At 33.2% G+C, this 72089-nt stretch overlaps 1 pseudogene; it reads left to right on the top strand.

Moving 5' to 3' along the window:
- The first annotated feature begins 39141 nt into the window (after positions 1-39141).
- LOC139864312 (serine/threonine-protein kinase BSK2-like) lies at positions 39142-45798 on the top strand (annotated as a pseudogene).
- Positions 45799-72089: the final 26291 nt, after the last annotated feature.

Raw genomic sequence — 72089 nt, 5'->3', positions numbered from 1 at the left:
TTAAGGGCGTGTCTCGCGAAACAAGAACTTGTTATCCTCTTCGATGAACTTACTATCAATGATAAACTTCACTTCCTAAGAGGACCGGTTGAAACTATAAATCGTGAAGCCAAACTTTAAACCAACGTAAAATCCCGACTGTCAAAGTTCGTTGAAATGCCCAAGGAAGTACCTTCACTTATTCGTAGAATTGGCAACACAAGATCTCGAGGAAGAAACAACGACTACTACTTTCAACTAAATTTCAGGACGAAATTTCTTTTAAGGTGTAGGTAATGTAACATCCCGCCTTTTTCCGTTAAATTTCTTTTTAACACCGTCTTTTTTTAAATAATACCTTTCGTTATTTAAATTCGTAGTTTCCGTTGACTAACGTTCATAATAATTCCGTCATTTAATTATAACATCACTCGTTTACTCGAGTGTTTTTAAAATATTCGTTTGGCGAATTCACGCACCCGCTTTGAAACTTGAGGGACCGAGGTTGCCAAGTGGGCAAACTAGTTGACTAGGCCAACTAGTCAACCCACCTCATCCACCCATTCATTTCCACCCACCTTCTCATCTCTTTCTCCTCTTTCTCTCTTCATACTACCATTTTTGGAACTTAAACAACCAACTCACAAAATCATCATTTAAATCCGGATCAAGAGGCAAACATCAAAACAAATTACATATTCGTGATCCTCTCTTCATCCTCTACATTTTGGTACCGATTTCATCTCGTTTGGGTAACTTTCTAAAAACTCTAGATTTCTCTAAATTCGTGTTTTTAACTTGAAATGGTGTTAGTTAGTGTCTATGGCTCGTGTATAACATGAATATATGATTTGTTTGCTTGATTTGTTGTTTTGGGTAACTAGTTTGAACATTTGAAATGAGTTTGCTTAATCTTTGATTTTGGATGAGTTAATGATGTTAAATTGTTAAAGTTCATGTTTTAATTGTGTTACTAGTATCACTAGCTTCGTTTTAATGCGTAGGTTGATTAAGAAAACTTCAAAAACATGAATATTGATTTTTGTGGATTTTGGTTATGGTTTGATAAACTTAAAACGAGCTTTTGATGTTTCGAATGCCATGAAATGTTATTAATAAGTGTTTAGTTGTAATGTATGTTTCATTACCTTCAAAACGGCATATCATATGTGTGAATTGGATTCCCGAAACTTAAAATGCATTTGATGGACTTGAAACTTTGAAAATAAACCTTTATTGATCACTTGACGAGATTTCGGTTATTGTAATTGATGTTTTTGCTTGGTGAAAAGTAGTTAGTTGTATTCCTTGTCAAAAGAGCTTTCCAACGATATAAGATACGAGTTCTAAGTGTTAGCGGTTTGTGATTTATGCTTGAAAGAGTTTTGATTTGAGACTTGGACATTTGAGACTGACCAGGTACCAGCACACGTTAAATGCCACGGCGCGGCAGTCTTGGGTCGCGGCGCGACCTAAGGCGTGTCCAGGTTCTGACCTACATGGTCAAAATATGAAAAATGTTTGGCACGCTATGGACCTCCGATTCACATGTAACTTGTCCTAACATGCTTATATATGAATAAAAATCTCAGAAAAATAGTTCGGGACCCGACCCGAACGTGTTGACTTTTTGTTGACCTTGACCGACCAAAGTTTGACTTTTTGTCAAACTTAACCAAACACTTATACAATCGTTCTAATCTTATTTTATACTTGATTCTTGCATGAAACTTGACAACGTGATTCACATGCTATATAATCGAGTCGTAATGAGCCATAGGACTAATTGAACACATTTCGCCCGACCTTGTGTCGTAACCGGTTAATTGATACAACTTACTTGTTTAGGTCAAGGCTAAGCAACTATCATGCACACGTTTACTTTGTGAAGTACTTTTATACTCGTGCACTCGAGGTGAGATCATAGTCCCATCTTTCAAACAACTTTTATGCTTTAAACTATGGGATGAGAAACATATACGTATTATACTTTTACACTTTGAACACAAGTACGAAAACGAACATTCCACGTACGGGTTTGAACAAAAAGCCTCAATTCAATTATCATTAGTTACACTTGCAGGGTGTAAACGTGAACTTATATTATGTGATCACATGGGCTTGACGAGCCTCATTCGGACGGTTCGCTACCGTTAGCGGATGAAATATATTTTCGGGTCTAGTGTATGTTCTAACACTACGCAAAGGGTGCAAAACAGTTAAGTTTGATAATTGGGTGCCCGGGATACAAACAACAACTTTGGAATGCAAATGATTTTGATAATCATCTTATATTAAATCTTGTGGTTCAAATACAACGCTTACTAAAACACCTATGATTTCACCAACGTTTTTCGTTGACAGTTTTCTATATGTTTCTCAGGTTCATACTTGGCTACTTGATACATGCTTTCGCACACTTTGATTACTTGCTTGGAGTCAAGCATACATACATACATACGCTAGTGATAGCACCTTTGGATTCAAACTTTTGTCTACATACTTTCGCTATTTATAGCAAACCGTGATTTTTCAACTAATTATGTCGCAAGTTATTTCATTTATACTTTATACTCTTGTAAAATTAAACTTGTCGTCGAACGGTTTTGTAAACTAAACCTTGCAAGCATGATACGTTTCAAATGAACGCGACATAATTTTGGTCAAACGAGTCTCATATAGGGACTACAACCACGTAACGGGACCTAAGTAGTCGGCGCCGTCAATGACGATTTGGTCGGGTCGCTACAGTACTTCACTTTGTCCTCTTCAGTACACTTACTTATGGCAAACACCGATTCGACCTTCTCGGTCCACCGTTTCAATCCGATCGGTCCTTCAGTTCCATCAAATTCCAAAGGATTGCAGGCAGTGAATTCTTTGTAGGTGCATCCTACACGATTTCCTGTACTGCTAGATCCAAGGTTATTGTTGGTATGTAGCGCAGCCTGTACTGCGGCTATGTTTGAAGCAAGAAAGGCACGAAATTCCTCTTCGCTCATATTCAAGGTGTGTCGAGTAGTCGGTGCCATTTCCTTCAAAATAGTCAAATGAAACGAGTTAATCATATAGAATATCAAGAGTAGTCAATAGTATTTCGTAGCATAATATGAACTTATTTATAAAAGCTCTTTCTTCATATTAGCGTTTTATACTCTTTAATTCGGGTAGTACCTACCCGTTAAGTTCATACTTAGTAGCTAACATACCATTTCAACTACTACAATTCTATATGAAAAACTAATCACAAAAAAAAAATATCATATTCAAACCTTTATACAATAACTTGCAAACTTACAATACCGCTTTTTTTTTACATATAGCATGAAATATAGCACATAAAACTTTGATACAAAGTAGTTGCGAAGATAATTCTAGTTAATAAATAAGGCGTTCAGCAAAGGCAATAAAGACACGTAATTCATACGTCCAGAAACAAGTCATGCATTCTGGTTTTACTAATACCACTTCCCATCCTTGGTTTTGTGGAACATAACCGTTGTGACCGATAGTAAGACAATGTGTTGTAACGTCGTCAAAAGGATGAAGGTTACGTAATGACCAACAGTCTCGTAATAACCTAAAAACCTCATTTCTTACCCCAATTACCGACTCCGTCACTTGTGAGAACGTTTTGTTTAATAGTTGTAGCCCGATGTTCTTGTTCTCACTTTGGTGAGAAGCTAACATTACTAACCCGTAAGCATAACATGCTTCTTTATGGTGCATGTTAGCCGCTTTATCTAAATCACGAAGTCCTATATTCGGATATATTGAGTCAAAATAATTTCTTAACCCGTTGCGTAAAATAGCATTTGGGTTCCCCGCAATATATGCGTCAAAGTAAACACATCGTAACTTATGGATTTCCCAATGTGATATCCCTCATCTTTCGAACGAAAGCCTTTTATAAATCAAGGCATTCTTGGAACGTTCTTCGAATGTCTTACAAACTGATCTCGCCTTAAATAGTTGTGCCGAGGAATTCTGACCGACTCTAGACAAGATTTCATCAATCATGTCTCTGGGTAGGTCTCTTAAAATATTGGGTTGTCTATCCATTTTGTTTTTTTATACTGTAAAATAGACAAGAGTTAGATTCATAAAAAAATACTTATTAATACAAGCAATTTTTACATATATCATAAAGCATAAGCACACTATATTACATATATTACACCACACGAATACAACTATCTTATTCCGACTCGCTCGTTTCTTCTTCTTCGGTTTTGGTTCGTTTTGCCAAGTTTCTAGGGATATAAGATGTTCCCCTAATACGAGCCGTCGTTTTCCACATTGGTTTAGAAAAACCTGGTGGTTTAGAGGTTCCCGGGTTATTGTCACAACTTAAGAAATACGGGTGTTGACGATACATATAAAGTTCATCGGGTTTGGAATCAAATTTCTCTATTTTTATACCCTTTTCCTTATTGTTCTCTTTTGCCTTATTAAATTGTGTTGGGGTAATTTCTATAACATCATCGGAATCCTTGTCGGGATCCGATTCATCGGAGAATTGGTAATCCTCCCAATACTTTGCTTCCTTGGCGGAAACACCATTGACCATAGTTAACTTTGTCGGTTGGTTGAGGATTTTCTTCTACTTAACCGTTTTATTATTTCCCCCACTGGTTCTATTTCTTCTTCCGGTTCCGATTCTTCTTCCGGTTCCGATTCTTCTTCCGGTTCCGACTCTTCTTCCGGTTCCTCTTCGGGAACTTGTGAATCAGTCCACGAATCATTCCAATTTACATTTGACTCTTCATTATTATTAGGTGAGTCAATGGGACTTGTTCTAGAGGTAGACATCTATCACATAATATCAAACGCGTTAAGAGATTAATATATCACATAATATTCACATGTTAAAAATATATAGTTTCCAACAAAATTTGTTAAGCAATCATTTTTCAAGTAAACATGGTCGAAGTCCAGAAACACTAATGCATCCTAACAAACTCAATAAGACACACTAATGCAAAATTCTGGTTCTCTAAGACCAACGCTCGGATACCAACTGAAATGTCCCGTTCATATTGATTATAAACGTTCCATATTAATTGATTTCGTTGCGAGGTTTTGACCTCTATATGAGACGTTTTTCAAAGACTGCATTCATTTTTAAAACAACCATAACCTTTATTTTATCAATAAAGGTTTCAAAAGCATTACGTAGATTATCAAATAATGATAATCTAAAATATACTATTTACACACGACAATTACATAATGGTTTACAATAGAAATATATTACATCGACATATGTTTCTTGAATACAGTTTTTACATAATATCGTACAAACATGGACTCCAAATCTTGTCCTTATTTTATTATGCAACAGCGGAAGCTCTTAATATTCACCTGAGAATAAACATGCTTTAAACGTCAACAAAAATGTTAGTGAGTTATAGGTTTAACCTATATATATCAAATCGTAACAATAGACCACAAGATTTCATATTTCAATATACATCCCATACATAGAGATAAAAATCATTCATATGGTGAACACCTAGTAACCGACATTAACAAGATGCATATATAAGAATATCCCCATCATTCCGGGACACCCTTCGGATATGATATAAATTTCGAAGTACTAAAGCATCTGGTACTTTGGATGGAGTTTGTTAGGCCCAATAGATCTATCTTTAGGATTCGCGTCAATTAGGGTGTCTGTTCCCTAATTCTTAGATTACCAGACTTAATAAAAAGGGGCATATTCGATTTCGATAATTCAACCATAGAATGTAGTTTCACGTACTTGTGTCTATTTTGTAAATCATTTATAAAACATGCATGTATTCTCATCCCAAAAATATTAGATTTTAAAAGTAGGACTATAACTCACTTTCACAGATTTTTACTTCGTCGGGAAGTAAGACTTGGCCACTGGTAGATTCACGAACCTATAACAAATATGTACATATATATATCAAAGTATATTCAAAATATATTTACAACACTTTTAATACATTTTGATGTTTTAAGTTTATTAAGTCAGCTGTCCTCGTTAGTAACCTACAACTAGTTGTCCAACGTTAGATGTACAGAAAAAAATTGATATATATTATCTTGAATCAATCCACGACCCAGTGTATACACGTCTCAGGATAGATCACAACTCAAAGTATATATATTTTTGGAATCAACCTCAACCCTGTATAGCTAACTCCCACATTACTGCATATAGAGTGTCTATGGTTGTTCCAAATAATATATACACATGGGTCGATATGATATGTCAAAACATTTGCATACGTGTCTATGGTATCCCAAGATTACATAATATATTAGAATACATATATAATACAATATAAGTTAGCTAGGATATGATTAATATAGATTTGTTACCAATTTTCACGTTGCTACAACAAGAAAAATTATCCAATCTTGTTTTACCCATAACTTCTTCATTTTAAATCCGTTTTGAGTGAATCAAATTGCTATGGTTTCATATTGAACTCTATTTTATGAATCTAAATAGAAAAAGTATAGGTTTATAGTCGTAAATATAAGTTACAAGTTATTTTTGTAAAGGTAGTCATTTCAGTCGAAAGAACGACGTCTAGATGACCATTTTAGAAAACATACTTCCACTTTGAGTTTAACCATGATTTTTGGATATAGTTTCATGTTCATAAAAAAAATCATTTTCCTAGAAGAACAACTTTTAAATCAAAGTTTATCATAGTTTTTAATTAACTAACCCAAAACAGCCCGCGGTGTTACTACGACGGCATAAATCCGATTTTACGGTGTTTTTCGTGTTTCCAGGTTTTAAATCATTAAGTTAGCATATCATATAGATATAGAAAATGTGTTTAGTTGATTTTAAAAGTCAAATTAGAAGGATTAACTTTTGTTTGCGAACAAGTTTAGAATTAACTAAACTATGTTCTAGTGATTACAAGTTTAAACCTTCGAATAAGATAGCTTTATATGTATGAATCGAATGATGTTATGAACATCATTACTACCTCAAGTTTTCTGGATAAAGCTACTGGAAATTAGAAAAATGGATCTAGCTTCAAAGGATCCTTGGATGGCTTGAAAGTTCTTGAAGCAGAATCATGACACGAAAACAGTTCAAGTAATATTTTCACTCAAAATAAGATTGTTATAGTTATAGAAATTGAATCAAAGTTTGAATATGAGTATTACCTTGTATTAGAAAGATATCTTACTGTAAATAAGAAAGATTTCTTGAGGTTGGATGATCACTCTACAAGATTGGAAGTAAGCTAGCAAACTTGGAAGTATTCTTGATTTTATGAAACTAGAACTTGTAGAATTTATGAAGAACACTTAGAACTTGAAGATAGAACTTAAGAGAGATCAATTAGATGAAGAAAATTGAAGAATGAAAGTGTTTGTAGGTGTTTTTGGTCGTTGGTGTATGGATTAGATATAAAGGATATGTAATTTTGATTTCATGTAAATAAGTCATGAATGATTACTCATATTTTTGTAATTTTATGAGATATTTCATGCTAGTTGCCAAATGATGGTTCTCACATGTGTTAGGTGACTCACATGGGCTGCTAAGAGCTGATCATTGGAGTGTATATACCAATAGTATATACATCTAAAAGCTGTGTATTGTACGAGTACGAATACGGGTGCATACGAGTAGAATTGTTGATGAAACTGAACGAGGATGTAATTGTAAGCATTTTTGTTAAGTAGAAGTATTTTGATAAGTATCTTGAAGTCTTTCAAAAGTGTATGAATACATATTAAAACACTACATGTATATACATTTTAACTGAGTCGTTAAGTCATCGTTAGTCGTTACATGTAAGTGTTGTTTTGAAACCTTTAGGTTAACGATCTTGTTAAATGTTGTTAACCCAATGTTTATAATATCAAATGAGATTTTAAATTATTATATTATCATGATATTATGATGTACGAATATCTCTTAATATGATATATATACATTAAATGTCGTTACAACTATAATCGTTACATATATGTCTCGTTTCAAAATCATTAAGTTAGTAGTCTTGTTTTTACATATGTAGTTCATTATTAATATACTTAATGATATGTTTACTTATCATAATATCATGTTAACTATATATATAACCATATATATGTCATCATATAGTTTTTACAAGTTTTAACGTTCGTGAATCACCGGTCAACTTGGGTGGTCAATTGTCTATATGAAACCTATTTCAATTAATTAAGTCTTAACAAGTTTGATTGCTTAATATGTTGGAAACACTTAATCATGTAAATAACAATTTCATTTAATATATATATAAACATGGAAAAGTTCGGGTCACTACAAATATGCCCAAGACGGGACTCGAACCCGAGACCTCTCGGTTACACAAAACACCCAAGACCACTACTCCATCCGTTTTATTTCTGTTTTATAACACCAACATAAACATATAACCCGTTCAACAACTATTCTTCTCCTCCTTCTTCTTTTCTGTTTCATAATCGACCAGGGATCGAGGGGTGTTTTATTTAATTCAGTGTTTTAACATAATAATAACAAATTAATATTAAATTTAAATGTTATGTTAATTGAAAAAAAAATATATAGATACCATAACAGCTTGCTGTTTGATGCAGACCAAGAAGGAAAAAAAATACTTGATTTTGATTTAGCAAACGTTTTGGATCATGATTCCTAAATGAAAAAGGTTTTAATTCACTCATAGAAACTTTTAAAATTATCAATTTAATTGAAACATTAAAAACGAACTCGAATTTCTTGATTGAACAATCGTTTGACATTTTACAATTAACTTTGACTTCGAAAATTACAACTTGATAGAAAGAATTGGCATTTGAAACTTTGCAGGTTGTTTGAGTGAATGATTTCTAACAAAATTGCATTATTACATTTTTGAATTTGATTTGATTTTAGGATATGGCTTAGAAGTTGAAAAACAGAGGTATCGATGAAAAAGAAAATATTTTCTATTTGATCTTCGATTGGCAGCAAATTACTATCAATTTATAACGAGTTTGATGATGTAAATCAAATGTGTAAAGCAAACTATGGATCATTGTTTATTGATATTGGGTGATCACGATTATAAAAAAAATATATATATAAAGCAGGTTATACCTAAATTAGGTATCTGATAATTGAGTGTCGACTGGATTCCAGATAACAAAAAATTCGAAAACAGCTACATATTTTAGGTATTTGTTTGATTACTTATTAATTTAATTTATATATTAATAATAATAATACTTATAATAATAATAATTATATTAATAATAATTAATAATAATAATATTTAACATTAATATTCACTAGTGGCAATAATATGAGTGTATCAAGTTTAACAAAATATATATATATATATATATATATATATATATATATATATATATATATATATATATATATATATTGAAAATAATAATATTACTAATACTAATATTAATATTAATATTAATATTAATATTAATATTAATAATAATATAACAATTATTGTATATTTTACATATTTAATTATAATTAAATCGTATCTTAATTTATATTTCAGATTATTATATGTATATATATATATATATACATATTTATTTTCAATTATTTGTTCGTGAATTGTTGGGAAACAGTTGAAGTTAAGTTTAAATTTAATCGGAAATTTTCCGGGTTGTTATAGTACCTACCCGTTAAAAGAAATTTCGTCCCAAAATTTAGTTGTTGCCATCAGTCGGCGTTGTTTGTAAACAGGTGAGGATATTTTCGTTTTATTTGGTCTTCACGTTCCCAGGTATACTCGGGGCCTTGCGTGAATTCCAACGGATAGAATAATGTTTTGTTTCGAGTGTTTAAATCTTACGATCCATAAATTTTACGAAGTTCATTTTATTATTAATGCGGAGGTAATCTAAAGGATTTAACAAGAGTGTCATTTATTAGGTTTTCTCAGAAAGAGATGATGACGCTATACAAGCATTTTAGTACATATGAAATGTGTTATGAATAATATTGAGCTTATTTAAATCTTGAGCGTTTATGCTACAATATTAGGGTAAACAAAATAGAATGGAGTTCATGAAAATCACGGTCATGAAATTTGATAGAGATCGTCATTGTTGACAACAAGAATATTTTAATGATGAATATGAGTTTAAAAATTGAGTTTTATCACCTTTGAATAATTCGGATAAAACGATTTGATTATAGGAAGAGTATAAATGAAGCTATTGTAAAAGATTGAAATGAGGAAATTAAATGTTCGCCTTAACTTTTGATATAGTTAAAGTTGATTTTCGGAATTCAAGGAATTAAAGAAATCTTCGTAATCTTTATAAGATTCGATTCTCCGGTAATTAAGGAAATTAGGATTTTCTTTAATTAAATGCTGTGAATTGCCTCGATTGCTGTGTCTGAAATTTAGCTATAAATTAGATTCTTCCGTTTCATTATCTTCACCACTTCTATACTTTCTTCCTCAATTCATACTTCCAAAAGATTTGTTAATATGCTCAATCAAGTTCTTGTTCTTGACCTTATATTGGTTATCGCCACAATCTTCCTTCTTTTCCAACTCCCAGCAGAGGAGTCTGTTTACTTCTATTATGCTCTAGGATTTATTGTGTTTTAAGTTCTCCCGTGTCTTTATATTGCTATACGCATTGATATACACGGTTTGTAATTTCAGTGTTGTTATCGGGCTTTATATTTTCCCTTATATGTCGAAGCTTCATGCTTTCATAAAGCAAGTAATGGTCCAGAATTCGTAGGTATGAAGTTTTGAATGATCATAATATATAATGTGATGCCCCGTACAAAACTATCGTGTACGAATCATCAACAACAGGATCATTACAAGGTTAAGTACTACATGCTGTAATAAAAGAAGTTGCATTCACGATAAAAAAGATGACGTCATAACCGACGTCAATTGTTTTACACCAACAGTATGCTTCTACGAATAGCAAGCATGAATAAATGTATGTGACCCTTAGGTCGTTACAAAACATAGTTCAAAAGTATTAAAGTCTGAATGCAAGATAAACAGTTCATGCGGTGATAACACTAGAGCAGCGGGTGTCTACGGCAAGACTAACACGACAGCGGAAGCAAATAACCTTAAGCACCTGAGAAAAACATGCTTAAAAACGTCAACACAAAGGTTGGTGAGCTATAGTTTAAGTATAACAGTATGTAAGGTAGGCCACGAGATTTCAGTGCTACAAAGAGCGTTTCAAAACAGTAAGATAAAGTATATGTTAACCGTGGGCACTTGGTAACTAACTTAACGTTTATACCCCCTAAAAGTACACTTGGCAAGTGCGTATGTTTACGAAGTATTAAACACTTGTTAAATGCTAGCGCTACTAGCCCAAGTGGGGATGTCAAACCCTATGGATCCATATCTAAGATCCGCGTTCACCGGTTCAAAAACCAATGACTAAACGTTACCGAGCTAAAGGGAATGTTTCTGCCGTTGTATAACCCACACATATATAAGTTTAAGTACTCGTACCTAGTATGTAAAACATAAAATCCGCATGTATTCTCAGTTCCCAAAATAAGTTAAAGTAAAAAGGGAATGCTATAACTCACAATGATAAAGTAGCGGTAAAGTATGACTCGGAAAGTAAGCAAGTAATGAAGGTTGTCCAAACGGGTCCTCAACCTAAGTCAAATAGTACTAAGTTAGTAAATCGTTCGATTAGGTTTAAAAGTATGTAAATAAGGTCTTAAGGGTCATCATCATCCATCATCAAACAAAAGGCGTAAAGTAAATTTCGTTCATGAAAGTAGTTTATAACAAAGGCTGATTTCGATCAGTCACCACGGCCTCTACCCTTACTGAATTAAGGTGAGACCAGTGGCCATGGCTCCGTATATGAGTCCTTTAAGTGTGGTAAAATTTACAGAAGCAAACTCGTCTTCGTTTGACCGTGGCGACGGTCTAAGTGCGAGTAGGTCAGAAATTTCTGCACAACGTTAAAAGGACATAGTGACGATCGGAGGGCCATAAATCCTAAACCGTAACTCGGATTAAGACGAGTCCTATATGAAAAATTATATACTAGAAAAGATATATCTGAAAATTAAGGTTACAGTAGCCCAGGTATAATGGTCTGTTACAGAACCGAGAAAACAGTAGGCAGAAGACAGAAAACAGAAAAATAGTGGGTTCCGGTGGTCTTGGTGCTCGATGCTTATCACGGTTCTCATCCTTGATGCATATAGCTTCAAGTGTACAACTCGTTGATGTGTTTGCATCATTTTCACTAAGGTTTGACCATCATAACCCAAGTGTAAGTCTAAGACACGAAGCACAACTCACTTAAGTGTTGCAAGTGTTTTGATGAACCAAAGTTACATCAAAGTCTTAGATCTAACACATACATGAACTTTAAAACTAATAATAAGTTACAAAGTTGAAAGTGAACTTATGAAATCAAGATCTTGAGTTGTAGAACATAGTTCTTAGTTTGATCTTGAAGATCCAAGACTCAAAAGTCTAGATCTAACATAAGTGCACAAAGTTATAATTTAAAGAAAGCTTACTTACATGTTCTTGAACTTTTAAAGTTAACTTTTAGTTCAAGATTAATGAGATCAAGGTTAACTAGTAACACTTGACCAATAACAACCAACAAACATGAAATTAAAGTGCAAATAAATGAAGTAAATAAGCTAAGTAAACAAGTAACTAGTAACTAGTTCATGGGTTGTTCATACTTTAAAGATTCAAACCAAAGTTTGATCTTTAAGAAAGTAAACTTTAAAGTTTACTAACATGAATTACAAGTATGATTTACAACACATGAACCTTAAATCTTTTGAAACAATAAATGTAGAATCATAAACTAGTAAGTTTATATTCTTGTGTTCTTGAAAATACAAGATATTATGAAGAATCAAACTAAAGAGTTGATTCTTGAAACTAGTAAGTAACAAACAACAACTAGTAACAAAGTAACAACAACTAAGTACAAGTAACAAACAACAAATGATGATGATTAAGGGTGTATATATTCGGTTTTTACAAAGAAAAGAAGAGAGAAAAAGATGTTCAAAATACTTACAAGAAAGAGAGAAAAGTGAGAGAGAATGAAATGTAAGAAGTGTGTGTTTTGAGAAATGAGGATGCAAGTAGAAGTAATACAAAACAAATGAAATAAAAACTCCCTCCTAACCCATGAAAGTCGACGGTTTGGCCAAGCATGGGGGGAGAGGATTGTCCACAAGTTAATTGCATGTAAAGCCTTAAAAAGATGGTTACAAGGGGTGTTGGTGTTGGAACAAGGTGCAACTAGATTCTAAAAGCTTTAATCAAACTAGTTACATCTATAATTAATACTTACAAATGTGGTGATGGGCTAAAGAGTCCATGAAAGAAGTAGGGTGGGCTTTATAAGCCCATGTTTGATCATAAAGCCCAAGTATGTATTAATTAACAAATTAATCCAAGTAAAAGTCCATTAACACTAATAAAGGCCCAAGTAATTAACTAATGACTTTAGTTAATTAAAATGATTAATAATATCAATCATGAATGTAAATAATATTCTAAAAATATTATTCGTGAAAGTTCCGTGTGTCACAAAGACGTTTCGGGCATTTAAAGTCAAGTACGGATAATCATGGCAACATGTAAATGTAATAACATACATTCGTTTAATCACACGTATTAATAATAACAATTATTAATAAATAAACGTTGGAAAATCTAGGGTCGTTACATTACCCACCTGTTAAAGAAAATTTCGTCCAGAAATTTAAGCTGAAGTAGATGGAGGAGTTGGGAAAAGGTGAGGATACTTCCGCATCATTTGATCCTCTCGCTCCCAGGTAACTCAGGTCCTCGTTTGGCATTCCATCGTACTCGGATGACCGGAATCTTATTGCGTTTCAAAGTTTTGATCTCACGATCCATAATCTCAACAGGCTCTTCCACGAAGTGGAGTTTGTCGTCAATTGTAAGTTCCTCGAGTGGTATGATAAGTTCAGGTGCAGCAAGACACTTCTTCAAGTTTGATACGTGGAAGGTAGGATGAACTGAGCTCAATTGTGCTGGTAGATCCAAACGGTAAGCAACGGGTCCAACACGTTCCAAGATTTCAAAAGGACCAATGTATCGTGGGTTTAACTTTCCGCGTTTTCCAAAGCGAATCACACCCTTCCAAGGTGCAACCTTTAACATTACACGGTCGCCAACGTTGAATTCAAAGTCTTTACGTTTAAGATCGGCATAACTCTTTTGGCGATCACGGGCAGTCTTAAGTCTAGCTTGAATCTGAGCAATCTTCTCCGTCGTTTCATGGACTACCTCGGGTCTGGTGATTTGCTTTTCGCCTACTTCGGCCCAACAAATAGGAGATCGGCACTTGCGGCCATACACTGCTTCAAAAGGTGCGGCATTAATGCTCGAGTGATAACTGTTGTTGTACGAGAATTCAGCTAGTGGCAAATGACTTTCCCAGGCTTTTCCAAAGTCAATGACACATGCACGTAACATGTCCTCCAAGGTCTGAATCGTTCGCTCACTTTGCCCGTCAGTCTGAGGGTGATAAGAAGTACTCATGTCAAGATGAGTTCCCATGGCTTCTTGCAAAGAACGCCAAAATCTAGAAGCAAAACGGGGATCGCGATCCGAGATGATCGATAAAGGTACACCGTGACGAGATACAACCTCCTTGATGTATAGTTGAGCAAGTCTTTCCATCGTATCTGTTTCCTTCATCGCTAGGAAGTGTGCATATTTAGTAAGGCGGTCAACGATAACCCAAATAGTATCGTATCCGCCCACCATCTTGGGTAGCTTGGTGATGAAATCCATTGTTATCCATTCCCACTTCCATTGTGGGATTTCTGGTTGTTGAAGTAATCCAGAAGGTCTCTGATGCTTGGCTTTAACCTTCGAGCAAGTCAAACACTTACCAACATAAGTCGCAACGTCCTTTTTAAGATTCGGCTACCAATACTGTTCTTTAAGATCGTGGTACATCTTGCCCGCTCCGGGATGAATCGAATATCTCGACTTGTGGGCTTCATCAAGTATAAGGTTCCGTAGATCTCCATAATAAGGTACCCAAATTCTTCCGGCATAACATCGGAGTCCAGACTTCCTAACCTCGAATTGAGAGACAAGTATGTTCAAATGTTCATGAGTTATATTCTCCTTCTTGAGAGCCTCAACTTGGGCTACTCTGATCTGGTTGTTGAGGTTCGAATGGATGGTGATGTTCAGAGCCCTAACACGAAGAGGTGCTGTCCTCTCCTTTCGGCTTAAAGCGTCAGCTACAACATTGGACTTGCCAGGATGATAACGAAGTTCACAATCGTAGTCATTGAGCATCTTGATCCATCGACGCTGTCTCATATTCAATGGCTTCTGATCAAATATATGTTGGAGACTCTTGTGATCGGTGAAGATAGTACTCTTAGTTCCATAAAGATAATGTCTCCACAATTTGAGTGCAAAGACAACGGCTCCAAGTTCGAGATCATGGGTAGTGTAGTTCCGCTCGTGAATCTTCAATTGGCGGGAGGCATAGGCAATAACTTTTGATCGTTGCATCAGTACACAACCAAAACCACTTTTCGATGCATCACAATAAACGACGAAATTGTCACTGTCTTCAGGAAGCGATAGGATAGGTACGGTGGTTAACTTCTTCTTCAAAGTCTGAAATGCTGATTCATGTGTGGGTTCCCAAATGAACTTCTTGCCCTTGTGAGTCAGCGCGGTTAAAGGGCGCGCATTCAGAGAGAAACCTTCGATAAACCTTCGGTAGTAACCGGCGAGACCTAGGAATTGGCGGATATGCGTCGGAGTAGTGGGGGTCTCCCACTTGCTGATAGCTTCAATCTTGGCGGGGTCAACTTTGATACCCTGGTCGCTCACAACATGACCCAGAAACTGGACTTCCTTCAACCAAAATTCACACTTGGAGAATTTGGCGTAAAGTTGCTCTTATCTCAGGAGTTCAAGTACTAGTCGGAGGTGTTGCTCATGCTCTTCTTCGCTCTTAGAGTAGATGAGGATATCATCTATGAAGACGATAACAAACTTATCCAAGTACGGCTTGCAGACACGATTCATGAGATTCATGAACACGGCAGGTGCATTTGTCAAACCGAATGGCATCACGAGAAACTCATAATGACCATAACGGGTCCTGAATGCAGTTTTCATCACGTCACTTTCCTTCACCCTCAACTGGTGATAACCGGATCGCAAATCGATCTTTGAGTAGACACTCGATCCTTGTAGTTGATCAAAAAGATCGTCAATTCGGGGCAGGGGATACCGATTCTTGATTGTCAATTTGTTGAGTTCACGGTAGTCGATACACATACAGAAGGATCCATCCTTCTTCTTCACAAACAGAACAGGTGCGCCCCAAGGCGAGAAACTTGGTTGGATAAACCCTCGGTCAAGTAGTTCTTGTAGTTGGCTCTGTAATTCTTGCATCTCGGAAGGTGCGAGTCTATAAGGTGCGCGAGCTACAGGTGCAGCTCCTGGCACTAAGTCAATTTGAAACTCTACTGCTCTCTGCGACAGCAATCCCGGCAATTCCTCAGGGAAGACATCGGAAAATTCGTTCACAATTCGAACGTCGTTCACGCTTTTCACCTCAGTTTCTACTGTTTTCACATGCGCTAGGACAGCAAGACGTCCCTTCTTCATAATCTTTTGCGCTTTCACGCAACTAATGAGGTTCAACTTCGAGGTACATCTCTCTCCATAGATAACCAGTGGCTCACCATCTCCTTGTGGTATACGAAGTGCTTTATCTCCACAGATAATATCGGCCCTTATCTTACTCAACCAATCCATACCGACGATCACGTCAAAACTTCCCAGTTTGATAGGTATCAAGTCAATTTCGAAATCTGCACCAGCTATGTTGATAATAGCTCCACGACTAATATGGTCAACCTTTTCAAGTTTTCCATTGGCGACCTCGACAAGCATACTCTCTTTTAACGGGACTAACGACCAATTAATCTTATCGCAAAAATGTCTACATACATAACTTCTATCCGCACCAGTATCAAACAAGACAGAAGCTAAAAGATTGTTGATTTTGAATATACATGTCACCAAGTCGGGGTTTTTGCGTGCGTCCCTTGCATTAACATTGAAAGCTCTAGTGCGCGGTGGTCCGCCATCTTTTCGCTTATTTGGACACGCATTTCTGAAATGGCCCGTCTGTTCGCATTCGTAGCACTTTTTTGGCCCTGTGGGGTTCGGCTTCCCATTCAAAGTGGTGACCTTGCAGTCTTTTCCAACATGCCCAGTCCGTTGGCACTTCTCACAAACAACATTACAATATCCAGTATAGTGCTTGTAGCACCTCTTGCATTGAGGTAGGGTTCCCTTGTAGTTCGGGTTGGAGTTGGTGTTGTTGTTGGGGTTGGGGTTTCCACCGTTGTTGTTTCCTCTGAAACCCTCATGTCGTTTCGCCGGGTTCTGTTCATAGTTTCTTCCTCTGTTGTTGTTGTTGTTGTTGTTGTTGTTGTTGTTGTTGTTGTTGTTGTTGTGGTTATCCCATTTGAGCTTCTCACTAGTACCTGCTTCAGACTTAGTTTTCTCCGGTTCATCGATGGTTATCTGATTCATTAAAGTATGCGCCATGCGCATCGCTTCTGGAATATTCGGTGGCTTGGACTAGGTAACGTTTCCCTTGATGGATTTAGGGAGTCCCCAGAAGTATCTCTCCATACGCTTGAATTCTGGGGTGACCATTGTCGGACACATCAGGGCTAACTCCAAAAATCTCCTGTTGTAACCATCAAGGTCGTTCCCAACGGCCTTTAACTGCATGAACTCCATTTCCATCTTTTGTATCTCGGTTCTCGGACAATACTCCTCAATCATGGCATACTTAAATTCTTCCCATGGCGTAGCATACGCCTCATCAATGCCTTGTGCCTGTGCCATTGTGTTCCACCACGTGAGCGCGCCGTCAGATAGCGTGCAAGAAGCAAATTTGGTTTTGTTGTCCTCCGAACAGTTGCTAACTCGGAATACTGATTCAAGTTTCTCGAACCATCTGGTGAGACCAACCGGTCCCTCAGTGCCGCTGAAGTTATGTGGTTTACAGCCCTGGAATTCCTTGTAAGTACACCCATTTCGAATGGGTTGAATAACTGGTGGTGGTGGCGGTGGTGGTGGAGCATTGGGTTGCATTTCCGCAATGGCTGCGGCTACACGTTCTTGGATCATCTCTTCAATTTGAGCAGCAGTAGGTGTGGATCGACCGTTAGCCATGGTGTTCTAAACAAACATTTTGACTCAAGTCAAAATCCAGCATTCAATATATAATAATATAGTATATAACAACCAACATGTAAACAGCACAACACATGTTAATTAAGTAACGCAAGTTGATACAAGTACCGCAAAACACCATACAGTAACGTAAATAGAACACTTGTGCAAAAAGTAACATCACAAAGTTTCCATTCATTAATAATAAGTTTCATACATCATGATAGATTCGTACAATACATAAGTGAAATATGAAACTACAACTAGATTACATCATGAAATCTAATACAAAAGGTCCTACGGTGAAGGTGGATGTAGGATGTCTAAAACCTGAGCCAACTGCTCCTCGAGCTCAGTAACCTGAGCTCGGAGGATTCCCACCTCCCTCCTTAGTTCCTCGTTAGAGGGAGATGGTGGGGCAGGCGGTGCAGGTGGTGCGGGTGGTGCCTGTGATGACCCGTCCTTATCCTCCTGGAAGAAGTCATCAACATTTGGTCCCATTGCGATGATCGACTCCAAGTAATGTCCTTAAATTGAGCAAATGCACAGCAGAAGACTTAATTCGTACCTGAGAATAAACATGCTTAAAAGTGTCAACCAAAAGGTTGGTGAGTTCATAGGTTTATCATAACAATCATTTCAATATCTTAATAGACCACAAGATTTCTGTTCATAAATATATGTACACTCGCAAGTGTATAAAAGTATTCTATAAGCTGTAGACACCCGGTAACAAGCCTTAACGTTCATGTTTTACCCTCTGATGTACACCAGATCAGGTGTGTTTAAAATAACCCCGAAGTACTAAAGCACCCCATAGTCAGGATGGGGTTTGTCAGGCCCAATAGATCTATCTTTAGGATTCGCGCCTACCGTACATAGACAAGTAGTTTAATGTTACCAAGCTAAGGGTATATTTCTGGTTTAAACCCACATAGAATTAGTTTTAGTACTTGTGCCTATTTCGTAAAACATTTATAAAACAGCGCATGTATTCTCAGCCCAAAAATATATAAAAAGGGGAGTAATGAAACTCACCATACTGTATTTTGTAGTAAAAATACATATGACGTCATTTATAGGGTTGGCCTCGGATTCACGAACCTATATCATTTATTTATATATTAACACACATAAACGTAATCGAATAAATATATATATCTAATTTATATATTATATATTTAATTTGTGTTTATATTCAAAATGATTATTATTTATGTAATTATATTAATATATGGATATAAGAAATTAATAATTTGTTATGCGTAATATTTATATATTTAATGTTAATATGTTTATTCAATATTTTAAGTTATACTAATATAATTATGTATCAAATATGTTTTCAAGTATTTAAAAATAATATTAATAATAATAAATATAATAAAATCATGTTAATGATAAAAATAATAATAATACTAATAATGATAAATAATGTGATAGTTTTAATACCAATGAAATTTTTAACAACAATGAAAATTTTATTAAGAGTACTATCTCTAATAATAAATGATAATTTTAATAATAATAATAATAATAATAATAATAATCATAATAATAAAAATGATAATAATAATCATAACAACAACAACAATAATAATAATAATAATAATAATAGTAATAATAATAATAATAATAATAATAATAATAATAATAATAATAATAACAATAATCACCCATCATTTGATATTATTTAACAGTTTTTATAGAAACATAACCAAGAACGTATTATTGAATGGTTTTAGAAAACAGAATGCGTGGCCTGATTTGTGACTCATGTTACATCGAGCTTAACAGGAAATAGAAATAGGATTTGGCCCAAGGACAAATACGGCCCAACCAAAAATAACCGATCCAAAATCAAAAGAAAATAATGGGATTCGGTTTCCTTCCATTTTTTTTTATTCGCTTTCCAAAACAGATAAAGTCCCCCATGTTCACTTTGTCGGCCAATATCAAGTTCAAACAGAAAATTACAAATAAAAACTATTGATGGGAGGAGTTGTTAGAACAGGGATATATAAGTATTTGTTGATACCGCAGTCATACTCCTTTATGTTGGTGGTTTTCGAATGAATTAGAAACAAAAACAAATAAATAGCAGTGAGGGTTTATAGTGGGTTTGATTTGTGGAGTTGATGATGGTCGATGGTTATCATGAGAAATAAGGTGGTAGACGGTTGGATCGTAGACGGAATTAATGAATGGTGATTGATGACGGTTCTCGTGGTGCTTCACTTGATGATGGTGGTGGCGATTATTATCATGGTGGCCAGAGATAGTGGTGAACGTGATGATTAAAGGTGATGTAGGGTGGCGGTTTGAGAGTGTCAAGGTGGGTTCGTGATCATAACCGGAAGGAGCTCAAGGTGGTGGTTCGTTGGTAGGGGTGGAGTTTGTGGTTCGAACTAGAAAACCGAAACAGCAGGTGGGTTGTGACCAAAAGATAGAAACGATAGAGAGAAGCCTAAAAAAAAATAAAGATGGTGAAGGGGTTGTTCGAAGATGTTTTCATTAATCACGGAATGAAAAGGTCCAAGCAATACAGCCCGCTAGTTGTTTGGGACTAACCGAGCAGATGTGACGATAACTTTTGTTATGGGTTTGTTAATGGTGGGTTGGTTTTCTTTTCAACTGAAACAAAAACATTGTAACTGTTTTCCTTTCGAACTAGACAAGGTTATAGCAGCAAAAACAAGGGAGTCTTGTTGGTTATGAACCGAGGGTGGGAATTGTTTGGTGTTTGATCATGACTCCAACAGAAAATAAGAAAAACAAGAAGGAAATAGAGAGAGAAGGGAAAAGAGATAGATGATGGTGGTGTGAGCCGTAGGGTGTAGTGGTGATCTTGTGGTGGTTGGGTGGCGATGGTTGAGGGTGTTGAGTGGTGGTGGCTCACGGTTGTTGGAGCTCGATGGTTCATCAAAGTTTAAATGAGGGTGATGGTTGTATCTAATAACTCTTCTAAGTATATGTATATATAGATAGAATATGACAATTAAATATAATTCAAGTAGCACTATGATATTGAATCTTTATGTCCACAAATCACGGATAGAAGTTTAACAAAAAGTGAAAAGAATTATATAATATACATATATAAATGTGCTAGAAATGTCTACCGACAGTTTTGACTATTACCTCACATCCCTTTAATAATTAGTGGCGGATAAAAGTCTTTCAGAAAAATATCATATTTTAAATTAACTATATTTATTTTTAATATATATTATATATACATATATATATGGATTCATTTTAAAATACAACTTTATTATATCTTATTTTATTTTATTTTACATATGTATTTCTAATACTCAAATAGTATTTTATTTCAGACTATATTTCAAATCATTATATATATATATATATATATATATATATATATATATATATATATATATATATACATTTAAATATATATACATCTATCTACAAATAGTTGTTCGTGAATCGTCGGGAATGGTCATAAGGTAATTGCATATATGAAAACAGTTCAAAATTTTTGAGACTCAACCTAACAGATTTCTCTTATCGTGTCAAGAATATTAAATTGTATCGACAGTTTGGTTTAAAATTAGTCGGAATTTTCCGGGTCGTGACAATACCTACCCGTTAAAGAAATTTCGTCCCCGAAATTTGATAGAGGTCGTCATGGATAACAATAAGAATGTTTTCATGACGAATATGAGGTGATAATGGAGTTTTATCATTATTGGGAAATATAGATAAAAGGATTCGATTATGTGAAGCGTACGAGTGAAGCTGTCACAAAAGAGTGAAAAGTTTCGTCTTAACTTTTGACGTAGTCATGGTGGATTTCCGGAATTCAAGGAATTTAAAGAAATCTTCTAATCAGAAGAAAATGTAATAGCACGATTTATTAGCAAACTGTTGGAATTACGGAAGAACAGAAATATCAAGAAAATATTTTCTGGATATGTTTAGAGGTTGAATAGAATGAAAGAGTTGTGTAACATGACACATGATGATGGTACTGAGAATCATCACGTTTCATTAGAAACTTAGCATGACTTACTGTAATATAATTACGTTGGCCAAGCGTCATTATATTATACTAACTCATGCTTCAATTCCCTACACTTCTCCAGAAACCATTCATAATTCATACTTAGATTTTACAGAAATTTTCAATATAATGGAATACAGAAAACACGAAGAGGTAGATAATTTCGGACAAGAATATTTATGTAAATATCCTCAAAAATATCAAAGATATTTTATGATGATATTTTGGAATTTCTAAGTTCGAAGGTTGATGAAGAAAGATGTTTCCGCAAGATTTTAACATGAATCCGGAGCAAGATATTCTCTAAAGATTTCGGTGGATCCAAAATTTCCTGGATTCTTTTGAAATTAGGGTTTGGAACTTGTATTTGTCCTTGGTCCCCTTCATGGTTAGCTCAATTCGATTTTCAGTACCAAATTTTCTATCGAGCGTTCCTAACACTTCCTTCTTTATCATCAACTTTTGGCCATTATGACCATCTACAATATGCTGCTTCGTCAGTATTTTCAAAGTTAACGGATCTGGGTCATCGGTTATCAAACCGAGGTGTTTTCAGAAGAATTTTGTTTTTAGATGATTAAACGCTGATGGTAATATGGTGGAATATAAAAGGTTCTCCGGTAACGATGACGAAAGGTAAACTTATATATCCAGGTTATAACAAGGCTTACTCGATTGAAAGTCGAAGTAGAGTTGTTGGAGCTGTGACAAAATTTGCTACTTTGAAAGGGATTACCAAATTATTTTGGGTAATAATAACACTAAAGGAATTAGCACAGCAACATGTTAAACGTTTACTCAGTTTCCGAGGGTTTTTCAGGTGCATAACTATGTGCATCAATCTTTTCTTCTGCAGATGAAGTGCGGTTGGTTCATTCTCTCAATCGAGGTGTTTTCAAGAATCATGAAAGATTTGAACATGGATTGGAATCGTCAAGATTCAGATGAGGTTTAAGATGAAATCAAGTGGCAAACTTGAAGAATTATTTAGTTTTATATGTTATAATCAGTATTTTAATTCATTTTAATTGTCCAATATTATTCATCTATAGTCGGTAGTCCACATTTAACAGTCCAATAGTTCATATATAGTTTAATATATAACATTCGAATTAATTAATACGTATCGTGACCCGTGTACCGGTCTCAGTATTGATCACAACTCAAACTATATATATATTTTGGAATCAACCTCAACCCTGTATAGCTAACTCCGTCATTTGCATATAGAGTGTCTATGGTTGTTCCAAGATAAATATATAGATGGGTCAATATGATATGTCGAAACCTTGTATACGTGTCCCGTTATTTAAAGTGCGTAAAATAAATACAGAAATTAAATGACGATAAATAAAATTGCGAGAATGTAAATTGCGATAATTAAATTGCGATAAATAAAATGTAACCAGTTAGCTAGGAACAGTTAGCTAGGAACAGTTAGCGTGGATTCTTAACAATATTTCAATTAGTTAGTTCGTTTGTTTCTAACAAATTTTACTTTGTCTGATGTTTTCTTCATTATGCCACTTGTTAGATTTTGATAGGTCAAAATCCAAATATGAAATTGAACGAAAATGGTTATTCTGTGGTGAACGGATACGTATATCTATGGATACAAGTAGGATAGTGACTGACTGTTGAATCAGAGTCGAAGAATGTACCGTGTAACTGATTAATGTGAAATCTAAATATTCCTCGGGTATTACCTACCCGTTAAAATATTTTCACCATTAACAGTTTGTACAAAAGATTTTTAATTACAATCTTTATGAAAATATACTTGCATATATATTTTCTTCAGATGTAATCATGGATTTAATGAGTCAATAATATATTAAACTCATTTGATTTATCGTTAATACTAGATTACATAATCTCTAAAACTTTAGAAATTATATAATTGCCATGTCGAGCGAAGCTAATCAATGTAGAACGATATGTAGAACGAAGATAAAGTAGATAGAACGATACATAGAACGATGATTATGCTCGAGGTACAGAATGAAATGTTGAGGCATGTGATATTGAAACTTGGGTTGTTGGTGGTACTCGTATTGTTACTGATGGTACTGTTAGTGCCGGTGATACTGCTGAAGCTGGTAAGTTTTGCACCATATTCTCCAAAGTCACTACTCAAGCGCGAAGCTCATTGACTTCTTCTATTACTCCGGGATGATTGTCGGTCGGAACGAGCGGATAAATAAGGTTTAGAATTATAGATAGAAGATAATCGTGACGAGATATTCAGAAAATAAGGATGAAAATGGTGTTTCGAATAGGTTCACCGGTAAGTGCTTCAGGTTTTTCGCCAAGAGGGCAATGTGGTGGATGGAAGGGATCACCTTCTTCTTGTCTCCAATAATTAAGTAGACTACGAAACCATCAGATGAATTGGGGATGGCTGATTGATTGATTCATTCTGGTGACACTGCTTTCGAAGCGTAGAGAATCTGAGGGATTTGAACTAGTGGTGAGTTTCATTTGGTACGGTTAGATAAAGTATTTTCGATAAGAAAAAGATTATAGGATTTAGTTTGGTATGCTTCAATATATAATTTACTTATGTATATACAATACCAAAATCCCATAAGTCACGGAGGAATCTTCGGAAGCTGTCGGATAAAGTTTATAGTAACTGATACGCTAGGATATGAATTTATCTATACACTATCTATACTATAAGTGCAGGAAGTCGTTTCTAGACTTAGGAATAATAAGCAAGTAATTTTCCACTAGGAATGATAAACAATACTTATAATATGCAGCTAAGGTCGAAGTCCAGACTTGCTAATATATCCTAACAACTATCAGTTAAACACACTAATGCAAGACCTGGTTCGCTATGACCAACGCTCTGATACCACCTGTGATGACCCGTCCTTATCCTCCTGGACGAAGTCATCAACATTTGGTCCCATTGCGATGATCGACTCCAAGTAATGTCCTTAAATTGAGCAAATGCACAGCGGAAGACTTAATTCGTACCTGAGAATAAACATGCTTAAAAGTGTCAACCAAAAGGTTGGTGAGTTCATAGATTTATCATAACAATCATTTCAATATCTTAATAGACCACAAGATTTCCGTTCATAAATATATGTACACTCGCAAGTGTATAAAAGTATTCTATAAGCTGTAGACACCCGGTAACAAGCCTTAACGTTCATGTTTTACCCTCTGATGTACACCAGATCAGGTGTGTTTAAAATAACCTCGAAGTACTAAAGCATCCCATAGTCAGGATGGGGTTTGTCAGGCCCAATAGATCTATCTTTAGGATTCGCGCCTACCGTACATAGACAAGTAGTTTAATGTTACCAAGCTAAGGGTATATTTCTGGTTTAAACCCACATAGAATTAGTTTTAGTACTTGTGCCTATTTCGTAAAACATTTATAAAACAGCGCATGTATTCTCAGCCCAAAAATATATAAAAAGGGGAGTAATGAAACTCACCATACTGTATTTTGTAGTAAAAATACATATGACGTCATTTATAGGGTTGGCCTCGGATTCACGAACCTATATCATTTATTTATATATTAACACACATAAACGTAATCGAATAAATATATATATCTAATTTATATATTATATATTTAATTTGTGTTTATATTCAAAATGGTTATTATTTATGTAATTATATTAATATATGGATATAAGAAATTAATAATTTGTTATGCGTAATATTTATATATTTAATGTTAATATGTTTATTCAATATTTTAAGTTATACTAATATAATTATGTATCAATTATGTTTTCAAGTATTTAAAAATAATATTAATAATAATAAATATAATAAAATCATGTTAATGATAAAAATAATAATAATACTAATAATGATAAATAATGTGATAGTTTTAATACCAATGAAATTTTTAACAACAATGAAAATTTTATTAAGAGTACTATCTCTAATAATAAATGATAATTTTAATAATAATAATAATAATAATAATAATAATAAAAATGATAATAATAATCATAACAATAATAATAATAATAATAATAATAATAATAATAATAATAATAATAATAATAATAATAATAATAATAATAATAATAGATAAATAAAAATATGGTTATACCTTTTAATAAGTCTCCTAAAAAGAATTGCCCACGACGGGGCTCGAACCCGCGACCTCTCATTCAACACACAAGCCCATAACCATTCACGCTATCTTATTTTTTTTCTTTCTGGAATGATACGTAACCTTACACTATATAACCCAGATTCGACCACAACTATTTCAGCCCAACAATAAAGATTTAGGCCCATCAGAGTCTAGACAATTTTGGCCCAATAACTACCTCAAATATTCATAGCCCAGTTGATAAAAAAATACGAGTAAACATAGGATTCTCCCATTTGTATTACCATCATCACAGAAAGTTTTGCAAGTGGGGGATCCAAAATATCAGACCTAACTCTAAACTTAATCCACTTGCATATATTTAAATCCCATCATCATACTCGTCGTTTATAATTATCATCGTTCATCTTTATCAATTATTATCATTTTCATAATTATATCGTCATCTTCTTCATCATAATATTATCTTTATCATGAATGTTTATCATCTTCACTTAATCATTAAGATCACCCATCATTTGATATTATTTAACAGTTTTTATAGAAACATAACCAAGAACGTATTATCGAATGGTTTTAGAAAATAGAATGCGTGGCCTGATTTACATCGAGCCCAACAGGAAATAGAAATAGGATTCGGCCCAAGGACAAATACGGCCCAACCAAAAATAACCGATCCAAAATCAAAAGAAAATAATGGGATTCGGTTTCCTTCTGTTTTTTTTTATTCGCTTTCCAAAACAGATAAAGTCCCCCATGTTCACTTTGTAGGCCAATATCAAGTTCAAACAGAAAAATACAAATAAAAACTATTGATGGGAGGAGTTGTTGGAACAGGGAAAGAAAATAACAGGGATATATAAGTATTTGTTGATACCGTAGTCATACTCCTTTATGTTGGTGGTTTTCGAATGAATTAGAAACAAAAACAAACAAATAGCAGTGAGGGTTTGTAGTGGGTTTGATTTATGGAGTTGATGATGGTCGATGGTTATCATGAGAAAGAAGGTGGTAGACGGTTGGATCATAGACGGAATTAATGAATGGTGATTGATGACGGTTCTCGTGGTGCTTCACTTGATGATGGTGGTGGCGATTGTTATCATGGTGGCCAGAGATAGTAGTGAACGTGATGATTAAAGGTGATGTAGGGTGGCGGTTTGAGAGTGTCAAGGTGGGTTAGTGATCATAACCGGAAGGAGCTCAAGGTGGTGGTTCGTTGGTAGGGGTGGAGATTGTGGTTCGAACTAGAAAACCGAAACAGCAGGTGGGTTGTGACCAAAAGACAGAAACGAAAGAGAGAAGCCTAAAAAAATAAAGATGGTGAAGGGGTTGTTCGAAGATGTTTTCATTGATCACAGAATAAAAAGGTCCAAGCAATACACCCCGCTAGTTGTTTGGGACTAACCGAGCAGATGTGACGATAACTTTTGTTATGGGTTTTTTAATGGTGGGTTGGTTTTCTTTTCAACTGAAACAAAAACATTGTAACTGTTTTCCTTTCGAACTAGACAAGGTTATAGCAGCAAAAACAAGGGAGTCGTGTTGGTTATGAACCAAGGGTGGGAATTGTTTGGTGTTTGATCACGACTCTAACAGAAAATAAGAAAAACAAGAAGGAAATAGAGAGAGAAGGGAAAAGAGATAGATGATGGTGGTGTAAGCCATAGGGTGTAGTGGTGATCTTGTGGTGGTTGGGTGGTGATGGTTGAGGGTGTTGAGTGGTGGTGGCTCACGGTTGTTGGAGCTCGATGGTTCATCAAAGTTTAAATGAGGGTGATGGTTGTATCTAATAACTCTTCTAAGTATATGTATATATAGATAGAATATGACAATTAAATATAATTCAAGTAGCACTATGATATTGAATCTTTATGTCCACAAATCACGGATAGAAGTTTAACAAAAAGTGAAAAGAATTATATAATATACATATATAAATGTGCTAGAAATGTCTACCGACAGTTTTGACTATTACCTCACATCCCGTTAATAATTAGTGGCGGATAAAAGTCTTTCAGAAAAATCTCATATTTTAAATTAACTATATTTATTTTTAATATATATTATATATACATATATATATGGATTCATTTTAAAATACAACTTTATTATATCTTATTTTATTTTATTTTACATATGTATTTCTAATACTCAAATAGTATTTTATTTCAGACTATATTTCAAATCATTATATATACATACATACATACATACATACATATATATATATATATATATATATATATATATATATATACACATTTAAATATATATGCATCTATCTACAAATAGTTGTTCGTGAATCGTCGGGAATGGTCATAAGGTAATTGCATATATGAAAACAGTTCAAAATTTTTGAGACTCAACCTAACAGATTTCTCTTATCGTGTCAAGAATATTAAATTGTATCGAGAGTTTGGTTTAAAATTAGTCGGAATTTTTCGGGTCGTGACAGTGCCGGTGGTGTGGGTGGTGCAGACCGCACGAAACGGGGTGCAGACGTTCCGGCTCCAGAAATAGTCAGTACGTAACGGGGTGTCTTACGCACTTGTGGGTCGGTAGGGTACGGCACAAGCCGCTTACGAGCAGTAACCCTACAACGCCGACCAAATGCGTCAGTGAAAGCACGACCTCCATTCACTCCTGGAATGACGGTGCGATCAAAACGGTATCGCTTCTTCGGCGGGGTGGAGGGCGCCTGTATAGGTACATCAGCAGGGTCCTCATCATCACTGGAGTCATCTGAGGAAGAGTCATCTGATGAAGAATTGGCGGATGATGAGTCATCCGAATCATGTGGTGGCTGTACGGGTGGCTGAACTGGCCGTCCGTGGGCGGCCATCATCTGTCTGTATCTGCCTGGCGGAATCGGCACTAAACGTCCATTAGGAGCGCATCGGCACGGCATGCGCATATGGTTACGGAATGGCCCTTCACCGAACTCCGTGGGAATCACAACACCACCGATGCGGGGCTGTGGCTCCGAGGGTCCAGGAGCAGACGGAGCTGGAATCTTCGTAGGGTCCACATGTCCGTCAATAGTAGCCACTGGTGCCGGCGCACTACTACTAGCTCCGGAAGACGAAGCGCCGGGGTCACTGGTGTGTATCGGGATCGGTGTGTCGGCAGCAGTAGCAGGTGGGGTGGCTGTTGAGTCTGGACTGCCCAAAACGATAGCAGGTGGAGTATCCGACATCTGAACAAGGAAAAATAAATTTTTCCATGTCAGTAAGTCATAAAGCAAGCACGTATTAGGCCAACAGTTTAAATCATGTATAACAATAAGTAGCATGGCAATAATAACGAATCGTATAGAAGTAGCATGCAATCGAAAGCAAGTAATATCATGCAGTAGTGAAATCATGTAATAGCATACAGCATATAGCAGTAAAAGTAAGCAGCAGCATGCAGTAAGTCAGCGGAAATAAGCAAACTAGCAAGTTGTAGATTAGTCCTATTAGTGAATCCTACTCGGCTCGGTCTTTGACTCACTAATGCAACCTAATTCCCTACAACCAATGCTCTGATACCAAATGTGATGCCCCGTACAAAACCATCGTGTATGAATCATCAACAACAGGATCATTACAAGGTTAAGTACTACATGCTGTAATAAAAGAAGTTGCATTCACGATAAAAAGATGACGTCATAACCGACGTCAATTGTTTTACACCAACAGTATGCTTCTACGAATAGCAAGCATGAATAAATGTATGTGACCCTTAGGTCGTTACAAAACTTAGTTCAAAAGTATTAAAGTCTGAATGCAAGATAAACAGTTCATGCGGTGATAACACTAGAGCAGCGGGTGTCTACGGCAAGACTAGCACGACAGCGGAAGCAAATAACCTTAAGCACCTGAGAAAAACATGCTTAAAAATGTCAACACAAAGGTTGGTGAGCTATAGTTTAAGTATAACAGTATGTAAGGTAGGCCACGAGATTTCAGTGCTACAAAGAGCGTTTCAAAACAGTAAGATAAAGTATATGTTAACCGTGGGCACTTGGTAACTAACTTAACGTTTATACCCCCTGAAAGTACACTTGGCAAGTGCGTATGTTTACGAAGTATTAAACACTCGTTAAATGCTAGCGCTACTAGCCCAAGTGGGGATGTCAAACCCTATGGATCCATATCTAAGATTCGCGTTCACCGGTTCAAAAACCAATGACTAAACGTTACCGAGCTAAAGGGAATGTTTCTGCCGTTGTATAACCCACACATATATAAGTTTAAGTACTCGTGCCTAGTATGTAAAACATAAAATCCGCATGTATTCTCAGTTCCCAAAATAAGTTAAAGTAAAAAGGGAATGCTATAACTCACAATGAAAAAGTAGCGGTAAAGTATGACTCGGAAAGTAAGCAAGTAATGAAGGTTGTCCAAACGGGTCCTCAACCTAAGTCAAATTGTACTAAGTCAGTAAATCGTCCGATTAGGTTTAAAAGTATGTAAATAAGGTCTTAAGGGTCATCATCATTCATCATCAAACAAAAGGCGTAAAGTAAATTTCGTTCATGAAAGTAGTTTAAAACAAAGGCTGATTTCGATCAGTCATCACGGCCTCTAACCTTACTGAATTAAGGTGAGATCAGTGGCCATGGCTCCGTATATGAGTCCTTTAAGTGTGGTAAAATTTACAGAAGCAAACTCGTCTTCGTTTGACCGTGGTGACGGTCTAAGTGCGAGTAGGTCAGAAATTTCTGCACAACGTTAAAAGGACATAGTGACGATCGGAGGGCCATAAATCCTAAATCGTAACTCGGATTAAGACGAGTCCTATATGAAAAATTATCTACTCAAAAAGATCTATCTGAAAATAAAGGTTACAGTAGCCCAGGTGTACGGGTATGTTACAGAACCCAGAAAACAATAGGCAGAAGACAGAAAACAGAAAAATAGTGGGTTCCGGTGGTCTTGGTGCTCGATGCTTATCACGGTTCTCATCCTTGATGCATATAGCTTCAAGTGTATAACTCGTTGATGTGTTTGAATCATTTTCACTAAGGTTTGACCATCATAACCCAAGTGTAAGTCTAAGACACGAAGCACAACTCACTTAAGTGTTGCAAGTGTTTTGATGAACCAAAGTTATATCAAAGTCTTAGATCTAACACATACATGAACTTTAAAACTAATAATAAGTTACAAACTTGAAAGTGAACTTATGAAATCAAGATCTTGAGTTGTAGAACATAGTTCTTAGTTTGATCTTGAAGATCCAAGACTCAAAAGTCTAGATCTAACATAAGTGCACAAAGTTATAATTTAAAGAAAGCTTACTTACATGTTCTTGAACTTTTAAAGTTAACTTTTAGTTCAAGATTAATGAGATCAAGGTTAACTAGTAACACTTGACCAATAACAACCAACAAACATGAAATTAAAGTGCAAGTAAATGAAGTAAATAAGCTAAGTAAACAAGTAACTAGTAACTAGTTCATGGGTTGTTCATACTTTAAAGATTCAAACCAAAGTTTGATCTTTAAGAAAGTAAACTTTAAAGTTTACTAACATGAATTACAAGTATGATTTACAACACATGAACCTTAAATCTTTTGAAACAATAAATGTAGAATCATAAACTAGTAAGTTTATGTTCTTCTGTTCTTGAAAATACAAGATATTATGAAGAATCAAACTAAAGAGTTGATTCTTGAAACTAGTAAGTAACAAACAACAACTAGTAATAAAGTAACAACAACTAAGTACAAGTAACAAACAACAAATGATGATGATTAAGGGTGTATATATTCGGTTTTTACAAAGAAAAGAAGAGAGAAAAAGATGTTCAAAATACTTACAAGAAAGAGAGAAAAGTGAGAGAGAATGAAATGTAAGAAGTGTGTGTTTTGAGAAATGAGGATGAAAGTAGAAGTAATACAAAACAAATGAAATAAAAACTCCCTCCTAACCCATGAAAGTCGACGGTTTGTCCAAGCATGGGGGGAGAGGATTGTCCACAAGTTAATTGCATGTAAAGCCTTAAAAAGATGGTTACAAGGGGTGTTGGTGTTGGAACAAGGTGCAACTAGATTCTAAAAGCCTTAATCAAACTAGTTACATCTATAATTAATACTTACACATGTGGTGATGGGCTAAAGAGTCCATGAAAGAAGTAGGGTGGGCTTTATAAGCTCATGTTTGATCATAAAGCCCAAGTATGTATTAATTAACAAATTAATCCAAGTAAAAGTCCATTAACACTAATAAAGGCCCAAGTAATTAACTAATGACTTTAGTTAATTAAAATGATTAATAATATCAATCATGAATGTAAATAATATTCTAAAAATATTATTCGTGAAAGTTCCGTGTGTCACAAAGACGTTTCGGGCATTTAAAGTCAAGTACGGACAATCATGGCAACATGTAAATGTAATAACATACATCCGTTTAATCACACGTATTAATAATAACAATTATTAATAAATAAACGTTAAAAAATCCAGGGTCGTTATATATAAAGTAGAAAGGAAAGGTAATAGCACGATTTGATTTGTCAAATTATCAGAATATCCGAAAAAGATCGAATCATCAAGAAAAATATTTTCTTGATATGTTTAGAGGTTAAATAGAATGTAAGAGTTATGTAACATGGTTCATGATGAGGGTATGATCTGTGAACCTTTATCACGTTCCATTAGAAACTCAACATGACTTACTGTAATATAATCACGTTGGCCTGACGTCATTATATTATACTAACTCATGCTTCAATTCCCAACACTTCTCCAGAATTCATTCATAATTTAAACTTGAATTTTACAGAATATAGAAACTAAAACAGTTTCCTTTATGACGTAATAAAGATATCACAAAGAGATAATAAATTGTGGACAAGAATCGTTATGAAGATATCTTCAGAGATATAGAAGATATTTATAACGAAAGATACGATGATTTTATAATCGAGGAAAATTCTTCTGTAGAAGTTTAGAATGCGTAAAGAGATCTTCGGTGATTTCCTTCAGAAATCGAATCATCTAGATTCTTTGGTTATAGGTTTAGTCTTTGGGATTTGTCCACAGCTTCCTTCATGTTTTGCTCAATCCGTCTTTCAATACCAGATTTTCTTTTGAGCTTTTCCAACACACAATTCTTTATTATTAAGCTTCTGGTCATTAAGACCATCTACGGCCTTTGCTGCTTCATCAGCATTATTAGGGTTAACGAATCTGAATCGTTGGATATAGTTCTAAGGTGTTTTCAAGAATTTTGAAGAATGTACAATGTAACATATTAATGTGAGATATAAATATTTCTCGGGTATTACCTACCCGTTAAAATATTTTCACAATTAACAGTTTGTACAAAAGAGTTTTAATTACAGTTTTTATGAAAATATACGTACATATATATTTTCCTTCAGATGTAATCATGGATTTAATGAGTTAATATAATATTAAACTCATTTAATTTACGATTGAAACGAGAATGAATAATCTCCAAAACCTTAGAGATTTCATAATTGTCGCGAAATATTTCGCTAATGAAGTTATGAATCAATACATTCGTCGTTACACTTGATTTATTATGAAATGGAGTTTATTGTGTTGAAGCAGTGATTAACAATCGTTAAGTCATTAACGAAGGGTGTACATCATAGCATATTAGTGATATGAATTAACCAAGTAGTACATATTAGTTGAGATTCACACGTAATTGCTTAGTACGACAAGATTTATTATTGTTCTAAATCATATATATATAAAGTATACATATATAATTCTTCACGAAGAATGAGTCAATACATCTTAACTTATTATTGCTAATATTCATTGGTATCTTTGGGGCGTATGATGTTGATATCCGAGGTACCGAGTGTGATGTTGAGGCGTGGGATGCGGATGTTGTTGTCGGTGGTGATGATGGTACTGGTGGTGCTGGTTATGCTGCTGGTGCTTGTAGAATTCGCACCATATTCTCCAGAGCCACCACTCGAGCATGAAGGTCATTGACTTCTTCTACTATTCCGGGATGATTGGTGGTTGGAACAAGGGGATGAATAAGATCTAGAATCTTCGATATTATATAATCGTGATGGGATACCCTGGAAAGAAGAGAGAAATGGTGTTTCGGACTGGTTCACCGGTAAGCGCTTCAGGTTCTTCACCAAGAGGTGAATTCGCTTGGTGGAAGGGATCACCTTCTTCTTGCCTCCATTGATTGAGTCGACTACGAACCCATCCCCAATTCATCCAGAATAGATGATGGCTGATTGGTTCATTTGTTTCGGTTACGCTGTCATTGGAGCTCGAGGAGTTCGAGGAATCCATATTATGTGTTTGGAATAGGATTTTATATGAAATGGGTGTTGAATACTGAATGATATACTTGTCTCCTTGAATACGTATATATAGCAAAAGATTTCCGTAATTTACGGAGAGAATTTATGAAAAGTGTTAGACAAAGTCCATTGGGATAGATATGATAAGATATGATTTGTCTATACTCCATTTATGCAATAATTGCAGTATGACGTGTCGAGATAAGAATTGATAAGTATGTAATCAGACAAACTTTTGATTAAAGACTTCCAATTCGTAATGGCCTATTCAGGTCTAGGGGCTTGAGCTATAGGATCCTTTAAATCGGTAATCCAAACCCTTCCATTCTAGAGTTTCGTAGACGCCACTCGTCAAGAAAATTCAATGATAAAAAATAACAACGAGAAAGCAAAGATTTTGAAAGTAATGAATATGAATAGTAGAGATTTCAAGAATCATGGTTTACATTTCATATAATACATATGTAATACACAAAACCATGATAGATGACAAAGGAGTGTCGAGAATTTCAGAAATCATGGTGTCGCATTTAAATGTGGTGGCAGAATTGGATAGTACTTAGGAAAGTAAGCAGAGTTCTTAGATTGGCTTGGCATTCTAAGGAAGATTAAAGAATTTAATAAGCATAGTTTCTAAGGTATAGTGTAGCATTTAACATTTAAAGGCAACAATTAAAGGCACTATGGTCAAGGAAAGTTGTAGTCCTACATTGCTAAGGTACCTAATTGTATAAGGCACACTTAAAATGCAATCCTTGTTCTCTACAATAATCTGCTCAGATACCAATCTGTCACACCCCCAAATAGGGCCTGGGGTATTTGTAACTAATTATATCAAATCATAGTTGTATAAACGAGAACGACTCTATATGAGACGTTTTATTGAGTTTTACAGCGGAAGATAAATAGATTACATTGTATTTAGAACATTAATTGTCTTTAATTGATATGATATATAATGAAGACTCCAAGCATAGCAAGCAATCATCATCAAAGCAGCAGATATACAGCGGAAGCAATATTCAAGTACCTGAGAATAAACATGCTTTAAAAAGTCAACACGAGGTTGCGTGAGTTCATAGGTTTATCATAAATCAATAGTTCAGTATAGCATTAGACCACAAGATTTCAGTTTAAAGTTGATTGATACCAAATATATCAATCGAAAGAGTTGCTGTTTGTAATATCGCTACTAAACAAAAGTTACCCCGTGACACCTTGTACTGTCAGTGTCGTTGAATCATTATTATGTATCCAAAGACCAACGGTCAAATGGACAGAGACGTCACTCTCAGTAGCGCTATTCATAATAATTAAGTTTGCGTTCACCAAGCAATTAACGATATTACGGCAGGGATTTAGCATGACAAAGCACGTATTCAGCATAAAAGTTTGAGTACTTGTGTCTAACGTAAAACAGTTATAAAAGTTGCGCATGTATTCTCAGCCCAAAAATATATATAAAAATGGAGCAGATGAACTCACGATACAATACGATAGTTTGTAGTAATTATGCGTTTGATGGCACTGAACAAGTGTAGGGTTGTCCTTGGATTAACGAACCTATATCAAGTATATATGTATTAATACATATAATCGTAATCGAATAAGTTTATATATATTGTATCTTAAATTATATATCTTATATATTTAATTTGTATATACAAAAATGATTAATATTTATATGGTTATGTTAATATATATATATATATATATATATATATATATATATATATATATATATATATATATATATATATATATTGGTTAATATCATATTAAAAATACCTAACTTGTTATATTTGGATGTTTATATAAAAATTGTTAATGTGATTATTACATACTTTTATGTAATATTACTTATGAATATATACATAATATTTATTTGGTAAGATACTGTTAATAATGGTAGATAAAAGTTGTATTTGATTTTAATGATAATATTAATGATTACAACACTGATGTAATAATCATAATAGAAATAATAGAAATAATAATAATAATGATACTAGTGGTAAAAATAATAATAATATAGTTTTAATGATAGAAAAGAAATTTTTGTAAAAATCATAATAATACTACTAATGATACTAGTAATAATAATATTTTTTGGTAGTAACAATAATAATAGTAATTTAAATTTTTAATTTTAATTATGTTAATAATAATAATAATACATGGTAACTTTTATTAATAATAATAATAATTATAATAGTTATGATACTAATAATAATAATAATTAAAATCATAATAATAATAGTGATCATAATTATAATTCTAATAATAATAACAATAATAATAATAAAAATTTTGATAAAGAAAGCTACCTTTAAAAGCTTTTCTTAAAAAAATATGCCCAAGACGGGACTCGAACCCGAGACCTCTCGGTTACATAAAACACCCAAGACCACCACTCCATCCGTTTTATTTCTGTTTTATAACACCAACATAAACATATAACCCGTTCAACAACTGTTCTTCTCCTCCTTCTTCTTTTCCGTTTCACAGTCGACCAGGGATCCAGGGGTGTTTTATTTAATTCAGTGTTTTAACATAATAATAACAAATTAATATTAAATTTAAATGTTATGCTAATTGAAAAAATAATATATAGATATCATAATAGCTTGTTGTTCGACGCAGACCAAGAAGGAAAAAAATACTTGATTTTGATTTAGCAAACGTTTTGGATCATGATTCCTAAATGAAAAAGGTTTTAATTCACTCATAGAAACTTTTAAAATTATCAATTTAACTGAAACATTAAAAACGAACTCGAATTTCTTGATTGAACAATCGTTTGACTTTTTACAATTAACTTTGACTTCGAAAATTACAACTTGATAGAAAGAATTGGCATTTGAAACTTTGCAGGTTGTTTGAGTGAATGATTTCTAACAAAATTGCATTATTACATTTTTGAATTTGATTTGATTTCGGGATATGGCTTAGAAGTTGAAAAACAGAGGTATCGATGAAAAAGAAAATTTTTTCTGTTTGATCTTCGATGGGCAGCAGCTTACTATCAATTTATAGCGAGTTTGATGATGTAACTCAAATGTGTAAAGCAAACTATGGATCATTGTTTATTGATATTGGGTGATCACGATTAAAAAATATATATATAAAGCAGGTTATACCTAAATTAGGTATCTGATAATTGAGTGTCGACTGGATTCCAGATAACAAAAAATTCGAAAACAGCTACATATTTTAGGTATTTGTTTGATTACTTATTAGTTTAATTTATATATTAATAATGATAATTATATTTATAATTATATTTATAATAATAATTAATAATAATAATACTTATAGTAATAATAATTATATTTATAATAATAATAATAATTAATAATAATAATATTTAACATTAATATTCACTAGTGGCAATAATATGAGTGTATCAAGTTTAACAAATTATATATATATATATATATATTGAAAATAATAATATTACTAATACTAATATTAATATTAATATTAATATTAATATTAATATTAATAATAATAATAATATAACAATTATTGTATATTTTACATATTTAATTATAATTAAATCGTATCTTAATTTATATTTCAGATTATTATATGTATATATATACATATTTATTTTCAATTATTTGTTCGTGAATTGTTGGGAAACAGTTGAAGTTAAGTTTAAATTTAATCGAAAATTTTCCGGGTTGTTATAGATTTTGATTAAAACTGCCATTATTACTCTAAATTTTATTTTGATATCCAGGTCGGGTTTTTAACCGAACCGTTCGGACCGAACTAAAATAGGACCAGAACCGAACCGTATATAATTGGTTCGGTCCTCGGTTCTCATTTCTCTTGAAATTTGGTCCTCGGGTTGATGATCCGGAATAACCTGGTTCAGTCCGGGTATGGACCATGCACACCCTTACCACCATCATCTGCTCATGTTCATTCTTCAAGAATTAAGACACAAATACACAATAAAAAAACTCAAGATCAAAGAACAAATAAAGACAATTGTATTTACATTATTTTTTTTGTGCGCCATTAACACAGGCATAGAGTTGGGCATGTGGCTGTGAGCCTCTGAAGAAAGAAAACTACATTGTGTTTATTGAAAAAAATTAGCGTAGAGATGGATCGTCTAGCTTAACTAGGTTTCAAATATTAAAAGAATTGTGTTGTGCTATTTAAATTTTTGATAGGAGCATATAATCGACCATCTCGCACCGAGCATTCAAATTCTTAGGCCCGGCACGTTTTTGTACACACATTAAGTGGGCACTGGGCAGTATGAGTCAACAAAAAGTTGACCACCCTGTGTCTGCGTGCTCAAATCATCGACTTATCATGTGACTTCTCTGTTTCCTCTTCTTCCTTTTTTCCCCAATCATAACCCATCTCTCTCCACCTGTATCTCCTTTTCACTTCCCACATATACATACACAACTCCTGTATCTATACATTAGGGTTTCATTTCCATCACCTACTATTTTCTTCACAATTTTTATGTAAAATAAACCTCACAAATGGGCTGTTTTCAGTCCAAAACTGCCAATGTTCAATCCCCTGATCAAGTCCCTGAATCCAAACCAGATCCAGGTACTTCTTAATCCTTTTTGACCCACTATACTTTTACTATACTTTTACTATATGTTTATTATTTTTGAATTTATATTAATATATGTGTATATATATTGTAAAGTTTAGTACTTTATGCAGTATTATCATTGTACTTGAAAGAAAGATGTTAACTTTGTGATTGATTTGATATATTATGAAGTGGGGTGTGATTTTTTTTGTTTTGATTTAGAATCTTTACTAGAATCTTTTTAGTGAATTGATGAAAAATTGAAATATTAGGGTATGGAGAAAAAGGGGTATGGCAACAGGATCAAGAACAAACAGTGCCTGCATTTAAAGAATTTGAGTTAACGGAGCTTCGAGCTGCTACTAATGGGTTTAGTAGTGAGCTTATAGTTTCTGAAAGTGGAGAGAAAGCTCCAAATGTTGTTTATAGAGGAAAACTAAGAAGCAATAAAGTTGTTGCGATTAAGCGGTTTTCAAAGTTGTCTTGGCCCGACCCGCAGCAATTTGTGGTATGTATGATTTCTTTTAGACAAAATTGCCAAATTCGTCCCTGTATTCGTTCATTTTAGCCTAAATAGTCCCTCTCAATTATTTACTGCTATAACAGTCCTTATTTGTATTTTGAAGTCCCAAAATAGTCCCCGAATCTAACTGCGTTAAACGTCTCTTATTTGAATAGGCACATGTATAGCACATGCTTATTTATTTATCCTTTTCTAATTCAGAGTTGCAATTACTTTGTATATGCAACCCAATAGTCACAAATCATGTATAATCGTACTTATATCCTTCCCTCTGTTTCCATTTGTGAAAATATAAAATCAACAAAACATTCGGTCTAAAGAATTGGCACCAACAGAATCAGTCCAACTCAATATCTCAACCACCATCCCACCTTATAGAAAACTCAGTATCTTCATAATACTTACCTTATTAACATCACCACAAGTGTATACAAAAAATCACCAACACCCGATTCATATCTCTCTTTTTCACTCAAATTCCTCACAATTTTTCTCCCTTTCATCACCGTGACGTCATGACCATAACAATGATGATGCGCCGGTTCGACATTTCCACCAGATAATCTCACAATCGCCGACAGCGTCGGGTGCGGTAAGACACGTGGCAGCGTAGACGTCGGGAATAAACGACGACGACGGTACAACAGGCGACGAGCGGTGTCCGGTGACGTGACAGTGGTGGAGATGATGTGGTCAATTTTTGCGACGGCGGTGCAGTAATTGTCAGTACCGAGATCTTGGATTTCTTATATAACACGCCACTCTTCATCTAATACCTGCTAATGCCTAAATTATTATAAGATTTTTTTTTAATGACGTTACAGCCGTATAAACTATCATGCCAAATAAATACTGCTAAAACATATCTTTTATGTGCTATAGAAGATTAGAAGGCCATATACGTTGATATTAAGGATGCTAAGTTTATCACCCACTGACCCACATAGTTGGAAATTTCTACGCACTCAGCTCCAAAGTTTAAAGCTCAATTGAATATTTATTCACACTTAACAGACGTTTTACGCAGCTAGGGTTAGGGACTATTTTGAGACTCCAAAATGAAAATAGGGACTATTATTGCAGTAAATAATTAGAAGGGACTATTTGGGCTAAAATGAACAAATACGAGGACGAATTTGGCAATTTTGTCTTTTATTAATGTATGAGTTATCATTCATTATATCTGCATTTGTGATTGTTTGTGTATTTGGATATTGTAGGGTACATGTTTTATGAGTTTATCATGTAAAAAGCTAATTTAGGACATTGGCATGATGAGTTTTTTGTATGTTACTTTTTTGATCAACAGAAGAAAGCGTTGTAAATCAAGTTAAGTTTACTTGGAAAGTTGCCGAATCAAGAAATTTGGTAGCTTTATGTAGGGACAAGACTTTTCAACTGAATTTAATACAGTTGAATGTAATCCAAATGAAAGCTTTATATGTATAGTCACATTTTTATTCCCTAAAAACATGGTTTAAAAAAACGGTTGAGGCGTACGCCTCAAGGCGCGCCTCGATACGTTTTTGAAATTGACCGCTTTGAAACGCACGCCTCACTGCATACATGAAAACGTAGTTTTGCTTGTGACTGGAAGTGGTCTAAGAAATTTTGGTTTAAGTGGTTAACAAACGTTGATCTTGAAGTTACAGTTGTCGTTTTCAGTAAAATCTTGTGATGCTTAGGATCTTTACTTAGGTGAACTGGTTTAAAATTTACCAGATTAGTTGCTATTTCGAGATATCTTGAGATTTCGGGATATATTGATTGAAAGCCACCTCTCACCCATTCTGTGGGCCTGTAGAAAAATATATCAGGAATCGGTTTTCGAGCTTTTCTATCTTGTACATTTATGTGTTTCTTCATTATGAGGAATTGCCCATTTTACCCCTGGGTAAATTACTAATCTTGCGCTTGCTAGTTCCACACTACCATTTTTAACTGTTTGTAGTTATTAAATTATTAAAGAATTTAATAGAAAATGAATTCATTTGTTTATGAAGCTTTAACTCACAAAAATTATTGTGCATCTAACAAGTTTGGTTTCACGAAAAGAACCTTCTCTTTCGTTGTTTACTGTGGACGTAATGGTAGTTCAATTTCTATTGCTGATGTTGACATTTTGCTTATAAATATAGACCAAATTGTAGAAGGTTATGCTAAAAAGACCAAATTTAGACCAAATCATTAAAATAATATTAAAATGTAGAAGGTTATGCTAAAAAGACCAAATTTGTAGCAACTTTAAATATACTTGAGTCCAAATTCACCAACTACAATCGGTGAAAGAAGTAAAAATCTCGTATAATTCTTAAGCAAAAGCATGACTCACTTTGGTGTTTGAATATAACGTATGTATCGACATTGCAAATCCTTCTGTCAAGTTTACTATTTGCTTATTTGTTTAAATTAGTAACATATATTTAGATTTCATCTTCTGTTTTACTGTAATATGTGACTGTATGATAAATTCTAATTTATTTTCAATTAACATTTTGTACAGGAAGAAGCTGCTGGAGTTGGTAAGGTTCGGCATGATAGATTGGTAAATTTAATTGGCTGTTGTGCCGGAGGAGATGAGCGTCTTTTAGTGGCTGAGTACATGCCCAACGATACCCTCTCAAAGCATCTCTTTCACTTTATGAATTTCGATTCATCCATTTGTTTTTTAGCGCTAAAAACTATTATATTCTGCCTATATCATGCGTATCTGCATTTAGATGAAAATTGTTCGCAACTAGCAAGGTTGCAAATCTCACTACTCGGGGAATACTCGGTCGAGACCTTTTAGGGAGTACTCTGTACATGGTAACTTTTTAGGGAGTACGCTGTACTCGGCAACTCGGGGAGTACTTGGATGTTGACCAAGTTTTATTTTGGCTTATTTTGACCGACTTTTGACCGATTTTCCCAGTAATTCCGAGTTTTGACCGATTTTCTAAGTAATCCCGACTTTTAACCGATTTTGTTCGAGATTTGATCGAAATTTGACCGAATTTGACCAATTTTGATTACTCGGCAGGGAGCTTCCCAAAAATTGAGTACTCGCCAAGCAGTTCCGAGTTCTGCAACCTTGGCAACAAGATATATCTTCATACTTATAATTAGTTTCATCCATAATCAATCATCTTTCATGTTTTTTTTTTATACATTTTCGGATGATATAAGTCATGTATTATGTTATATGCTGTTTTTGTAAGTTATGACTGATGGTATAGGGGATAAACAGCCTTTAGCATGGGAAATGCGTGTTAGAGTTGCATACCATATTGCACAAGCACTTGAACATTGCAATGCTCAGAATCGGAAAATTTATCATGATCTCAATGCTTATAGGGTTCTCTTCGATGAGGTACTTCGATAACATCTTTGGTAAAATTTTCTTGAAGTTGTACTGTTGAAATGATAATAGTAGGTAGCATGTTATCGTGATGCTAACTCAACAAAACAGTATGTTTTTTATGAAAGTTTGTTTACCTTATTTGAACACAGTTAAAGTTAAACTGTGTCGTTTTAATGCATCAGGATGGTGATTCACGGTTATCTAGTTTCGGTTTAACGAAAAACAGTAGAGATGGGAAGAGCTATAGCACAAATCTTGCGTACACTCCTCCAGAGTTTTTGCGTACAGATATATCATGTTGAAATTTAGAATATTCTTGAAAAAGGGGAAAAGGGGAAATGGCAAAATGACGGTTTTACACTTATGAACAGTAAATCCTCCACCATAATTACTATATGTGGATAATGGCATTTGTTTCTACATATTGCAGGCAGGGTTATTCCCAAGAGTGTGATTTACAGTTACGGAACCGCCTTGCTCGACCTCTTGAGCGGAAAACATATTCCACCGAGCCATGTAAGTAACCATCTTTTAATCAAGTTAAATAATTAGGCTTATTATTAATTGTTTGTATTCAGATATTTCTGCTATTTGATGACGAATAACATTGTCGACGGCAACTGAAAGCCTGAAACGTTATTGTTGGCTGATTGTCTCCAGGCGTTGGATTTAATACGGGGTAAAAATGTTTTGTTACTGATGGATTCATCGTTAGAAAGACAATATTGTGATGAAGACGCAACCGTGATGGTTGAACTTGCTTCAAAGTGTCTTCAATACGAGGGTCGTGATCGTCCCGATGTCAAATTTCTTCTTACTGCAGTGTCAGTGTGTCACCCCTTCAAAAGCAGAAAGATGTGAGATCATTTCTATTTTTATTTCTGTAGAAAGCCATTTCTTATAATTTTTGCTGTGTTTATATCAAGTCTAGTTTTGACAATAAAAAAAATGTGAACGTGAATTGGTTGATAAATTTTTGGCTAATAGGAAAATGGGTTAAACATGCTAAATGGTTTAAAAGTAGTTTCCTTTTTGAACCATTACCGAACCAACCCATCTTGTTATGTATGTATATTAGCGTATGGCTCTAACTGAAGCTGATTTGGGTCCGTAGGTTGCATTGTACGTGTTAATGGGTCTGTCAAAAACTCATGTGGTTGTTCCAACGTTACTTTCTCCTCTTGGCAAGGCTTGTGCACGAATGGATCTTACTGCAGTACATGAGATTTTGCTAAAAACGGGATATAAAGATGAAGAAGGGGCTGAAAATGAGGTATGCATTTATATATTGGTGGTATCAGTTTGTGGTATGGCGTTGCCCATAATTATACGTATATATGTTTGTTGGGTATTGGCATGTTTATAAAGCTATCATTTCAAGAATGGACCCAACAAGTGCAAGATATGCTAAACACGAAGAAGTTTGGAGATATCGCGTTTAGGGATAAATACTTCAATGGTGCAGTTGAATATTATTCAAAGGTATGTTCTTTATTAATAGGCTTTTTTTTTGTATAGTGAATCTCAAATGCAGAAAATGAGTCGGATTAGTGTCATTCCTAGGAAAATTAAGTGATCACTTATAAGTAGAGGTGATAAATTGAGTGGATTAGGTAACGAGTCAAAACTGATCTTATGTTTTTTTTTTTTTTTGGGTATGGTTCGAAACAAGACGACGTTGACCACCCTTTTGTTCAAATTTTTAATGATTTTTATATGTTTTTTGTGATTTTTATATATTTTATCTATATAGCTGTGTGAGATATATTATTACCTTTGTTATAATTTTGAATTTAATTTAAATTTAAATTTAAATTTAAATTTTAAATTTAATTTTAATGATGATGTTGTTGAAAGGTATCTTGCCCTTTGAAGGATTGTCTACATCTTACCTCCCCATACACCACTTATGTGGTATTGGGTTTTGTTGTTGTTGTTGTGATGTTGTTGAAAGGTAGACTATAGGGTTTAGGTTAGTTGGTAAGGTAGGGTAATTTGACGGGGAGATATAATGACAACGGCTCATGACGGCCGACTAGGTCTCGGGATCAGATACCATGTTGAATAATGAAAACCCCACAAGTTATTATTTATTATTGTTCCATTATTTATAACGATTACATGGAATCTTAGAAACCCTAATGGACCCTAAGCTCGCAATCGGGATTGGGCTAACTAACCTAAACCCTAACTATAGTCTTCTAATCAAAAATAACTTATTGAATAATGATCTAGGAGGTGTATGCATTAAAACAATGCACTTTTGATGAATTTCGACCTGTTCAACCATTTGACTCGTCTCTTTTTATGCTAATTATAGTATCGTCCTATTTATTTGACCATCAACATAATTTAACTCTACCTTTCTCTTGTGTAAATGGATCTAAATTGCCACAAGTAGCTTTAAATCTTTAATAGTGTTGTAACTTGTCTGGATTTTATGTTCACCCCAAAATTTTTGTTTCGTAGTGCAGCTGGTTTCAGTGATGTCTGTCCCTTCGGGTACTATCTTTGTGAGGCGGCCCCTCTCTTACTTGATGATTGGACAACCAGAACTCGCGTTGAGGGATGCAATGCAAGCTCAAGTATAATTTCCCGATTGGCCAACGTCTTTTTACATGCAGGCTTTAGCTCTCTCGAAGCTTGGAATGGAAACCGATGCACAAGATATGCTTAACGACGGGTCCTCCTTCGAGGCAAAAAGGCAAAACAGTTGGCGTAATATGTAATTAAGGCTTGGTTTGTATTACTTCTCGCTTTTCGAGGCCCCTCCAGGTGTACTCATATCCCTTGAACAAATTAGACGTAATTTTTTTTGGGGCGGGTCGGGTCGGGTGACAATTCAAAAATGTGTTGGGTAAAATGGGATTTAATTCTTAATTCGTATGATTCGGGCGGCTTAAATATTGGGTCTCTAAATGCAAAAAACATGGCTCTTTTGGGAAAATGGTGGTGGCAATTCAAAGTAGAAAATAATTCTTTTTGGGTGAATATTATCAAAAGTATATACGGGAATTGCGGGGGTCTTGGGATTGATAATCAAATTAGCAGCTCTCTTACGGGAACAACGTGGTGGAAAATAGTAGTTACTGGGCTAAAACTCAGTGAGATAGGAATAGACTTCAATTCATCTTTCAAAAGGGTAATCGGGGATGGGGGAAACACTAAATTTTGGGATGATATTTGGGTTGGAGATGTTCCTCTTAATCGCAGGTTTAGAAGACTATATCTACTCGACTTAAACAAGGACGCAAAGGTTAAGGATCGTATATGTTGGTCAGGTTCGGGCTGGGAAAAGATGTGGTGCTGGTCGAGGACGATTCGTGGGAGGACTTTGACAGAATTATCAGAATTAAATGGTGTGATTTCTCCTTATCAAGCTCCATCCAGTTCCAGTGATGGTTGGAAATGGGCGCTAAGCAGTCAAGCTTTTTTCTCTACTAAGGCGCTTGCAAAAATTATAGATAGTCTGCTTTTATGTTCGGGAATCCCTAATATGGTTACAATGCGCAATAACCTTGTACCTATCAAGTTGGGAATTTTTGTTTGGAGAGCTAAGCTACGCAGGTTACCGGTCCGAGTTGAGCTAGATAATAGAGGTATTGATCTAGGATCAATTCGCTGTCCTACTTGCGACGACGACATCGAGTCAATCGATCATGCTCTGATCTTTTGTAAACACGCTCGTGACATTTGGGACAAAGTTTTCAATTGGTGGGGAATTCAAAATGCAAGGAGCTGGAGCATCGATGAGCAGTTTTGCGGAGGTAATGGGAACATTAATTCGGGTTGGGGCTCGTTGGTGTGGCAAGCAATCGAATGGATCACCGGCTATCTCATTTAGGAAAATCGTAACCAAAAGGTATTTAACAACAAATGGCGTAGTGGTTCGATGATCCTCAACGAAATACAAATTAAGAGTTTTGAATGGATCTCAAGTCGTTCGTGGGGGAAAAATTTAGAGTTGCTTCAATGGTTGTCAACTCCATTCACATGTTTCTAATAGTACATATTCTCAGTCTATGTCTGTATACTGATGCTATTCGGGTCAATATTGTATAGCTTGCTTCTATTTTGGGCCCAAATGGCCTCATAGTTGTACAGTATTGTTTTTATAGTAATAATAATTTTCGCTTTTCAAAAAAAAAAAAAAAAAAAAAAAAAAAAAAAATTACTGCGTTACATTTATGTTGTAGACTACAATTTTCAATATGTACAAATTACTTCTACAATGCTGATAAAAAAGAACTGGTATTTAATGTCATTTCTGTGTCATTTGCTTTTAACTTGTGTTGAAAGCGGTTAATTAAATTGTTTCAAGCAGTGGAGGAAGCAGGATTTTTTTTCAGCATGGGTGAAATTTTTTTTTTTTTTTTGTAAAATGTAGCAATTTTTTTGTTCAAAATATGGAGGTTTTTGGGCAAAATTTGGATGTTTTTTGACAACAATTAAAGGTTTTTGGGGCAAAATATGTAAGTTTTGGGAAAAAAAAAATCCACTGGGGCAAAGTCGAAAAATCCGAAACTTTTACATTAAAATTGCAAATCCACTGGGGGCGGGCGCCCCCCTTAGCCACTACATAAAACCGCCCCTGGTTTCAAGGTGATTTAGATGCTTGCAAGAACCTTGGATCTTTGAATTTAGATTCTAAACGGTTAACCTTATCAGCACCAAAACAACATAACCAACCCATAAGGCCATAACTAATCACATGCACCAACGGTTTTCACTCTCATCTGTTAAGTATTTTTATAAGTGTGACCCAAATGGTTTTATATATAGTAAAACGTGTTTGGTAACTTATAAATTAAATATTTGTGGGGGTGTATTCATGAGTATTGTTTAATGAATTATAGGGAGAGACTTAAATTAAAAATTAGAAAAAAGACAGCGAATAAGGTTATGCTGATGGAGTGCTAATGTAGATAGGGGTGTTCATTAAATGGTTATACCCGAAAAACCGCCCGATCCAAATGCTTTTGGGTGAAATGGGTTTGGTTAATTCGGATTTGGTTCGGATTTTTGGTGGTACCTGATTTATAAAATGGTTAATGAATTGGTTATGGATAAAGAATTCAATCCATGGTTTTAACCCGAATACGGAATACCCGATTAATTTGGTTATCAGTTTAAAATTTTCATTTTTATAACTTTAATAAGTTACTCCGTATAAGATGTATGGAAATTTGGAAACAATTTGGTCAAATAAATAAAATAGGAAAGATATCAACTAATTAGTGTCGTTCTCATCCGATCATAAATCAATGATCCTTTCCGGTTCTCATAAAATCATAAATCAAGGATTGTTTCTCAACTTATTTCAATTGAATCATAATCAATATCAATGCCATAATTTTATCATTGATTTCAACTATAAAAATATGGCTTTTACACTCGTTATTCACAACCTCCAAAATCAAAAGCAGACTATTCTTGCTTGGTTCTTTCAATCAAACCAAATCAACCAAATCATCATCAATGGTATGTTTTCTATTCATGTTATGTTTATTCCACAATTTTATTATCACTGATTCGTTTGATTATTTGATGTTCATCGTTTGTGATTAGGGTTCTTGATATGTTTTTTTCCTTTCAAGTTATATACTGTTAGTTACAAACTGCATGTGTTATATGTCTTATTGTATTTTGTTAGTATGTTATATATGTACTTGTAGTTGGTTTCAAATGTGTACAACAAATGTATGTGATTATTATCTTTTATAGATTTCGTTGTCAATTAGTTTAGTGTTTGTTTATGAAAATTGAAGTCAAGGATGCACTATTGACTATTATCAATTAGTTTATTGTTTGGGTTTTTATTTGTTTGGTTTGTTTGTTTACAACTCAGGCTGTTTGTAGGTTATGACTTTTAATTTATGGTTTAGTTCTAAATTTTGAATGATTATTATCTCTAATCATACAACATACAGTGAAAGTATTTGAGTATGATTACTATGGTTGTTGATTGTCAATTAGTAGTCCAAATTTTTGTACACTATAGCATGTTTTAGATTCCTTTTTTAACGGTTACTAGTCCCTAAGTTTTTTAATTGGTTTAAATGGGGAACCGACCCAAATAAACCGATCTTTATTCGGTTGGATTGCTTTGGTTTTGATTTATTTGGTTTGGTTATCGGTTTTCAAAAATATTATAAAAAACCGATATATCCAAACCGTTTAAACCAAATAAACCATAAACCGCCCGAACGAACACCTGCGAAACAGTTATAGATAAGGAGTGGTCTAAAACTCTTATTTCTTAACTCCCACGTAAGGATTCAATTACTTTTTTGTTTATAGTAGTTATAACTTATAAGAAAATAATTATGTTTTAAAACACAACTTTTACTAAAACACAAACATGATTGCATAAAAAGGAAAGATATACTTTAAAACATTACATTGATAACCAAAGCAGTGGGGATCGGGGTAGTGGGCCGTGTAGGAGCAGTGGTTGGTGATTGGGCTGCCAGGGGTGTTGGCAAATTATTGGACTGAGTAGGAAAGGGCCATAGATAGGGATCTGGCTCATCAGTAATAGCGTTATAAGCAGGTATATTCTCTGGTGGTTGAGTTTTGCAAAGGGAAACTTGGTTTCATGGTAGATAACGTGACAGGCTATTATGATTTTGTTGGCGGTTAGATCGTAGCATTTATAACCACGATGATGAGTGGGGTAACCAAGAAAGACACAGGGAGTGGAGCGAGCGTTTAATTTGTGAATAGTAGCGGAAGGGAGAAGTGGATAACAAAGACACCCAAAAACACGTAAATGATCATAGGAAGGTTTGCGTTTGTAGAGAAGGTGAGTAGGTGTAAAATTACGTAAAAGTTTGCTAGGGAGGATATTGAGTAGGTACGTTGCCATTTGAAGAGTGTGATGCCAAAAGGTAAGAGGGATTGAGGAATGAGAAGGGTTCAGATAATATTATTGAAGACGCGTATTTTACGTTCGGCTTTACCGTTTTGAGATGATGTGTAAGGACAAGAAAAACGAAAAGACATTCCATTATTGGTACAAAAGGCGTGAAAAGAATTATTATTATATTCTTTACCGTTGTCACATTGAAACGTTTTAATGGGCATATGAAATTGAGTTTTGATATAGTTATTGAGTGTAAGAAAAGTAGAATAAACTTGGGATTTATTGGATAGTGGGAAAGTCCATAAGAAGTTGGTATAGTCATCAAGAAAAATAATATAAATACGATGTCCAGGGGTACTTAAGACCGGGGAAGTCCATATATCATTATGAATTATATCAAATGGTAATAAACTAGAAGATGTAGATTGTAGATTCTAAGGGTAACTTTATTTGCTTCCCAAAAACACAAGATTGACAAATATATGTTTTATTCTTATCCGTATTATATTGAATAACTTTATTATTGCTAAGAAAAGATAAAAGAGTATTTCTCGGATGCCCTAAAGGTTGATGCCAAAGTTGTTGTGATGCAGTAAGGAAGGTGGAAGGAGAATCGAGACTTTGCAAAACTGAAGGAGAAAGTGGATAGAGGTCGTCAGAGCTATTGCATCTCATATTGGTGTACCTTTCGGGAAGTCCTTCACAGTCTAACCAAACAGATCAAATTCAAGAGAAACATGATTATCATTCGATAAACGTTTAACATAAATTAAATTTTTAATTAATTTAGGAGAATGGAGGACGTGTTTTAGAAGAAGTGGTCGTGTTAAGGTGGGAAAAGATGCATTACCATACCTATTTATTAGAATCCCGTGACCATTACCGACAATAATGTTATTATTTTTAGTGCTTAAAGAATAATAAGGCGCGAGTGTACATGAAGAGGATGCCATGTGAGATGTAGCGCTGGTGTCCATGTACCAATTTTCACCGGGAGGATGAAGTGAGAGAGTGTGAAAGGCAGCATCAATATCAGTTGGCGAGTAAGGTTGATGAGATGCATGAGAAGGTGAGCTGCTGCTTGGCCGTGGACCAAGAATACCTGGGCCGTGATTATTAGGTGGAGGAATAGTGGGTCGGGCCCAATTTTGAGTAGGATAAGGGCATGGAGGGGTAGCCCACGGTTGATAGTCCCATTGTTGATAATGAGATGGACATGAGTTCCACGTGTTGATTGAAACCAGAGAACCTGTTACTTTGTTATTGACGGCCACGACCACCACGAGCACCCCTACCACCACGATTACCGAAGCTACGACCACCACCTCGACGATAATTAGAAGGCCCCATGTTCTGCGACGAGTAAGTAACATGTGAGGAAGGGTTGGGGTTTAAAACAGACGACTTTGGCACAAAATCCATGATGGTTGCTGTTAGGGCAGAATCCCTATGGGATGCTGCTTGTTGTTGCTTGCGAGTTTCTTCTAGAATCACCATGGACCAAGCCTCATAAAACTCAGGCAACTTCTTTGAGTGAGCAATTTGAGACGAAACTGTATCATAACCTTCAGTTAATCCTGCGATAAGCTGTAAAACCAATAGGTTATTATTAACCAGTTCACCAACGTTATCTAATTGATTCGTAATAAGCTTAAGGTGTTGACAATATGCTGAGACATTAGGGAAATTTTCCATTCGTATGTTTGAGAATTGGGCATTAAGATAGAGTGCTCGGGAGTGTTCATTGTCTTGAAAGATGTTTCGAAGACGTTCCCAAGCATATTGAGCGGTAGTATTCGGGGCAAGAATGGTTTCAAGAAGATCGTGAGAGATTATGCCATAGATCCATTGTAAAACAATGGAATCAAGGCGACGCCAAGCTGCGGTTTTGGTTGATGTTTTAACGCTTTTGATTGGCGTGATGATATCAGAAGGCGATGATTCCTCAATCGAAGGTGATGGTGGAATGATGTGGTCGATAACTTCATAAGCACGACAATGAATTTTGAAAAGTTCTGCCCACGAGGAGTACTTGCTCTTTTCAGTATCTAAGACAATAGGTATAAAATTTTTGATGTTGGTGATGGTTTGAGCAGGGTGAAAATTCGACTTGTCTGTCATTGGAAGTAATTCGTAAACTGCAGAAAAGAGAAGAGAAAAAGAAGGCAACGATTTAGAGAAGGTATTCCATTAATCTTTATTATAATACAAATACAAGAGTCCTTATCTTTGTTGACAAGTAAAGGTACATAAGGAAATTAAATCCTAATACAAATCTAGATATACTCATATTCTAAATATGATATGCGTGTATATATAATCTAATAATATTGATATTAAATAAATAAATAAATAAATAATCAAAACTGGGCTTCAGTGCATTATGCAATTCAAAAATGGAAATTATTCGGATCCTACAAATGTGTTTAATTAAATTATTTTGAAGCATATGATAAATATGCCGAACATGCATCTCTCTTGATATACATTTGCGAGTTTAACCTTTTCCCCCCACGAATGTTGTGGGTTGTTACGAGGGGCCGCGAGATAATCTTCTTCAAGTGGGTATAATTTGCGTATTAATATTTAAATTTAAATACATAAGAGTTTATAGATCAATGTAGTTTTTACATTCTAGATTTATGTATTGTCTAATATATAAATTTTAAAAAATAAGCCATCATATGACAATAGAGTTCATTTTATATACTTATATAATATACACAAATAAATAGATGAATAATAAATACATTAATGAAAATGTGAATTTGATGTAACGAACACAAAAATTTGATGAACTCTAAATTCCGAACTAATAGTGCATTCTATATAAAAAAAGAGGGAAGTTCAAGGGTTTAATTTTTGAATAATATACTTTGTATACTGATATGAGGAATGTCCAATATAATAATATATACGAGTACAAGTTTGATTGTCCTATAATTTTTCGGTAATGATTTTTAACGAGTTGACAGAAAGAGGTCAACCGTGTTGCTGTTATAAAGGTTTCATATTTGCTCAAGATCAAATTGATTAACTAAGCTCTGTATTTTTAAAAGTTAACACTTTAAATATATTCTATTCTATTCTATATAATAAAGAAACTATTATACTGTACTGATATACATGACTTGCATATATATAGTATAGTTCTACTTTGACACAAGTTAAAACTACTTTTGTTTCCCAGACCCACATTACATTTCAAATCGTTCCTAACTTGTTTCAACTACTTTTGTTGTATCTGGTACCTCAAGTCTACCTACCACCTATTTTTATTTTTATGTTAATTTTTAATTCTACGGTTAACTTGCAGAGGTTCCTCATTTAAAAATTTAATAAATTCAGTCAATTATCTTTTGTTACTAAGTAAACTGTAGTTAAAAATTGAGCCAGTCACAAGTTTGAATAGAACTCAAGTTTCATAGTAACTCTATACTACCTGACTTAAATCAACTTTTTATCACTAGTTTGAATCACCAGTTAGTTCTGATGTATATCCATATGATCCAGGTGGGCTTACTTTATTAATAAGGTGGGCTACTAATTTGTGTTTCGAATTAAATGGGCTAAAAGGTTATTTGGACTGAACAAGGGAATTGGGCCGAAGGAATGAAGCTGGCAGCAGCTCCTGGACGTGGGAAAATAGCATGAAACAGGCTACAACTTGGGACCTAATTCATTGATGTTTATCTTTTATTTATTTCTTATTTTATAGATTTTTACTTTATATGTTATTTATTATTTAAAAAAATTTTGTTCCTGGAAAAAAGAGTTGAATATTATTAAGCTTTTGTTACGTGAATTAAAAATCAAGAAGGTTTGTTCCAGGCTCAAACCGAGAAAATTTACTGTTGTTATCTTTTCTATTTAGCCGTCGATCTCTTAATTCCGCATTATGTGGTATCAGAGTCCGGGTTACATATCATAGATGGATTCTCCATCCTCATCATCGGTATAATAGACGGCTTCATCATCCTCACCATCCGTATCATAGAAGGGTCTGAATCGATTCGTTCTGAATCGTACTGCGCATGGAATCGTTGTTGGTTCCGTTCCAACTCGGCGATTCGCTTACATAATCGTTCAATTTCTGCGTCTCGAGGTTCTTCGTTGCTTTTTTCGGCATGTCTACGATTATCCCCATCTCTGCCTCGATCGGCGGTTATGCAATAGTCTCCTCGATAACCTCCACAAAGCATTTTTTTGCCAAAACCTGAGCTCTGATACCAAATAATGACAAAATCGTGGCCAAACAGAATAAACAAAAAATAAATAAGATAGACAAAATAGCTTTATGCTATTTTTATCTTTATTTAACGTAATAATATATCTCAAAAACTGAGCTTCAAAAGTCAATACAACACATATATATAAATATATGGGATAGAAGTAAGCGGATATACATAAACAAAAAGAGATAAACTTAATCTTAACAAACTACTCCATATTATTATTTGAATTTATTATTACTTGCTTGTCAATCTTTGCAATCCCTGCGTGACTTCATCCCACCCCAACAATTGGGTTCTTGGCCCAAATTCAACAACAACTAAATAAAGATCCCTTCTAAGCCAAAACTCATAAAACCTAAAATATTTATTTAACCCAACAATTGCAATCCTAATAAGATTTTCTATTGGATATGAATCAAGTTCTATATTAGAGTAACATTAATCAGTAGTACCAATTTTAAGATTACAATAATGAAAATCATACTTTGCGTTGCCATTACCCTTAGCATTTTCGAGATCATTGCTTCCAGCATTGTTGCTTCTGAAAAATAAGTTATGGTTTATACGTACACGTTAACTCACGTTAATTATTACGTATAATATATGAATATATAATATATTATCCAGCATCGATTAACACTACACATTACAGTCTTAAATACATATAAGCTCATTTACAAATAGAAATACTATTACAAAAATGAAAATCATACCTATCGTTGCCATTACACATAGCATTTTACAGATCATTGCTTCAAGCATTGTTTCTTCTGAAAAATAAGTTATGGTTCGTACGTACACGTTAACTCACGTTAATTATTACGTATAATATATTATTCAGCATCGATTAACACTACACAATCCAGTAATAAATACGGATAAGCTCATTTACAAATAGAAATACGATTACAATAATGAAAATCATACCTAGCGGTGCCATTCCCATTAGCATTTTCCATATCATTGCTTCCAACACTGTTTCTTCTGAAAATAGGTTATGGTTTGTACGTACATGTTAAATCACGTTAATTATTACGTATAATATATGAATATATAATATATTATTCAGTATCGATTAACACTACACGGTACAGTAATAAATGCGGATCATCTCATTTAACAATATAATATCCACCAATCATCAATAATTAAATTAAATCGACAATGAATTATCTGTAACAATTTGATAATTACAATAATTAAACTCATACCTAACGCTTCCATTATGCGTAACTTTTTCCGAGTTTCTTTTGAAATATGGAGTATAAGTTAGGGTTTGTACTTAGGGTTTCGGAATCATAAAGTCAAGTTTAATACAGTAAAATATAAATATATAGAATATATATAATAAATAAATATAAATATATAATAGAAATGTTAATCATCGATCGTAAAGAGAGAAGAGAGAGAGTGAACTTGCCCTGCCATTGTTGATCTGTGGGACTTTTTGGCGCGCGTATTTCAAATATACTACAGGGTTTCTGACTGACAATATGCTGCATATCTACTATTATAAGGGGCCAATCCACACATGTTCCCCTCACGTGACCCTATAGTGTCCTTTCCCTTTAGTTTATTTTCGTTCATACCTTTTTTTATTGGGCATTAAGATAGAGTGCTCGAGAGTGTTCATTGTCTTAGAAGATGTTTCGAAGATGTTCCCAAGCATTTTGAACGGTAGTAACCGGGGCAAGAATGGTTTCAAGAAGATCGTGAGAGATTGTGCCATACATCTATTGTAAAACAATGGAATCAAGGCGAGGATAAGCTGCGGTTTTGGTTGATATTTTAGTGCTTTTAATTGGCGTGATGATATCAGAAGGCAATGATTCCCCAATCGAAGGTGATGGTGGAATGATGTGGTCGATAACTTCATAAGCACGATAATGAATTTTGAAAAGTTCTGCCCACGAGGAGTACTTGCTCTTTTTAGTATCTAAGATAATAGGTATAAAATTTTTGATCTTGGTTATGGTTTGAAAAGGGTGAAAATTCGACTTGTCTGCCATTGGAAGTAATTCGTAAACTGCAGAAAAGAGAAGAGAAAAAGAAGGCAACGATTTAGAGAAGAGATTGTGATAGGTCTGATACCATGTAAGTATTTGAGATTGGATGCCCCTTCTCCCATTCCATTAATCTCTATCTATAATACAAATACAAGAGTTCTTATCTTGGTTGACAAGTAAAGGTACATAGAGAAATTGAATCCTAATACAAATCTAGATATACTCCTATTCTAAATATGATATTCGTGTATTTCTAATCTAATAATAAATAATCAAAACTGGGCTTCAGTGCATTATGCAATTTAAATATGGAAATTATTCAAACATGCATCTCTCTTGATATACATTTGCGAGTTTAACCTTTCCCTCCACGAATGTTGTGGCGTGTTACGAGGGGCCGCGAGATAATCTTCCTCAAGTGGGTATAAATTGCGTATTAATATTTAAATATAAATACATTAGAGTTTATAGATCAATGTAGTTTTTACATTTTAGATTTATGTATTGTCTAATATATAAATTTAAAAAATAAGCAATCATATGACAATAGAGTTCGTTTTATATACTTATAGAATAAACACAAATAAATAGATGAAGAATACATACATTAATGAAATTGTGAATTTGATGTAACGAACACAAAAATTTGATGAACTCTAAATTCCGAACTGATAGAGGATTCTATATAAAAAGAAGAGGGAATATCTAGGGTTTAATTTTTGAATAATATACTCTGTATACTGATATGAGGAATGTCCAATATAATAATATATATGAGTACAAGTTTGATTGTCCTATAATTTTTCGGTAATGATTTTTAACGAGTTGAAAGAAAGAGGTCAACCGTATTGCTGTTATAAAGGTTTGATATTTGCTCTAGATCAAATTGATTAACTAAGCTCTATATTTTTAAAAGTTACCGTTTTAAATATATTCTATTCTATTCTATTCTATATAATAAAGAAACTATTATACTGTACTGATATACATGACTTATATATATATATATAGTATAGTTCTACTTTGACACAAGTTAAAACTACTTTTGTTTGCCAGGCCCACATTACATTTCAAATCGTTCCTAACTTGTTTCAACTACTTTTGTTGTATATGGTACCTCAAGTCTACCTACCACATATTTTTATTTTTATGTTAATTTTTAATTCTACGGTTAACTTGCAGAGGTTCCTCATTTAAAAATTTAATAATTTCAGTCAATTATCTTTTGTTACTAAGTAAACTGTAGTTGAAAATTGAGCTAGTCACAAGTTTAAATAGAACTCAAGTTCCATAGTAACTCTATACTACCTGACTTAAATCAACTTTTTATCACTAGTTTGAATCACCAATTAGTTATGATGCATATCCATATGATCCAGGTAGGCTTACGTTATTAATAAGGTGGGCTACTTATTTGGGTTTCAGATTAAATGGGCTAAAAGGTTATTTGGACTGAACAAGGCTATTGGGCCGAAGGAATGAAGCTGGTAGCAGCTTCTGGACATGGGATAATAGCCAGAAACAAGCTGAAACTTGGGGCCTAAGTCATCGATGTTTATCTTTTATTTATTTCCTATTTTATAGATTTTTAACTTATATGTTATTTATTATTTAAAGTAATTTTGTTTCCGGAAAAAAGAGTTGAATATTATTAAGTTTTTGTTAAGTGAGTTAAAAATCAATAAGGTTTGTTCCAGGCTCAAACCGAGAAAGTTTACTGTTGTTATCTTTTCTATTTAGCCATCGATCTCATAATTTCACATTATGTGGTATCAGAGTCCGGGTTCCGTATCGTAGGTGGATTCTCCATCCTCACCATCAGTATAATAGACGGCTTCGTCATCCTCACCATCCGTATCATATAAGGGTTCTGAATCGATTCGTTCTGAATCATACTGCGCAGGGAAACGTTGTTGGTTCCGTTCCATCTCGACGATTCGCTTACATAATTGTTCAATTTTTGCGTCTCGAGGGTCTTCGTTGCTTCTTTCGGCATGTCTACAATTATCCCTATCGCTGCCTCGATCGACGATTCTGCAATAGTATCCTCGATAACCTCCACAAAATATTTTTTTTGCTAAAACCTGAGCTCTGATACCAAATAATGACGAAATCGTATCCAAACAGAATAAACAAAAAAAAATAAGATAAACAAAATAGCTTTCTGCTATTTTTATCTTTATTCAACGTAATATTATATCTCAAAAACTGAGCTTCAAAAGTCAATACATCCTATATATATATATATATGGGATAGAACTAAGCGGATATATATAAATAAAAAGAGATAAACTTAATCCTAACAAACTACTCCGTATTATTATTTGAATTTATTATTACTAGCTTGCCAATCTTTGCAATCCCTGAGTGGCCTCATCCCACCCCAAAATTGGGTTCTTGGCCCAAAAACAACAACAACTAAATAATGATCCCTTCAAAGCCCAAAATTATGATACCCAAAATATTTATTCAACCCAACAATTGCAATCCCAACAAGATAACCTATTGGATATGCATCAAGTTCTATATTAGAGTAATATTAATTAGTAGTACCAATTTTACGATTACAATAATGAAATCATACCTAGCGTTGCCATTACCCTTAGCATTTTCCAGATCATTGCTTCGAGCATTGTTTCTTCTGAAAAATAAGTTATGGTTTGTACGTACACGTTAACTCGCGTTAATTATTACGTATAATATATGAATATATAATATATTATCCATCATCAATTAACACTACACAGTGTAATAATAAATACGGATAAGCTCATTTATAAATAGAAATACGATTACAATAATGAAAATCATATGCGTTGCCATTACCCTTAGCATTTTCCAGATCATTGCTTCCAGCATTGTTTCTTCCGAAAAATAAATTATGGTTTGTACGTACACGTTAACTCACGTTAATTATTACGTATAGTATATTATTCAGCATTGATTAACACTACACAGTCTAGTAATAAATATGGATAAACTCATTTACAAATAGAAATACGATTACAATAATGGAAATTATACCTAGCGGTGCCATTACCCTTAGCATTTTCAAGATCATTGCTTCCAACACTGTTTTTTCTTAAAATAGGTTATGGTTTGTACGTACATGTTAACTCACGTTAATTATTACGTATAATATATGAATATATAATATATTATTCAGCATCGATTAACATTACACAGTACAGTAATAAATGCGGATCAGCTCATTTAACAATATAATATCAATCAATAATTAAATTAAATCGATAATGAATAATCTATAACAATTTGATAATTACAATAATTAAACTCATACCTAATGCTTCCATTATGCGTAACTTTTTCCGAGTTTCTTCTGAAATACATAGTATAAGTTAAGGTTTGTACTTAGGGTTTCGGAATCACAAAGTCATGTTTAATACAGTAGAATATAAATATATAGAATATATATATATATATATATATATATATATATATATATATATATATATATATATATATATATATATATATATAATGGAAATGTTGAATTTATTAATCATCGATCGCAAGGAGAGAAGAGAGAGAGTGAACTTGCCCTGCCATTGTTGATCTGTGGGAATTTTTGGCACGCGTATTCCAAATTTGCTACAGGGTATTCTGACTGATAATTTGCTACAGATCTACTATTATAGGGGGCCGATCCACACGTGTTTCCCCTCATTTGACCCTATAGTGTCCGATCCCTTTAATTTAATTTCGTTCATACTTTTTTATTTTCAATTGTGATTGTGAAGCATCACTTTCTTTTACTTGTTTTAATACCACAAGTAGTTGGTCCATCGCGCGCAGTTGCAGTTGTTATATGCTTTATGGCATTGTACACATTACTAAACATTATTATCACTTATTCACATACATTGCATAGAAAGTTGTTGTTTAAAAGATGAAACGACTCGTCCATATTACTATAAACGTGGTACGTTATTCATTGGTCCCATAGCGAGGTATTTGACCTCCATATGATACGTTTTAGAAAATATTGCATTCGTTTCATAAAAAACACACTATTATTATACATAATGCATGTTTTAAATAATTGGGCGATTATTTAAGGAATAATCCCCATAATACATCGATTTTTAAATACTACACACGTGACATAACAGTCAAATATAATACATGACAAAGGTTTTATTGAATGCAACACTTTATGTAATTAAAAGCATGAGACTCCATGCACAGCTTGCTCAAATAATGCAACAGCGGAAGACTTTCTTAATGACCTGAGAATAAACATGCTTAAACAGTCAACACAAAGGTTGGTGAGATATATAGGTTTAGCATCGATATAAATATAGACCACAAGATTTCATAGTTATAAATATATGTACACTCGCAAGTGTATAAAAGTATTCTATAAGTTGTTGAGCGCTTCGGTAACCATACTTAACCATTAATGTAGCATATTCCCTTTATTATGAAATCTCCCTACACTGTACCAAGTGTAGTAAAAATGAAGTACTATGCAACCGTTTGCGATACTAGAGCGACTAGCCCGGTTGGGGTTGTCAAACCCGATAGATCTATCAATAGGATTCGTGCTTACATGTTCTTACAACATGTAAATATTCTATAAAATCTATGGTTATTATATAGCCGATCAATAACTAAAATTTCGCATACACTAAATAAAGTCAAGGCTATCAATTACAGTACACTAAGTCATACCGAAAAATGTAGCAGCTGCTACAGTGATAAAAGACATTTTGATCAGGTCAAATTACAAATCAATACTTTCACTAATTTTAATATGTTCAAAATTTTAAATAAATAAAATTACACAAAGAATAAGCAAGGAATCAAAAAAATAAAAAATAAAAAAAATGATCTCATCCTCTTTTAGTCCTAGAAGTTCCCCGAAATCGCCATCTTACTTGTTATTATATTCGACAGATTATTCCTTTGAATGAGAAATTGATATGCTAAAGTTAGCAAATAAAAATTAATGAAAATGATATGCTGAAATTAGTAACAAAATTGATGAAATTAATATACTAAAGTTGAAATACTAAAATTTATATACCTTCAGTCACCTGCATTCCGACCTTGAGATCCACCACCAAACAGTAAAAAGTCATCACCACCATTAGGGTTCTGACCGATTAAATCCCACTAATGAATGTTTAGAGGTTGAAATCGGTTGAACAGTTTATAATCAAAATAAACACAATTATTTTGAACACCATTTAATCTGATGAAGACGAATAATAAGAACAGTGACGGGATGGTTGCCCGGAGATGGTCACGGCAGATAAGACGACGGCGAAGACAACGATAGTGGTTGTGACGGGGATGGTTGCCTGGAGATGGCTAAAACCCTATGCAAATGGAGCAGTGGAGATGGAGATCGCTACAATTGCCATAGGTAAAGCGCCAACAACCCTAGGCAAATGGAGGAGCGGTGGAGATTATTTTAGTCTTCTAGAGATAAACGTGAATGTAGCAAAACTTAGAACCCTAATTTTGAAATGAATGAATGAGGAGATGAATCGAGGATATGGATGAAGATCGATGATAACTGCTCCGTAATACCGTCGATGATGTAATTCAATAGTTAATTAAGGATGATTGAGGGACACGTGTTGGATGTAGAAAATTAGAGAATTTTTTAATTTAAAATTGGGAAAATTAGAATTTGTGAGGAGGATTCTGGTGCTGACACGTGGACTTATATTACCGATTTAGATAGATAGAAGATGGGTCGTAATGACCACCTTTGACTGTTTTTCTGCAATGCATTTTTTCATTTTCAAAAAACTGTATATACTCGCTATACTTTGGTCTAAAAGAAAGTGAAAACTGCAAATTCTAACTGATTTGTATTAAATGTATTCAGTCAGTATGTAACTGAAATGCACTATAACCAGAAGCTAGAATTGGTTTAGGGGATTACTTTGTTGTTTTTAATGAAATTTACTTACACCAACTTTGTAGTAAGTGTCACTTGCGACTGTTTATGGATTTACACCAACTTTGTTTTTCGACTGAAAATAAAGATTTTCAAGCGTAATTGCAAGCTCTGATCTTAGACATAAGGAATGAACAAACATGTGACATAAAAACTCAATTAGCTTTAGAAGTGCAGTTAGTTTTGTGGAGTATATGTTAGTTTACCACCTTTAATTGAATATGTTAAATGAATATAGCCTCTATCTTGATTACACAAATTTTATGCAAATGTACAGTGAACCAGTTATCTTTTTAGTCAGATATCCTTTTAACAATGGAGCAACCATATATAAGTGATATGGGAAAAAAATGGTTTTTGAGCCGAATGGCAGTTGATGAACTAGGAAATTGGGTGTAAAATTTTCTATAACAAACAGGAAATGATTTAGGGATGGAGCTACATTGTCAGTCTTTCTCACTTATGTGCTACGCTGGATGACAACTCTCAGAATCCTCCCTCAAGGTAATTTCCATTTTTCCCTAAACCTGAATATTTTCGTATTCCCTACGTATATGTAAATACTATTTGTTTCACATTATTGAAAATGCAGTTAAATTCCATCACTTGAAAGTTCTTGTGTAAATGAATGGAGTGCTTATGTTTTTGAAATTAGGCCTGTAATTGATCTTGAGTTATATAGTCTTAAAAGTTCTGAATCTCACAGCGATCAGTGGGGCTCACAAGCTCTTCACAGGTAATTTTCCTTAAAGAGTTTAATAAACATATCGAACTATATCAAATAAAAGTTTACACATGCCCTTATTTGGTGTTGTTTTAACTTATAATTCCATGCTGGATTGTCATAAGCTGTCTTTGGCATGGTAAACATTATAGGTGGTTAATCTTGACCCACTATAGATTTTTTAATAAAGTGTGTCTACTTCTCATATGGTAGTATGATTTTAATTGAGGTCAAAGTGTCAACTACATCTTCTAATCGTAGTGATTGTTATGAAGTTTATTCTTATACTTATGATGTAAATTATCTTCATGCCAAGTTGAAGCTGTGCGTTTCAAAGCGGGTAACTTTTGGTAGACCCTAAAACCTAGTCGTGTTAGAAGAAATATAAGTACTTTGGGATAGTATTTTTCTAAAAATAGTTTGTGTGTTAAATATGGTTATAAAGTTTAGTGTAAACGCATTGAAAAAGGGCCTTTTTAATTATCGATTTCCACATACGAAATTCAATGTATGTTTGTTAATCTATATCTATATTAGTTTTATAAATGAAATATAATTATGAGTTTGTAAGTTTTATAAATTTAATTTAACAATGATTTCGCGAATTGCTGATTTTGTTTTCAATCAATGGTCAGTATCAGGTATTTGTTTTCAATCAACAGGCTCTAGAGACGATTCCCAGCGTTGAACTCCTTAACTAGTAATTAAAGGGCCCTCATCTGGGTCGTAGGGAGACATGTACTGCCATACATCAACAATGTGAGCAATTAATACCTTCATTTGCCAGAATAAGAAACATATATATCAAACGAAAAAAAATCCATATATTTTATTATAAAGATATACATCAAGAAAATTAAAATGGTCAGCTTGGGCATTAGGTCAGAAGCATTGAGATTAATGCAGGTAATTTTATCAAAGGGTCAAGTCAGATTGACCAATAGACACCTTCAATCCATTCTTTAAAACATCTACTAAAAATCAGTGAGTTATACAGAGTATATGATTATCAAAAATAAATTGTTACAAAAATAATATATATATATATATATATATATATATATATATATATATATATATATATATATATATATATATATATATGTGTGTGTGTGTGTGTGTGTGTATGTGTGTGTGTGTGTGTGTGTGTGTCAAGATGCATATAAGAATATCTCCTATCATTTCGAGAAATTCTTCGGACATGATAAAAACAACATCGAAGTACTAAAGCATCCGGTACTTTGGATGGGGTTCGTTAGGCCCAATAGATCTATCTTTAGGATTCGCGTCAATTAGTAGATCGGTTTACTAATTCTTAGGTTACCAAGCAAAAGGCGCATATTCGGCTTCGATCATTCACCCATATAATGTAGTTTCAATTACTTGTGTCTATTTCGTAAAACATTTATAAAAATTGCGCATGTATTCTCAGCCAAAAAATATAAAGGGTAAAAAGGCAAATGAAATTCACCATATCGTATTTTGTAGTAAAAATACATATGACGAAACTGAACAATGCAGGGTTGGCCTCGGATTCACGAACCTATATCATTTGTATATTTATTAATATACATAATTGTAATCAAACAAATATATATATAAATTTATTAGTCTTTTTATATTAATAATATAATATATATATATATATATATATATATATATATATATATATATGTTTCATTTATTTCATTTTGTTATATAAAGATATTAATTTTCGTTCTGTTATATGTGTATTAAATATATTTTTAATATATATATATATATATATATATATATATATATATATATATATATATATATATATATATATATATATATATATATATATATATATATATATATATATATATATCAGTTGCATATTATAATAGCAATTATAATAGTACCAAAAATAATATTAATAGTGGTAAAAATGATAATCATGATAATACTTAATGTTACTAATAAAATATATTAAAGTTAATAATTTTGTTAATAATAATATTAATGATAGTTTTTAATTATAAATCTCATAATGCTAATATCAGTAGTTTTTGATAAACTGTATAATTTACTAATAATGGTAGTGAAAATAATAATTTTTGATATTAGTACTTAATACTTGATATTAATAATTATAACAATCTTATTTCTAATGGTAATCTTTAATAATAATAATACTTTTATTAATAATAATTCCTAATTGTTTCTAATACTAATATTATTGATAATAATAATAATTCTAAAAGTAACACTTTTATTACTAAAGCTAATAATGATAATAATCATAATACTAATAATAATGACAATAATAATATTAACAATAATAATATTAGTAATGATAATACTAATAAGTATTGAATTCTAATTATAATACTTTTAGTAATATTGATAATAACATTCATAATATTAATATTAATGATAACAATAATTAATATGATAAAATTAATAATACTAGTACTAATATTAATAATAATTATAGTAATAATAATAATAATAATAATAATAATAATAATAATAATAATAATAATAATAATAATAATAATAATAACAATAATAGATTTTCTACCTCAGCAAATCAGGCTTTAAAAAAAATATGTGTCAGCGCCGGGCCTCGAACCCGAGACTTCATGATAACCCGAAACCCCTTATAACCATCCGATACAATGTTTTTCTGATATTTTTATTACCCCGTATATATATATATATATATATATATATATATATATATATATATATATATATATATATATATATATATATATATATATATATATATATATATATATCTGTTTCTTCCTGCTTCTATTCCTTCTTCTTCATTAACAATCGTCCAGAGCAATTAACAACCAAAACAACAGCATCTGGTTTGGGTTTAAATCATTCAGTTGAAACAGGTACGAATGTTTATGGGTGGTTTGGATTAACAGGAAACAGAAAAACAAAAAATAACATAGCAGGCACCAATATCAACAAAGGAAAATATATATATATATATATATATATATATATATATATATATATATATATATATATATATATATATATATATATATATATATATTTATGTATATATATATACATATATATATATATATATATATATATATATTTTTGAACTCAAGTATTGAATTTAAATCCTGGTCACTTTTAACTTATAATTGTAACATGAACTATACCTTAATTCCTTCAAGGAAACTTTAGGCATCATCAATTTTACCAGAATGTTTCCTCAGATTACGAATTTTAATTATCAATACTCGTTTGACTTTTCATTTTTAACTTTGACTTTGCAAATTGAAACTCGATTTGAAAAATTAAAACTTGAAATCTTCCATAAAGTTTAAATGAATGATTTAGAACAGAACAGCATTTAAGGATTCTTAAATTTCTTTTAAATTCGAAAAAATGACCAAAATATAGAACATACAGAGTATGTTCTGTGTTCTTCAGTTTTTTTTTTTTATTTCGTCGATTAACTGATGTTGTACTGATAATTGGTTATGGAAGGGTTTGAGTAATTTGTTTAATACTGATACTTATCAATTATACAGAGAATTTAAGTCGACAGAATTTTTAAACCAGATACATCAAAATAAAAAAAATAAAAATAATAAAAACGACAAGGATTGATAACAGCTTTTGTTATCTTGTGATTTAACTTGGTATCCTTTTGTACTGATTTCAGACAGAAAATTGAATTACCTTTAGTTGGAAAATGATTGCAAACTGAATTCACGGGTTCTTCTGTATTCAAAAATATATATAAGATATCTATTTATTCATATATATGTATATGTATATATATATATATATATATATATATATATATATTATTCATATATATGTATATGTATATATATATATATATATATATATCATTTATATTTTTATATATGTATATGAATTTACATATATATCTGTATTTGTATAGTTGTATATCAAATATATATATATGTATATTTGTATATTAAATATTTATAGAAGCATAATAATATTAATCATACAAATATTAATGATAATAATACTATTAGAAATAATAATGGTTGTAATATCAATAATATTAATAATAGATATAAATTGTAATATTTTCTAATAACTATAGTGATTATAATGATAATAGTTTATAATAATAATTCTTAACATTAATATCTAATAATAATACTAAAAATAGTAATACTAATATTAATATTATTAATGTTAAAAAAATACTAAAAATATTATTATAATAACTATATTTTAACTTATAATTACATTTAATAAATTAATATGTAATATTATAATATATATAATAACATATAGTTAATATTTAATATTTATACATTTTAATATATTATAATAAACATATAATCATCAATTATGCATTGCAATCATATATATATATTCAACTATTTTATATAATATTGTTTTAAATATTAAGTTTTGTTACTTAGCTAAATATATTGATTATTTATTTTAAAACTAATAATTTAAGGTATACATTTAATCGTTGACAAATCATATTCGAAACCATTTATGGTCAATATGCTCTACATATTCAAATAATTCTATATTTGCATCACCATATTATGCATTACAAATCATCAACATCATTATCATTTGATTGAGATCATCATTTAATCACACATCATCATCGTGATTTTCTAACACAAATTGCCTTTATCTTTGTTTATAGGAATCATCATCATTATCAACCTCAAAAAAAATATAATATCAAAGCATCACCCTTTATGGTCGGCCATGAAGATGTGGCTTGTCCCACATCTACAACTTTAAATTGTGAACACATTTCAAACCATTTCGTCACCTTAAGTTACTCGACCCATATTTACCTCTTCCATCTTTTTATCATCATCAATAATATATTTTGAAAAAAAAAAAAAAAATTTGCAGCAGCTGCTGTAGTAATCATTGTGAACGAAAAGAAAAAAAAATTGGTGTTGAAGGAAGAGCAGAAGCATTAACTAACGTGGTGTGGTTTTAGGGTGGTCTCGGATAAAATAGAACAGAAAATACGCAAGGGTTTAACATATGTTGAAGGTGGTAACCAAGATGGTTGTTGTGTGTGGATTGGGTATCACTGATTTAACAGAAAGAAAACAATAATGAAAATAGTAGCAATGGGTTCGAAGGTAGCACTAGTAGTTAGCATTAGGGATTTACGAGTGTACCGGGTTGTGGGTTGTGGTCCATGTACAGAAAAATATATACAGCAGCTTGGTTGAGTGTTCAGTCAAGAATCAAGAGTTGAGAAAAAAAATTATATGGTGATGATTATATATGTAAGCGGGTATTTATATATAGATAATTAGGTGATATAGGTGATGGGTGTAGTGTGGTGATTTCGGTTAACCATACTCGATGGTGATCGGTTTTTAGAGGGATTAAAGGTGGTGATTTTATGTTTGTTGTGATGTTATCCGAAGCAAAAATAAAAGTCGGGAAATAAACAAGTAATGGGTTATGCGTTTCATTTGTATTGAAGAATAAATAAGCATATAAAGTTTAAGTAAACTCACAAAAGAAGAAAATGGGGAAGTGAGTGTGTTTGCAGTGAAGTACAACAAAAGAAGAAGATAGGTTGGTGGTTTGATATGTAATACATATAACTTGAGTGGGGAAAACACAAGGAGAGACACAATATAATTAAAGTTGGATTCCTAATTCACGGACTAATAATACTAATATAATAATAAACTTAAAGTCTATGATGAATTGAAATCTAACAGAATGTACGGGAAACATTTAACATTATCTACCGACAGTTTTTACGAACTGCTAAATCGTACTCCGTTGCTAAATCAGTGGCGGATAAAAATGTCCATAAAAATTCTATATTTTTAAATTAACTATATTTATTTATTTTGGTCATTATGGTATAAGATTCGATCATTACTTTTATTAAATAAAAATTACATCAACTGTCCCTCTCATTTAAGGGTAAAATATAAAAAGTGTTAAAATTAAATAACTAGGTCCTAAATATAATTTTAATAAGCCTAAATTTTATAGAACCCATTTTCGTATCACCGTTTATTTTAAAATTACAATGGTTTGAATTTAACTTGCTTAATATCAATCGAAACATCAAATGAGTATTACAATTATTTAATATTTATTTTTAATATACTTTATTTATATATAGAGATATATTTTAAATAATAATTATTATAATATCCTATTTTTATTTTATTAATTTTTAATAACAACAACATATAATACTTCAAATTATATTTCAAGTTATTATTTATATATACATACACACATATCTATTTACAATTAATTATTCGTGAATCGTCGAGAGCAGTCGAAGGTCAATTGAATATATGAACATCGTTCCAAAATTTTAAGACTCAACTTTACAGACTTTGCTTATCATGTCGGAATCATATAAAGATTAAGTTTAAATTTGGTCGGAAATTTCCGGGTCGTCACAGTACCTACCCGTTAAAGAAATTTCGTCCTGAAATTTGAGTGTGGTTGTCATGGTTAACAATTAAAATGTTTTCATGACGAATTTGAGCTGATAAATAGAGTTTTATTACTGTTGAGTAATATGGATAAGATAATTCGATTACTCGAAGAGTACGAGTGAAGCTATCACAAAAGAATGAAATGAGTAAATGCAAGTTTGTCTTAACTGGTGACGTAGCCACGGTTGATTTTAGAAAATAAGGTGCATCTTAACTTTTGACGTTGTCTTAGTTGAATTCTGGAATTCAAGGGATTTAAGAAAATCTTCGAAATCTAAAAGATTTTATTCTTCGGCGAATAAGGAAATTAAGATCTCTATAATTAAATACAGTGATCTGCCTCGATTACTCTATCTGATATTTCCATTATAAATTAAACTTTTTCCGTTCCATAACTTTTACCTCTCCTATACCCAATTCCCAAATTCAAAAGGTTGTGAAAATGCTTAATCCTGTTCTGATCCTTGTCTTATCCTTACTATCGCAACAATCATTCTCCTTTTCCAACTTCCACCGAAGAAATCTGTTTTCTTCTACTTCGCCCTTGGGGTTATAGTATTTTTAATTTTCCCGTGTCTTTATGTTGCTATAAACATTGACATACACGGTTGGTAATTTATGTGTTGTCATTGGGTTTTATATCTTCCCTTATATTTCGATGTCCCTGCTTCTGTCTCCTATAATCATTGTCATCCACATTTAATGTTCCCACCTATTTACTGCGATTTATAATCCCATTTACCCATCGAAGCTTTATGCTCTGTTTTCTCTTCTATCCATTAAGCACATCAAGTAATGGTCCAGAATTCGTAGGTATGGATTTTCGAATGAACATGGCTAATGTTCTAAGAGAGAAATTGTAATAGCACGATCTTGATTGGTTAACTTACCAGAATTCAAAAGAAAATATAGAACTATCAGGAAGATATGTTCTTGATATGTTTGTAGATTAGGTAGAATGTAAGAGTCATGTGACATGGCACCTGATGACGTTATGGTCTGTGAATCATCAAGTTCCATTAGAAACTCAGCATGACTTACTGTAATATAATCACGTTGATCAAGTGTCATTATATTATACTAACTCATGCATCAATTTCCAACACTACTTCAAAATCATTCATAATTCAAACTTGAATTTCAACCCTGTATAGAGAACTCGATCATTACTGCATATAGAGTGTCTATGGTGATTCCAAATAATATATATACTTTGAGTTGTGATCGAGTCTGAGACATGTACACGGGTCACGATACGTATTAATTAATTCGAATATTATATATTAAACTATATATGAATTATTAGACTGTTAACTGTAGACTATCGACTGTGGACTAATAACATTGGACAATTAAAATGAATTAAAATATTGATTATAACATATGAAACTAAACAATTCTTTAAGTTTGCCACTTGATTTCATCTTAAATCTCATTTGTATTTTGACGATTACAATCCGCGTTCAAACCTTTCATGATTCTTGAAAACACCTCAATCGAAAGGATGAACAAACCGCACTTCATCTACGAAAGAAAAGATTGATGCATATAGTCCTGCACCTAAAAACACTCGGAACCTGAGTAAACGTTTAAAATATGTCTGTGCTAACTCCTTTGGCGTTGTTATTACCGAAAATAATTTGCAAATTCCTTTTCAAATTAGTCAATTTTGTCACAGCTTCAGCAAATCAACTTCAATTTTTCATTCGAATAAGCCTTATTATAACAATTACCCATTCATCATCGTTACCGGAGATAGTTTATATTCCACCACCTTAGCAGCAAACTTACCAGCAACTTCATTACTCAATGGCTTAAGTCTCTTCGAGAAACCATTATATTTGTTCATCAAAACCCTATCACATACTCATCCACATCTTATAACGAGAATTGCCATACTAATTACCGAGAATTAGCAATCAGTATTTCGAATCTTGCAGCGTTTCTACATCAAAAGTTATATGTATAGCCTTATCTCTTATAATTATGAACTTCCATTCTGAAATTTTGAAAAGCACCCAGCCTACGAATCAATACATTGAACTTGCGCGCGCGCGGGGCGTCTTTCAAGCAAATTTGATCCATTACAATCTTATCTATATTTTTTATTCGACCAGTGTGGGATCAAACATATAACCATCGACCCATATCAATATATATGTTACTTTTTGCACTTCATGTGCACATACAATTCATAGACTATTTTTCCTAAATGTTGTATTTTTTCCATCATTTTACTAATAGCATATTAACAATGATGATTTGTTATCTAATTCTAACCCTCCTAATTTGTACAATCCAATTAGGTGTTACCCAGGTCCATGGAAGGTAATTAGAAGATTAGGAGTAGATATGTTTGTGTGCATCAACAAGATGAGATGCCAACCCTTAAGGAGGTTGCGTTGGATATTCTTCCCTCAGTTTCAAAGTGATCTGGTAAGTAATTACTAACAGATATTAAAACGCATAGTGATAATGCTAAAAACGAACATATATTTCATACCATTATCCCTCAAGAAAGACAAGCTTTTAGTTGCAATTGTTCTATTTACAAGTGATATTCGTTTAAATAATAAAATGTGAAGACAAAAGATAGATTCAACGATTTGAAGACGCAAACGACCAAAAAGCTAAAAAGTACAAAGTACAATAAAAGTGGTTCAAATTATTGATGAGAAACGTCTCAAAATTACAAGAGTACAAGATGCAAAACGCAAAGTACAAGATATTAAATTGTACGCAAGGACGTTCGAAAATTCGGAACAGGGACCAGAGTCAACTCTCAACGCTCGATGCAACGGAC

Source organism: Rutidosis leptorrhynchoides, chromosome 8 (genome assembly GCF_046630445.1).
Source record: "Rutidosis leptorrhynchoides isolate AG116_Rl617_1_P2 chromosome 8, CSIRO_AGI_Rlap_v1, whole genome shotgun sequence".
NCBI classification, from domain to species: domain Eukaryota; kingdom Viridiplantae; phylum Streptophyta; class Magnoliopsida; order Asterales; family Asteraceae; genus Rutidosis; species Rutidosis leptorrhynchoides.
Note: the sequence above shows the minus strand (reverse complement) of the source record. Positions and strands in the feature narration are given on the sequence as shown.